The sequence below is a fragment of the Phacochoerus africanus genome, chromosome 1, assembly GCF_016906955.1.
Source record: "Phacochoerus africanus isolate WHEZ1 chromosome 1, ROS_Pafr_v1, whole genome shotgun sequence".
NCBI lineage: Eukaryota > Metazoa > Chordata > Mammalia > Artiodactyla > Suidae > Phacochoerus > Phacochoerus africanus.
In genome coordinates this window covers 253,047,748-253,119,836 of record NC_062544.1, presented here as the reverse complement: position 1 = coordinate 253,119,836, position 72,089 = coordinate 253,047,748, and positions in this window count along the sequence as shown.

Genomic DNA, 72,089 nt, shown 5'->3' with positions numbered 1-72,089 from the left:
AGCACAAGTATTACTTCTTTTTTCTTTTTCTTTTTTTTTTCTTTTTTTTTTTTTTTTTTGGCTTTTTGCTATTTCTTTGGGCCGCTCCCTCGGCATATGGAGGTTCCCAGGCTAGGGGTCAAATCGGAGCTATAGCCGCCGGCCTACACCAGAGCCACAGCAACGCGGGATCCAAGCCGCGTCTGCGACCTACACCACAGCTCAGGGCAACGCCGGATCGTTAACCCACTGAGCAAGGGCAGGGACCGAACCCGCAACCTCATGTTTCCTAGTCCGATTCGTTAACCACTGTGCCACGACGGGAACTCCAAGTATTACTTCTTAGAATGATTTTCCTGTTCTCCCCCACCTCAAATAAATCAAGATTTTAAAATAATGTGTTGTGGAAGTATTATCATTTCCTTTAGAACACTTTCTATCAGCATATGATTTTCCATTAGTTTGTTTAGAGTATTTAGAATTACTTAACAACAATATATTGCATGGGTGAATGAATTAATTAATATTTAAGAACTGATGCTACTTTATACATTATTTCCCTTCATCTAGGAGAGTAAATGTTTTGGGCCTTTTGGTGTTAAGAGTCAAATGTGACAATTACCTTTTAGCTATTATTTCTCAAGTACTTTTATTTATGTTGATATCACAGTATTAACTCTGTTCTGCAAAAAGATGATGCATTAGTTTGAGAGAAGTTGAGTATTTATTTTTTTATTGGAATAAATTTATTTACTTGTAAAGCAAAAAGTATCCTATAACAAATAACTTTGAAAGTAGTAAAATAACTTCATGCTTGCTGAAGGGAAGATTGATAAAATGAGAATATTGGGGATTAGACCGAAAACAAAAGTCAAATCTTTTTTCTGGTTACATAGATATTGGATTGTTCATGAGCAAGTTTCAATAAAAGTGGTTGTCCAGTATGCCCCTCCAATTTTAAATGTAGAACTTGAGGTGTATGTAATGCACCAGACAGGTTTACACACTTTTAAGAATAACTGCAGAATCTGGCTGAGACCATTATACCTCAGTGGAGGTGAAAGCTATTTCAAACTATTGATTTTTAACATAGTCAACCCAATCATTTGGATTCCATTTAAGCAATTAAGGAAAATAATATGTGAAAAAGTGAAATAAGAAAGTAATTACTGAAGTGAAACTTACTAGAAGTTTTAAAAAGCGGAACTATGATTGACAATCTGATCTCCAAAGGAATAGATGGATACATTAGCTTTATAAGGTTAATATGTTAAGACAGGTATCAACTTGAAAAGTTTGAATCCCACTGAGGCAAAACCAAAAGTTTAGAAAGACAAAGCTGAAATAAAGGGAAAAAGAAGGAGTGCAAAACTAGTAATGTAAGAACAAGGATTTTTTTAAAAAAAGAAACTGGAAGACGACATGCCTCAAAAAGATGAATAAGCTGTGAGAATACATTCGTGTAACCATTTTGCCAAAAAAAATCATTTAATCACAAAGTTTAACTTATAAGTGCAAGTAACACATAGCACATACGCTAATAAAATATAGTATTTTTCGACATATAAAGAGTTGTTGTTGAGTATGTTTAAGCTGCCTGACTCATAGTAGTGAACTTTTCACTTTCCAATACCTGGTCCCTTATTCACGTAACATAAATACTCTTCAGTCAACTGGTCAGTTCGACGCTACATGGATTCATCTTAAAATGCACTCAGAGCAGCTCAGCTAACTAGTGTGAAGACAAAAAAACAACAACAAAAAAAAGAAAACAAAAATTTAATGTTTCATAGTAGATTCCTAGTTACAGTTTCTCACATTTACTTAGGTGAGGATAAATTATTCCTTATTTCATAATCTTTCTGGCCTTACAATTTGCCTCACTGTGATGAATGAAATCCAACAAATGTCATTTTGCATTCTTTATCTGTTACATACCACATGAGTTGTCCAGCTTCCTTCCTTCCTCCCTCTCTTTTTTTTCTTTCTTGCTTGCTTTCTTTCCTTTCTTTCAAGAAAGAAGGATTTATTATTTGCAACAAGGAGACTACCACATTCTTTCCTAAAACAGTGTCTTCTGTGTTTATTTTCTTAAAGTCCATCTGATAACCTGAAAGTGTCACTGATTTTAACAAGTCAACAAAGTAATATTTTCAGACAAAATATTACATTGTTGCTTAAATTGAGTGTTTTTCACATATTAGAATAAATAAAAGCTATATTAAATAGCACATAGTGCTTTAGCAATTCTAGTATTTATTAATTCAGATGAAGAAAATTAGAAAAAAAGGGATAGACACAGTAATTAATGATCTTTGTCATTATTAGCATTATCGTTATTTATTTAGTTATTTGATTTTTAGGGACAAAACAGTGTCATACGGAAACTCACAGGCTAGGGGTCGAATCAGAGCTATTGGCTGCCAGCCTGTACCACAGCTCCCAGTGACACTGGATCCTTAACACACTGAGTGAGGCCGGGATTGAACCCTTCCTCATGGATACTAGTTGGATTCTTTGCCACTGAGCCACAACAGGAACTCCTTGTCATTATTATTTGATATAAAATGGAATACTGAATTATATTTTTATATTTACTTATGCTTACTTAAAGCAAAACAACAAAGCAAAATAATAATTCCTATACCTCCATTAATTCTTTCCCAGGAAATAGTCACTAAAATAATTTTGAGTCAAAGAAAAAATTATTCATGTTATTTCCTAAGCAGACTTATGTATGAGCAATTTTACATCTCTTATTCTTTGATAGCTTATCTTAATTAAAAAAAGTAGCAAATAAGCAAACAAAAATTGCCCAACTTCCTTCAGAGTATAATATTGCTATAATTTTTATTTTAGTCTTAGTAGACAGTTAATATCCTATAATCATTTTTTTTTCTCAAAAAGGGGCTAAATTGTTAATATATTAGAGAAATAATAGAGAATTTTATGATACCATTTCTTATATGTTGCAAAGGAAATATTAATGGTACAAGAACAGCCTCATGGTATATATCAAATAGCTCTATACATCATTGAACTTCTTGATCTCTTTTTGGCATCTGCTATTTCCTAATCTTCTTTATTATCTGACAAATAATTATTCAGTCTTCTCTTCCTCTTGCCATCAGTTATCTGGCTCTTCTCTTTATCTTATGTACTTAATAGAGTTTTTTCCCCTAGGAATCTTTTTTAAAATGTGTCTCTCCATCAATAAAACCCTCACTCTTTACAATCACATCCAATCTGTGATGTCAACAATACTTCCCTATCCTTACAAATCCAAATATTTAACCTCAATTGTGGACTCTCTTTAAAGTTTCTACCCAACATTTGAAAGTATTCATTGGAAATATCCATTTTGAATTTTACCAACAACTTACATTAATACCTCTGTCATTGAATGAACCCTCTCTCTCTCTCTCAAATATATTTTTTTCAGTGTTCTTTATTTCTGTTAGTAGGTCATTTTATTATTAATTTTCCATATTTTATTTTTACATGGGGCAGGAAATATGAGTAAATATTTATAGCTTTGATAGATTTAAATAGCCAACTACAAATAATATCAAATCCATTGACAGATCTAAAGATGAGATGAACAGAAAAGAAAGAATAGAATCAATATGTGCTTAGTTCAGGGGAAAGCTTTAGAGACTTTATAGAGAGAAAGAAGGCTTGAATGTGTGGTAGGTAAGTTTTTACAACAATAAATTTCTTGATGGATTTTATAATAAATCATATCTACATTTTTAAAGAACAATAAATATTTATAATGCCTTTCAAATCCTTGTTGGATTTTGAACTGGTTGGCATTCTTTTGAATTTTACATGCTTAGACTTAACTGCAGCTATCTAGTCTTTATAGGTATTACACACACTTGGGTCATATTTCTGTCACGGTTTTATCAAAACTTTATTAAGGTTAGAATTTACATCATCATTTTCTCCTTGGTATATTTAATCTTCAATATTTGTTGAGTGAAAAATAAATGAGTGATTGCAGACTCATGTAACCTCTTTAAAGACAGAGCTTATTGGAGTTCCCATGATGGTGCAGCAGAAGAAAATCTGACTGGGAACCAGGAGGTTGTATGTTCAATTCCTGGCCTCGATCAGGATCCAGCATTGCTGTGGCCTCGATCAGGATCCAGCATTGCTGTGAGCTTAAGGATCCAGCATTGCTGTGAGCTGTAGTGTAGTTTGCAGATCCGGACTGGGTCTGATGTTACTGTGATGTAGGCCAACAACCAGAGCCCTAATTAGACCCCTAGCCTGGAAACTTCCGTATGCCATGGTGTGGCCCTAAAAATAAAAAAAAAATAAATAAATAAAAAAATAAAAGATAGAGCTTATTATATTTTTGTCAAGGCTTATCTCTTTCTTTTTAAAAATGTATTTCGTTGTCTATATGGGTTTAATAGCCTACATTGAGTTTATCAAAATTAATTTTCTTCTGTTCATTTATAAACTCCTTTCTATATAATTCATATAACATTTCTCATTACTGACTTTGTTCTTTAATTCTGTACTTTTATGGTAAAAGGCATGTTAAACCAGCTAAACAATTCTGGAGCCTTTTACTAAGAGCTGGGATGACATATTTGCCTCTTCTTCCCTCTTGGGCTCTGGGGATTTTTCTGCTGGGTAACTTTGGTCATGATGGAGGCGAAAATATTTGAAGCATTATTAAACTTCTAAGATCTTTGTAACTAGTCTAAAGATTATAGGATTGAAGTTATAAATCACTTGATTTTAAAGTAACACTGAAAATAGACTTTTTAAATATCCGAAGTTCAGAAACAGTCTACATCATGCTTAAGAATAAGTGGCCATACCTTACTATCATTCTTCAATACAATGGCTTTCAAATTTTTTTGACTATTACTTTTCTCCCTAAGAACAAGAAACTTGGGTTTTCATTCAGTGAATGCTTGGCTTTGGCACGTCTAATTCTAACAAGCAGAATATCTAATTTAACTCTCTATCATTCTTCGATACAATGGCTTTCAAATTTTTTTGACTATTACTTACTCAAATATATTTATTTACAGTACACATGAGACCAGCTCCCTCCTCCCATATACAGAGTGGAGCAAAAGTGTCACAAAGGCACAATTGCAGTTAATATGATTCACTCTATTATTTATTCTATTTGTAAAATATTATCATGAGACTGAAAAATATTATCACTGTTAATAGGAAGACAAGTTATATTTGCTACTCATTTTTTTTCACATCCATGAGACGTACATGAACTACACTTTGAAAAACATTGTCATGTGCAGAGAACTTTGAATTAATCAGTTTTAGCAGCTTGTGGGATGAAGAACAGGCATAAAAGGAGGCTAGATGATGCATGAGTAGTACCTACATTGCCTTTTCTTGAGATAATACATATACAGGTTAAATTACTATGTATTTTTTAGTTTTTAAAATAAAAAAATTTTAAGTTGGGAAATCCTATTCTTACTGTAATAGCCATCACTCTCAGTAGGACACATATTTTTGAATAATATTTCACACTTTGCAGTATTAAACACTGGCAAGTTATATTCTGTCTCATATTTCCAGGTGGTATCTGACTTCATGAAGTGCCTCCATAGGAGGAACAAAGACAATATTTGATAGGATAAAACCTGGTTTTAACTTTGTAAAGTTGTTGAAATGTACACTTTAAAAGCAAATGATTATATCTGATTAAAAAAATGTCATGCCTAGGATTTAAATATCAGTTGTAGGAATTCCCTGGTGGCCCAGTGTTTAAGGACACTGCCATGGCTTGGGCTGAATCCCTGGCTTGGAAACTTCTACATGCCGTGGGTATGACAAAAAAAAAAAAAAAGACTAAAAACCAAATATCAGCTGTAGAAATCTAAACCTGTATTAATAAAGATCTAAGTATCAGGAAAAAAATAGATTTACTCAATCACTTTAAAAAAAATCATTGTAATTCATTATGTATTGTTAATTTCTTTCTCCAACATCTGATAGAAAAAGGGGTGGGGAATGCTAAGAGGCACAACTTGATTAACATCCTCAAAACACATAAAGTACATTAAAGATTTTTTTTTACTAACAGTCATATTCTGGAATCTAGGTCAAGGTGGTTAATTAATTTTTCACCAGAGTGCCTATTCTGAGATTCTGATTTATGATTTGAAACTATCACCAAATATGAATAAAAATATTTTTGCATTTTTTTAGTTTTTTGCATTCTGTTTCTAAGTGGTCAAATCATCAAAACGGCCACATCATAGTGGCTGTGTCAAAATAAGCATATACTTATCCAATATCCAAGATTACTGGAAGATGAAAAACTCCTTCTGAGGCTTGAACTGATTTGTAACAGTCCTTATTTTAAAAAATCTACTGGTCAGTGAAGTATGCATTTGAAAACAACATGGCATTTGTTCATTTATTCATTCAAGAAATATCCATTAAATATTTTACATGTGTCCATGTGTTAGGTGTTAAGAATTCAACAACAACAAAAATATGCTTATAAGATCCCTGATTTCTGCAGCATAAGTTAGAGTGGCTCAGTGGAGCTAGAGGACCTATTCCATGTATGCTTATTGATATTATTGCCAAGCTGATGCTGGATATCCGTTTTGAGTTCATCTGGGACTTTTGGTTGGAGGCTTCATTTTCTTTCTATGTAAACCTCCCCATGGGACATTATGGCCTTATTTCAACATTACAGCTGAGTTTCAGTAGTGAGTATGCTGTGAGAGGCAGGTGGAACATGCAGTGCTTCTTTTGACTTAATATTAGCAATCCCAGAACATCACTCTTGCCAAATTTTATTGGTAAACTGAGTCATCAAGCAGAGAATAATTAGATCTCATTTGTTGGCAGGAGTAAAGGCACAGAATTGTTTCCCATTTCAATTTAACACACACATCAAACACATTTAAAGCCCCATTCTTAGCCTGGTCCTAGATATGTTTCTAAATCTAGAGTTTGTCTTTCTCCTTTTTATATGTATATTTTTCTCTTCTTTTTCTACTTCTGCTACATGTTTAGGGATCTTATCAATTTCTGTCTCCCCTGAATCCTCTCTTTGTTTCTTCTCTAAATTTTATCTAAATTATTTTGTCTAAATTAGTTAGACTAAAACCTAGAATATGTCTTCCCCTTACCTACATTTCATGTAAATACTGTTTGTTCACTCTGGAGAAGAATTAAAGCTGTTTCCCCAAGTTTCTCCAAATCCAAAGATAGTTGATGTAGCCCAACCATTTTTGTTTTCTGCATCTGGATTATCTTCCAGTCTTTTTGTCTTTGTGGGTTATACCATTTAAGTATTTTAAGTATTGTTTTATATAATTTATGCCTTAATGAATATAAATTGTAAACCCCAGGCTAAAATTTTATAAATGGGGTTCAATATTCTTGCAAAATGGGGGATGCCATGCTGATATCATCAATATTGGTGAAAAGACAACAGGGAGAAAATGGTGCAAAACAAAGCATTAATTAATAGTCAACCATATTTCCTCACTCAAATTTTCTCTTTTCTTATCACTTTTCTATCAGATCATACAAGACAATTTTTAACAGGAGATTCTATCAACTTATAAATGTCTTATCATTTCTCTTTGTTGTTTGAAGCCATAGTCCCCTGTTTCCTTCTAAAGTTTGATATCAAATTCGAAAGTGCTAAATCCTGGTTCTCCAGTTTTTATCTCTATTAGTGTGAAAAGGAAACGGAATTTACCTTTACCTCAACACTTTAACTTGAAATCTAATTATTACCTTATTACAAAAATTATATAAATATCAATGCTGTTGCATATGTCACACACGGTAGCAAGGGAATCCTGAGGGATGGTTGAGGTTTTAACAACACAGAGGGATTGACAGTGAGGCCTCCAGTCTTTTTTTCTTTAAGTGCATTTCTATGTATTATAATTAGTGTCCAGTGAAGTGGGTTTTAATATATATATTATATATGTATATATATCGCCAATGAAATTATCATTAGGAAGTGTTGATGTTGTCTAAAATGATTCCTCTGGGTAGCAGACTGTATCAGCAGAGTTAAAGAAATAAACAGACCTAACATTATACTTAGCACCGCTCATGTATTCATCCAGCACATTCTTGGAGGAAGGAAGGAGGAGGAAGGAGGCAGGGACAGGAAGAGGGAGGGGAGGGGAGGGAGGTGGGAGGGGAGGGAGGGAGGGAGGGAGGGAGGGAGGGAGGGAGGGAGGGAGGGAGGGAGGGAGGGAGGGAGGGAAGGAGGAAGGAAGGAAGGAAGGAAGGAAGGAAGGAAGGAAGGAAGAGGGAGGGAGGAGGAGGGGTACGGACGGATAGGGAGGAGGAGGGAAGGAGGGAGGAGAGGGGAGGGGGCGGGAGGAGGGAGGGGAGGGTGTTCTTTCTTTCTTCTTTCTTCTTTCTTCTTTCTTTATTTCTTTCTTTCTTTCTTTCTTCTTTCTTTCTTTCTTTCTTTCTTTTTTCTTTCCCTCTCTCTCTCTTTCTTTCTTTTTTTGTCTTTTTAGGGCCACACCTGTGGCATATAGAAATTCCCAGGGTAGGGGTCAAATCGGAGCTGTAGTTGCTGGCCCATGCCACAGTGCCAGCAACATGGGATCTGAGCCACATTTGCAACCTACACCACAGCTTTTGGCACCGCCATATCCTTCACCCACTGAGCAAAGCCAGGCATCAAACCTGCGTCCTCATGGATGCTGGTCAGATTTGTTTCTGCTGAGCCATGATGGAAACTCCCAGCCAGTACATTGTTAATATACGTTTTAAAAAGACAGTGATATCTGACAAGAACTTAGCCCCCAAACAGCAATTTCCAGGAGACTATATTGAATATTTTTCACAACTACCTAATTTTTCCTAAGTATAAATGGAATATTAGCTAATGGTTACTTCACATACAGTGTCGAAGTCTAAAGTGATATTTAGCTCCTCTGTATGTGATAATTTTAATTTCTAAATTTGTATATATTTATGATATACAATACAATCTTTTCTGAAAATTTATGTTAATATAATTTTATATAAATTATATTATAAATATATAATGCACATATAAATATTTTGTACTGAGAGAGTTGACAATTTTAAAAGTTTTGATAACTGACCTCTAATTCTTTAAAATATTTTTCATGACCCTTAGTGATCTGTCTCTATATTACCAATATAACTCCTGGAATCCTTATATTGCAGTACAAATTGGTGGCTCCAGAAAAACAAAATAACTTTTCTATCCTTTAGTATTATTCACCCTGCTGGATTTTTTAGTCTTTTATATATTTGTCTGCATTGCAAGACTTCTCTGTTCAGTAAATTCAACCTTAAAATTATCCTTAATTACTTTGGTACATTTTGATCTTTTTCTAAATTCCTTTAGCATAAAGTATGTGTTTAGAATCTTAGGTCTTATGTTGTTTCCAACTAGATTGTATAAAGTCCCCGAAGTTAAAAAAAAAACCTTTTTTTTTTTAATGTCAAAAATGGTCTGAGAAGAAGCAGAACAGGGAAGAGGCTAAGGGAAGAGAAAAACATGCTCAAAATCTAAAGGGGAATATAATTCTGCTCTTATTGATAATACATTTCAAATTTAGGGCACAAACATGTAACAGCTTGAAAATGAGCCTTGTTGGGTGGCTCATACATTTAAATTTCATTTCAGAGTCAGTAAAGGAAAACATGCATCTTACTCAAACTACGTACCAAAAAACTATTCCTATTCTTGGCTATATTAAGCTAGATATCCTAGATAAATTTCCTGATGTGAGTTGTACAAATAAATAAAAACTGAAATGTTCTTATAAAGAAGGCTTTTTAGCAATGTAAATTATAAGATATGGAGGTGCCAGCCTAGAATGACATTGAACAAATTGTAGCGAATAACTGCCCTCCAAAGTACCAAAGGTGCTAAGAGTTTTTACAGTATAGTGGTTATGGGCACTCACACCAGAACCAGATTGGCTGGCTTCAAGTACCATTTATTTACTTTTGAGGTGAATTCCCATTGGCAATGACTTACCTGCTCCTCACTTTCCTCATTTGCAAAATAAGTTTAACAGTGATTCCTAGCTCATAGATTTGTTGTGATAATTAAATGAGCATACCAAGTTAAGGCACTTTGATCTGAACCTGAGGCATAGAATGTCCTATAAAGTGTTAAATATTACCATTTTCATCCTTTCCTAAATGCAGTGCTGATTTCAACTGAGAAAGCTATATTCTCAAAGCCTCAAAGCTAGATTGTGAGTTTCTGTGTGTAGGAGATTGTGTCTTGTTAATCATTTTTTTTTTCCTCATTGCCTAGCAGGTGACTTGTGTAACATGTCATCACATACACAGAAACAAACAAACCAACAGCCCTTATCAAACAGTATTTTCTGCAGTGTGCTCTTAATAATTATCATCAGCATCCAACTGGTATAAATATCTATAGTTTACCTGGAGGGTTTAGTTGATTCAGAACTTTATGATGACAGTACAAATTTTTTAAAAAGTTATACTATACTCTAGAATCAGCTTTGTATAATATACAACTTTTTATTCTGTTAATTTAAGCACAGTTACAAAAAATGATAGATTCTGTGTTATGACATGCTCATAAGATTTCTCACACTCTCCTCAGTAATATTGTTTTCCAGTTTGTCTTTGGAAGTTCTTAAGCCATTATAGCTAGAACAGTAATATTCTTGTACAGTGTATAATGACCTTCTTTTTAGGAATTGTCCAACTTTTGCTAATCTGTCCTTTTATGTTTTACACTGGGGTCACATTTTCCTACACCAGAATCTTTACTGTTATATTAGAGAATAACATTGCTAAAAAGGGTTTTCCTTCTTATGTCATACACTTCATACTGCTAAAGTTTTGCTTTCCCTCTATATCCTAGAAGGGGTTATTGGAGATGCAGTAACATCTGTCGCTTTTGAGTTGAGTATCATATCCTGAAGTGGTATGCTGGTGTATATATCAACATGTCACAGGACAGTGGGGCGTGAGGGACGTTGCTGGAAGTCTTTTTTTTTTTTTTAGGGTGGAAGACGGAAAGTCTAATTGGAATTTGAAGTTAAAATGTTTTCCCATTTGCCAAAGCCATGGAAAGCATATACTTCTTGGCTGTCCTGAGTAAAAAGTTTCACTGGTGCAATATCTTAGGATAGTTACTGTTTAAACTCTCCACTCCTGATAGAGAATAGGCTGCTTTTGCCTTTAGCAAGTACTCAATATATATCTTTTAAATAAATGACTATAAATGCTGACATTGATTTACATATCCATGTGAACTAATAACTGAAACAGTATAAAATATAATAAAGAACACTAGAATGCAGTATCAATTATAACAGAGAATTAGTGCCAAATGTACATAGGGAGGACTGACGCATTTAAAATTGGTATAAAGAGATATATATGAAATTTATTTTCACATTTTAAAAATTTCCTCAATACAGTGCTTTGAATAGTATATCACATACAGTCTGACTTAATAGTGTGAATGAAATTAATATGAAGTTTAATGATTGCCACCTCAAAATGCAGTAACTTAGTTGTTAGTGTTCATGAGTCCATGGATCACTTGCTTAGTTCTTATCTTGGTTGAGCTCACTCAAGTCTGTGGTCAACTCTGTTTTGTGTACCCAGCTCTGTCAGTTTTGGAAGGGATATATCATATGTTTGAATGACAAATATCTTTGCATTAATCTATGACTTCCTAATCTCTGAAAATTAAACTCTTAATTATCTCTTATATTCCAAAAGGCTTTCCTGGACTTGACTTTTTAACTTGGCAGTGTCCAGTTTCTAGGTAAGAAGTATATTAAGACCTTTGAGATCTTTGCTTGGAATTTCACACAAACATCCTATTGGCCAAAGCTAGCTACAGGCTTAGCCTATATTCAAGGTTTGGGAAAATACATTCTTTCTACTGATGCTGTGATTTGAAAATTACATGGAAAATGGCCTGGGTGCAAGAAGTATGAAGGTGATTTTTATAATGTCTATCAACATAACTTTAAGAAAGTGTATTAAATATCTATTTCTTAATTTAAGATTTGTCTTTCTTCTGTGGAGAAATCCAGCAAAAGAAAATATCTTCATTACCATGTTTAGCCATATATTTGATTTTTCAAAAGCCTATGATGTAGTCATTTGACGTTTTACAGTTGTTATTCTGCCATTATATTGATATGTATTATCAATGGAGAGAATACTACTGACTTATACTTCAGACTGAAGTGAGCCTACCTTTAGAGTGAGTACATGAAGTATTTCAAGGAATAAGTGGATGATGATAATTTTAAAGGGATAGCTTTCTAGTGAATCAGCTAGTGTGAAGTTCTGAATTCAGGCATATTTTGAGTAGCAAAATACAGTGCTGCTCCACAAAGAATTTACAGGTTATTTGGGGGGAAAAAAAACCCACAAAATATAATGTTTTGTATAGGTGCAAAACCTTACCCTTTGTCATAGCATCAAGTACATTCTTGGGGAAGCATATGGAGAAATGGTGCTTGGAAAAATAGTATATCATGGAGTTTGTATTCCTTAGTAATTTTGGAGTTTATAATGAGGGAGATGGGAAGACACCAATGAATGGACTTGAATAGGTTTATGTCCCAGGAAGGAAAAGACAGAGAACTAGCATTAAGTCGGCACTTGCCATGTTCAAACTCTGATGCTTCTTGGCAAATTGTACCTTATTTTATTTTCACAGACATCTCAGAGCTGATAGCATCTCAGATAATGATATTAAATCAGAGAAATTAATTGTTTTACCTGAAGTCATGAATCTAGAAAAAGTTTCTAAGCTTTTATACAGTTTGTTTGATTCCCTACTTTGTTTTCCACTATACTAGAGATTTATCTAGAAGTGGTGTTGAGTAGCACTTGAATTGAGTTGAAATTATTGGCAGTAAGAGAAATCACAAGATGATTAAAATATCCAGAATAAATATAATAATTCAAGCCAAGGAATTTCCTGTGAAGGGAAGAGAAACAAATGCTTTGGCATAATATTTGGTGTATGTCTTAACTGTGTGACCTAGAATGTGGAAATCCCATGAAATTAATTGAAGCAATGCTTGACAAAAAATTATAGCCTATATGCAAGGATAATGCAGTGAACGATTGCTTAAAATTAAGCTAATTAAAACTATTTTTTGTGTTTCCACAAGCATGGAAACGCTATGGTTTACTGTGGCTCATCCAGCTGTTTTATGTATCCTATAAAATGGCTAAGTTACTATTTCCATCTTCTATATGAGGCAGAGATATTATTCAGGATAATTTTGGAACTCTTTCATAGAAAAATGTATATAGGTACAAAGGCATTATTTGACTTTATTTGTCAGTAAGCTATAAAATATTCATGCACAATATTTCATTTATTCTGATAATGTGAGAATGGTTTTCATGCTTACTGCAAATGCTTATTCTGAAATAAAATATTTTCTTCCTTTTTCATATGTATTATACAACAAAAATATTTTAAGTGGTACCGCGGTACTAGCTGAAAGTGATTCAAATCAGACACATGCCGTGATACAAGCCAAACACTTTCTTTTTTTCCTTAATTTAAAATTGTTTTCTCATAGAATAAGTAATATTTTACCCTTGAAGGATTTTCTTTCTTTCATTTGTGGAAAGACCAGATGGGTCTCACAGGTCATTCACAGTTATGAAAAAAAAAAAAAAATCTCTCTTCAGAGGTGAGATATCCTTTATTTTTTCACTAGAAAACAAATTATTTGCTTGGATGAAAACCTTTTGTATAGCAGTGTAATTGCTGATATCTGTGGGGCGTCTTGGAAAATGAGATGCTCTGTCTCAAGGAGCTATAACTTATCCTTGTGCATAAAATCTGAATAAATAAATGGGAACAGACCTTGGAGTTTCTTGCAGAGAAGGGATACATGAAGTACAACTGAGAAGTCAGGACTAAACCTCAAATGATAACAAGTGAACATGATAAAATCATTTAGCAGTGGGATTAGGCTATTTTTTGTTATGTATACTTTAAGCATTTTTCTACATTTTTCATAAAGATTTTGATTCTCCCAGATGTCCAAAAGTGGAAATGAATATTTACGAAATTAAAATATAATCACCTTTAGCTTTCTTATTTTTGTTTATTTAATTGGATTAATAACATTGTGGCAAGTGATCTGTACAATAGGAGATAAATGACTTATTATTTCACACAACAACTCTATCAAATGTTGACTGAGTCAAACTCTGTTCTTAACACTTTGCTTAGATCAATAACTGAAGAAACTATAATGTATTTATTTTGGAGTCTTAAATTAGTAGAGGTAAAAAGACTACAACAAATAAATATATAATAAGTCACTTTGTGATAATGCTATTAAGAAATATTAGGTTTTCTGGGAAGCCCTCTCTGAAAAAGTTTGTAGTGTTTGAATAAATACTTTAAGGAAGGGATAGAGCAAGGCATGCAGGTGTCAGGAAGAAGGGTGTCTAAGGTAAAGGGAAAGTGAGTGCAAAGGCCCTGAGGGCAGAACTGTTCAGTGTTTTCCTAGAACATCAAGGGAGGTGGTGAGGCTCTATTAAAGTTCTATGATAGGATTACAGTTATGCAGAAGATAAGGGAGGCTGCTTCTTATATAATTTTATATAAAATTTTAAATATCTATCAAATTCTTATTCTCCATGATACTGTGATTTGATTCTTAACTGGTGATCATGGATTTTGTTCATCAAATATGTAATAATTTGAGGGATTTAAGGTAACATAAAAAAACTTAAGATGATTCTTTCTCCACCTCCTATTGTATTCATCGCCCAATATTGAAGCAGGCTTTAGCACTGACATGTTTCAAAGAACTGAAAATAAGGGGAGAAGATCATGACCAATTTTAGAACCTAAGTTCATATGTCATGTGTGGGCCTGAAATATCAAGATTTTGACCAAAAATCACTCACATGGAACTGAATTAGAAAATGCAGTTTTGATAATATGATTTATAACAATTATATATCTAGTCTTCATCCACTTCTGGCACAGAGCTTCTAAAATGCTTTGAATTTTCTAAGTGATGAGAACATAAAGGTGTCTTTTGTTATGTTAATAGAGTAACTTTGGCTGGTTGCTGGGAAAACCAACCACGTGACTGGAGTGTTAGGCTTTCCATCTTACCCCTCCTGATGTCTGGAGAGTGGAGAGGTGCTTGGGGTTGAATTGATGGCCAACAGCCAAATATTTAATCAATCATGCCTATGTAATAAAGGCTCCAGAAGCCCCCAAAAGGACTTGTTTGAGAGAGCTTCTGAGTTGGTGACACTGGGAGATTTGGGGATATAGTTATGCTAGGGGAAGACATGGGAGCTCTGTCCCCACTTTATCCTATGCATCTCTTCCAGCTGGCTGTTCTGAGTTATTCTTTTATAATAAACTAGTAATCTTAAGCAGAATGTTCCTCTAAGTTCTGTGGGTGACTCTAGCAAAATAACTGGATTCAAGAAGGGGGTAATTGGAACCCCAATCTTCAGCTTGTGGTTCAAAAGCACAGGTGACAACCTAGACTTGTGATTGGCATCTGAAGTGGGTTAGGAGGCAGTGTTGTAGGACTGAGCTCTTCACTTGTGGGATGTGATGCTATTTCTCAGTAATGTCAGAATTGAATTGAATTCTAGGACACACAGCTAGGGCTCTAGAATTGCTTTATGATTTGGGAAAATAGCCTCCTCATATATTGTAACTGAATCATAATAAAGAAACCTGAATAAAATATCATTTTCTTGAGAAAGGAGCACAGTATCATAGGAAGTGAGTAGAAGAAAACTTAGCCATGTAGTTTGAAGGACATAGAGGAATATTGGGACTGGCATTTTGATATAGATCATTCCTTCTGGATTGTCTTTTCCCTTAAAGATAAGCAGGTTGACAACAGTAACAGGAAGAAGACCAGCACTGCACCCTTTTAGAAAATATGAGTAGGAAGTTTTCTATAGACACATTATGTTCTGTAGTGTGATCTACAACAGTGTTCCCAGTACGGAGGCTTTTCCAAACAGATTGTTGACATATACCATGAAGAAAAGTTCCTGCTGTCAATACGATGCCTTGAGCCCCCCAACCATAGCAAAATTTCCTAATATCTGTGAACCCTCTAAGAAGATCTGAGAGAAATCTAAGAAAACCTAGAATAAATATAAGGGCATCTAGTGAGTGCCTGGTCATTCTATTTTTAGTTTAGAAAATGCCAGATTTAGATCAACTCACATTGTTCAATGAGTAAAAATAAACATATGGAAAATTATGTAACTATTAAAAACTTAAATATCAATTATTTGCTTCCTAAAGAACTGTGTCCCTCTTCTTGATTTTCAAAGCCCACATGGATGGCAGGAATTTCAGACTATTACATTTCTCTAATACCTAAAAATAGTGACTCTCTCTCCAATCTTCAATAAGTACACAGAAAGGAAGTGGATGGATCTGTGACTTTTCCTTTTAACCTTTCCATTGTAATTCCTTCTTAATAGGCCAAGCCCTAAATATGGCTTATGTCTTGGACTTCTTTCCTCATACTCCCCAGTCATCCTAATAATCAATCTGGTAATGATATCACTGATACTTGGATACTCTTAGTATGTGTATCTTCGGTTGTCTGATTGACACATCTCCCTGACTATCAAAACCTCATATTCAGCAGCTATAAAATTGAATTTTTGTTTTTCTTATTAAATCTGAACTCCCTCCTAGATGAACTATCTCAGACAAGGATGATTTTATTTACCCAGCTGAAACCAAAACTTGTCTTCATTTTTTATCTATTTCTCTCTTTCTCTCTTCTACATTTCAACAATAAGTTTTCTTGAAAACAAAAGTAAGTTCTCAATCCATCCACTTCTTTCTATCCTCACTATCATCAACCTGGTTTTCAGCTTTCTAACTGGCCTGACTTCCCACTGTTTAGCATCCTCCAACACAATCTCTCCAAAAAATGTGAATCTGCTCACAGTTATCTGCAGATGAAATTCAGAATTCTTCTCATGACTTAAAAAAACTCTATGTGTACTTTTTCATATTTATCTCTCTAGTTTTGTTTCACTCCAATTCTAGAAAATGTTTTTATAGAATCTGAACTTTAAAAAAAATTTCTTGAATACAATGCGTTTTATTTCATCTCTAGATCTCTATACATGATGTTTTCTGTCAGATAAACATCTCAGCTCTCCCCTGTCTTCTTTCCTTATCCTCCCCCTAGCTAAAATCCTTAAGTCATAATTTCGGCATCACTTGATTTGGAAATTGTTAGGATCAGAAAATCTAGGCTAGAGTTCCATCCCAAGCCTTGCTACAGTTCTATACACAAACTCATCAAACTGTCGATGTGCCTCAATTTACTACTGGAATATAATATTTGTAAGGGCAGAAATACATTTCTGCTGACTGGTAAAATGCGTGTACATTTTAAGTGATCTATAAATAGTTTTAATTGCATAAATGAATGATTGCAGTCCTGAGGCACAAAGGGATTGGCAGCATGTCTAGGGCACTGGGTTGCAGGTATGAAGTTTGATCTCTGGCCCAGTACAGGGGTTAAGGATCCATCATTGCCACCAACTATGGCAAAGACTTTATAACATCCTGCCTAATACTTTCCTATCTTAACTTAATATTTTCTTTTTTCTTTTCTTTCCTTTTTTTTCTGTCTTTTTGAGGCCACACCAGCAGCACATGGAAGTTCCTAAGCCAGGGTTGAATTGGAGCCGTGGCCGCTGGCCTATACCACAGCCACAGCAATGCCAGATCCAAGCCATGTCTGCAACCTCCACTAAAGCTCACAGCAAAATTGGATCCTTATCCTAATGAGTGAATCCAGGGGTTAAACCTGTGTCCTCATAGATACTAGTCAGATTCATTTCCACTGAGCCATGACAGGAACTCCTTAACTTAATATTTTCAATTATCATGTTGTGATGCTTAGTTTTTTTTTGTTTGTTTGTTTGTTTTTGACCACACCCAGCATATGGAAGTTCCCAGGCCAGGGATCAAATCTGGGCTGCACCTGTGGCCTACCTACACCACAGTTGAGGCAGTACTGGCTCCTTAACCCACTTTGCAGGGCTGAGGATTAAACCTGCACCACCACAGAGACAACACAATAGCCTTAACCTGCTGCATCACAGTGGGAATTCCAGTGTTTTTTGTTTGTTTGTTTGTTTTCAATATGTCAACTTGACTGGACTTATGGATGCCCATATAGCTGGCAAAATATTATTTCTGGGTTTGTGTCTCAGAGTATTTCTAGAAGAGCTTAGCTTTTGAATTGACTAAATAAAGAAGATCTCCCTCATCAATGTTGATGGATATCATCCAGGATGCTGAGGGCTCAAATAGAACAAAAAGATGGAGGAAGAGTAAATTTGCCCTCTTTTTAAGCTACACCTTATCATTTCCTTGAATATTGATGCTCCAAGTTCTTGAGCCTTTGGACTCAAACTGAACTGGCTTCATTGGCTGTCCTAGTTCTCCAATTTGCAGAAGGCAGAACATGGGAATTCTTGATAATAACCCCCCATAATTTCATGAGTCAATTCCTACAGCAAATATTTCTCTGTCTCCATTTCTGACTCTCTGTGTCTCTCTGTGCCCCCCTCCATGTATACACATATATGGTTATTTATATATAGTTATATAGTTATGCACATAGTTTTATCATAGATATATGAAATATATGTGCAAAATAATTTATTAATATGTATATTACTGGTTCTGTGTCTCTAGAGTGCCTGAATACGTATGTATTACATCTCTTTATTGATTAACCCAAATACAGGATTTCTGCATGCTGTAGGTTTTAACATATAACTGAGATGAAGCAGACTACAATATTTGTAGTGAGCTAACTATATTTTTAAAATATAATACCCATGTGAGATAATTATATTTTTTAAACATCATGTGCTATTTTTCCTTTCAGCTTAATTTAAGAATATTTATGACTATGCTTTTAGCTGTAAGAAAAAAGTTTTGCATGTGTGAAAAAAGCAGCATATAGTATTCTTAATTTTAGTGTGTGATATAAAATAAAAGTTAAATAGACATTAAATATACTCATACTTTGAATGCTGTCATGGAAATATACATCATCAACTCACTCATTTAAAATATACCTTATTATCCCATTTCCTTCCCTTCTAAGCCCTATCTAATAATAAAAGTACACTCATTGAAAACTTAGCTGTCCTAAAATTTTACTTTTCTTGGGCTATTAACTTTTTTTTTTAGTATTATGTGATTATAAAATTTACCTTAAGTTTGAAACTCCTTGAGTTGTCTATCAAGAAATTTAATATTTCCTTATAAATGCTTGGTAACTAAATAAACCATCAATAAAATACTACTAGCTGTCAAGTATATTCTTAATCAGATACCAAAATGAATTTATACAATATCATCAACCCTAGGCTTAGTAATTTATTATTCTTAAAAGCACCAGCAGTAGTTGTAATCTATCTTAGAATACTTAAACTCTCTGCAAAACAATTATTTATATAAAGATAATTTCCTACCTTATATTTCTATAAAAATTAAATGAGGTGAAGCATTTGAAATATATACTTTGTACATAATAAGTTCTCAATAAATGTCATTTCAAAGTGATTAGAAACATCTTTCCCCTCATTCTCAATAAGAGCATACGTGCGCATTTTTTTTTCTACTTTATGGAACAATCTGCATTGTGTAATGTCATGGCAGCCCCTTTTCCACCAGGCCTGTGTAGGTTTAATATTCCTCCAATGTTCTGCTTGAACTTTCTGAGGTCTGAGATAGAGTTAGCACCGATCATTCCTGACTTATAAAGAAGTGTGTCTTCAGTTATTTCTGCTTCAATCACTTTGTGTGGAAAATATCAAGAAACTTCCTATTAGAATGTTGATTCTCAAAGTGATTAGGCATGACATTAACTCTTCCCGTGGACTAGGGTATAATTTGGGAAAGTATCTCTCTAGTGAATCAATTGGTACTCTAGACTAAAAGCATTAACATATCTTCAAAAGTGCCTGCCTTTATCTGGGAAAAGTTCATGAGAAAAAATTTGCCTTCTAATGCAAATGTGGGGTTAATACTTACACACTTAATTTTCTTTCTCAAAATAAGCAAAATTACTCTAAATCTAGTCAGATTTGAAAGCCCATTGTTATGATTTATTTCAACATTTTCTGTCGGGCAACACAGTACCAGGCAAGCCAGACTGGCACAGTTCTACAATGATACCAGTAATTATTCAGGTTAAACTTGTTTTGCTACATAATGCCAAAACCCAACTTTTCAGCGTGGATAGCATCATCTTACTTATTCCAAACTCAAAGTCATAGACGACATCATGCACATATAATAAAAAAGCTTTAAAAAGTTCAGTTGTTTGCTAGCTATCTATGACAGGCTTCAAAAACTTGAAAGACTGCTGACAAAGCAGAGAATATGAGTATACTTCTTTTCAAACAATAACCCACAAATAAAAGAAGAAACTAAAAATTCAACCAGAAATAAACCCCTGATTGTTCTCCTGTCAGCCTGTCACCTACATGAAACAGCTGCTAAGGCAAAGACAGACACAGCAGCTGTTGCTACTAAAAGTAATAATGCTAAAGCTTTGCACAAAGACTTTTATTTTCATTAACATAAAATGGTACTGACATGTTTCATCAATCCAGTGACACTGCCCATCTCAGTTAGGCTCTCCACAAGGCCTCTGCCAGTGTCGCAGTTTTGTCCAGTTTAGCATTCATATTGCTTTATTAGTGTTAGAACTCAAACTGCCCTCTTCCCTGTTTTGTGTATTATACAGTGAAGACAAATTTAAGAAAATCTTTCACATAGGCTATTCTTTGACACCCAAAATTTCCCCATGGATAAAAGTGGGAAAGCAGCTAATCCTGCAAGTACTTTCCAAAGAAAGAGACACAGCAAAGAAAAATATCCAAAACAAACAAACGGAAAAAAGAAACCTGAAAATTCAAATATGAGGTGTTAAGAATAATTCAGACCCCAGCTCTTACAATTCCTAAAGTTATAATTACTCAATTTCTTTGTCTTACATAGCTCCCTTGGCCTGGAATGTCCTTCCATCCCTTTTCAACCTGGTTACTTCTAATTATTTGTAAATATTCTTGAGATGAAATGTCACTATCTCTTTTAGTTCCCCTTAGGCAGAGTTAAATAGTCCCTCATGTATCTGTTACTAACTTTATATATATTTCTATGGAACACTTACTATATTGTAATATAAAGGCCAATATCTTATAAATTTCTAGGAGAATGAACTCATTTTCTTCATTTGGTAGTTCTAATACCTAGCTCAGAGCTTATTTAATCAAAGTGCTATGAATAATTCATAAGTGAATGGATAAAAACGATTACCCCAATAGAAAAATGGCCAAAAATAACAAAGAAATTGTTATTTTCTGCAGCTTGTATAACCTTTTACAGGAAAGACTTTTTTCTACTGGAAGTAACAGATATGGAGTAAAGCTACAACAGAACAAGTACAAGTCAAATTGGCATTCTATTTTAAAGAATTGGTACCTCTTTATTTTCAATGTGTAAAATGGAATCAGTTTTGCACATTAACACTTTTACTATGGATTTATAAAAGTTAAATTATGTTCAGAAGATAGATCAGGATAGAGAGGGGACATGGAATTAAACTATCATAAGAATATTTGATGCCACTTATTAATTTTAACATTAAAAAAAATGTCTCAGAAAAGAAAAAGGACCAATGAGTAAAAAGACACTGAAAGATACCACTTAACTGAAGACTTAAATATGAATATGCTAACAATTAGTAAAATCCAAAGATAGAAAGAGATACTCTAGGAAAAGGAAAATTATTTGTCAATAAAGATATTCAAACACTTGGTAGAGGGATTCAGTCATTAAATGAACTCTAAGATAAGTTTAATTTTAAAGACTTCCTTTATTTAAATTTCAAAATGCTGATATTCTAGTTATCAAAGATAGGTAAAACTAATACTTCAATTTTGTGGTATACTTTAGCTTTTTTTTTTTTTTCCCATGTAGTGCTTTAAAGAGACATTGTTAATGCTCTCTTTCATAAAATCAGTTCAGCTGTGGGAAATCCCAGGCTTATACACTGTTCCCTGGATTTGAAGTTAAGTTGAAATTGCTATAGATTTTAACAGTGTTTTTAATAATGTGGAATTTATTCATTAGGTAGTTAGTGCATAACTAGCTAGTATCTCAAACTTTCTCTACAAATGGCAAACTTTTTTTTTGTTTGTTGTTGGTATCTTCTAACCCTGAAATGACTTCTCTCATCACTTTATTGTACTGGCAGTCTTCACCATTCAACATAACAAGACAAAGAAAATGCATCTGGGTTAGAAGGGAGTACTAAAACTGTCCTCATTCTCAGAGGACACGATTGTCTATTTAGAAATCCAGTGATATCTATAAACAAATCTCTTGGATATAATAAGTGAGATGAGCAAAATGGAAATTTACACTGTGCATGAAAGCATTAAAAACATAAAAATAGTTTTACATCTGAATTGTATTTATAGCATCTTTATACTGAAAACTACAACACATTGCTGAGAGAAAGTAGACAAAAGTAAATCACCATGTTCACCATGGATAACCATGTTCATAGAGAAAAAACTCACCGTTGTTAAAAATGGCAATTATCAATGCAATCCCAATTAAAATCCTAGTAAGCTTTCTTTTATAAATTGACAGTATATATAAAACATATGTACCATTATAATTTCAGTCTAAGTTAATTAAATCTTTCTCACACTCTCTCTAAATATATATATTTTTCCAAAATGAGCTTTCCTAATTTACCTTGCTTTTACTGAGTTTTGAAAGTAAGTCCTTTCATATTTGTCAGATCTGTATTTTAAGATTTTTCAGCTTTTGTTAATATGATATATGAGAAAAATTGTTTATATTTTATTTTTCATTTCTATGGTTATTTTGATTAGCTTTTTACACATTTGTTTATCATTTGCCTTTTTTTTATTATAAGGGGTATCTCTTTCTCTCTAAGCTCTCTATTTCTATTAAAACTATTTCAGTTTTTCTCAGGCATCCATATTAGTGACAATCATATTTCAATTTTAAGCCTTTCTCTGTAATTTTTATAGCAAATATGAGCTATTTGACTGTATGTTTTAACATAGAAAAAAATTTTCATAGTCAAACAATATTTCTTTATGATCATGCCAATATTATTTGAGTTTAGAAATTCCTTACCTGGAATATAATAAATGCACTTTCAACTCCATTCCCTTTCATTTCATTTCTTATAATTATCTTTTAATTTTACTTGATATTTCCTTTGGTATTTATTATGAAGGTATAATCTATATATCTGTTTTGCTTTTTTCTTAATTGGTTGTAAACAGCTCCATACTATTTCATAAATACCCTCTCCTTCAAAAATGGTCTGGAATACTAATTTGGGGAGCTTGGCTATTTCTGACTAATATCTTCTAATCTATTGATGTTGGCCTCATGTATCAAAGATTCTCAGATTTAATTTTTATTTCCAAATATCTGTTTTCTCTGCTTTCCCAGATGATATTCTTCCAAATAAACAATTATCACTTATCTAGATTCTAAAATGTTATCCAAGTTGAAGTTTTTTGATATTGATGTTAATAATAAAACTGGTAAATAGATTTACTTAATTTATTTTCTAAATCAAGCCAAATATTTCTTTTTCAATTATATTTATCATTTTTATAGAAATTCCAAAATAAGTTACTTCTGAATATAAACTTTAAAAAATATATGTATTTAGTCATGTATAGATGTTTTTCATGGTCATTAAGAAACGTGGTATCAATAAACACAGTTTCTCATTCATAAATTCTCAGCCTTCATGTTATGCTTGGTTAAATGCTATGTAGGCATGGGTAGTTATAAATAAAATGCAAGGTAACTTATCCTATAGCAATCAAAGATTATGATCAATAGAGGATTTTTAAATTCAAGATATATTAAGGAGCTTGGAATTTGTTTTGAAAGAAGTATAGTTCCTGGGCTGGGTTATAACTTTAGAAAAGTGAGTTTTTAGAAAAAAATTTCAGGTTGTCATCTGATTAGCAATGTATAGAATAAATTGGAAGGTGAGAAAGCAGAGAAAGGAAGAACAATTAAAAATATACAACAATAATACAAACAGGTGACTAAAAAGCTAGGAAAGGATGGTAATAATATTATGGAAGGAAAATAAATAATATGAAAAACATGAAGACAGTGTTTGGTGAAACAAATATTCTCTTTACTTACTAAAAGTAATAAATCCTTCCTTCTCCAGGAAAAAAAAAATAATCTGAGAAACAGTATAAATGCCAAATTGATAGTAATTTAATTATTCAATAAACAGTTATTAAAACCAATTCAGGGGGTTCCTACTGTGGCTCAGTGGCTTAAGGACCCAACATAGTCTTTGTGAGAATGAGGGTTTGGTCCCTGGACTTGTTCAGTGGGTAAGGATCTGGCATTGCTGCAAACTGCAATGTAGATTGTAGATGAGGCTTAGATCTGGTGTTGCTGTGGCTGTGCCACAGGCCTGCAGCTGTGGCTCCAAGTCAACCTTTAGCTGGGGAACTTCTATTTGCCACAGGTGTAAAAAGAAGAAACAAGAAAATTCCAATAAACAACAGTCCAGGATAGATGGCTTCACAGGTAATTCTGTCAAACATTTAGAGGAGAGTTAACACCTATCTTGCTGAAACTATTCCAAAAAAATTGCAGAGGAAGTGACCCTTCTGAACTCATCCTCTGAGACAACCATCACCCTGATACAAAAAACAAAGATACCACAAAAAGAAAATTACTGGAGTTCCCATCATGGCTCAGTGGTTAACGAACCCAACTAGCATCCATGAGGACATAAGTTCAATCCCTGGACTTGCTTAGTGGGTTATGGATCTGACGTTGCTGTGAGCTGTGGTGTAGGTTGCAGATGTGGCTTGGATACATAGGCTGTGGCATAGGGGAGCAGCTACAGCTCCAATTTGACCCCTAACATGGGAACTTCCATATGCCATGGGTGCAGCCCTTAAAAAAAAAAAGACAAAAAAAAAGAATATAGAGGCTAATATTACTGATGAACATAGATGCAAAAATCCTTAACGAAATACTAGCAAACTGAATCCAACAATAACATTGAAGATTACACAACATGATCAAATGGGATTTATCCCAGGGATGCAAGGATTCTTCAATATTTTCAAATCCATCAGTATGATACACCACATTAAAAACTGAAGAATAAAATCTACATGATCATCTCAATAGATGGAAGAAAATCTGACAAAATTTAACACCCATTTATGATAAAAAAAAAATCCCTTCAGAACATTGGTATAGAAGGAACCTACCTCAACATCATAAAGGCTATATATGAAAACCCACAGCTAACAACATTCTCATGGCAAAAAGTTGGAAGCATTTCCCGTAAGATCAAAAACAAGACAAGAGTTCCCATTGTGGTGCAACAGAAACGAATCTATTGTCCGTGAGGAGTGGGTTCAATCCCTGGCCTTGCTCAGTGGGTCAGGGATCAAGCATTGCTGTAGGCCAACATCTGTAGCTCTGATTAGACCCCTAGCCTGGGAACTTCCATATGGTGCAGGTACAGCCCTAAAAAAAGGCAAAAAAAACCACATAAAACATAAAACCAGACAAGAATGTACACACTTGCCAATTTTATTCAACATGGTTTGGATGTCCTAGTCATGGCAATCAGAGAAGAAAAAGAAATAAATCCAAGTTGGAAAAAAAGAAATAAAATTGTCACTGTTTAGAGATAACATGGTACTATACATAGAAAAATCCAAAAGATGCTAACAGAAAACTACTAGGGCTCATCAATCAACTCAGTAAAGTTGCAAGATAAAATATTTGCAATTGAAGTGACTGACAAGGACTTAATATCCAAAATATTTAGAATGTTCTGTCAACTTCTGTACACGAAATTGACACAGTCATACACATATATACACTGTAAATCAATTATATTTTAATTAGAAGTTAAAAACCTCTCCAAAATATACAATCAAATCATACAACTCATATCAAAAAATTAAAAAACCCAATTAAAAAAGGGGCAGATTATCTAAATGAGAATTTCTTCAAAGAAGACATAGAGATTGCCAAAAAGCACATGAAAATCTGTTCAACATCACTAATTATTAGAGAAATGCAAATCAAATCTACTATATGGTACTACCTTGCACCAGCCAGAATGGCCATCATCAAAAAGTCTACAAACAATAAATCCTGGAGAGGATGTGGAGAAGGGAACCCTCTCACATTGTTGGTGAGAATGTAAATTGGTAAAACTACTGCAGAAAACAGTATGGAGGTTCATGATAAAACTGAAAATAGAACTACCATATGATCTAGCAATCCCATTCCTGGGCATCTACCTGGAGAAAACCATAATTTAAAAAGATATGTACACCTCAGTGTTCATCACAGCACTATTTTTTTTTCTGTCTTTTGTCTTCTTTAGGGCTGCACCCACGACATGTGGAGGTTCCCAGGCTAGGGGTCAAATCGGAGCTGTAGCCACCGGCCTATGCCACAGCCACAGCAGTGCAGGATCCGAGCCACGTCTGTGACCTACACCACAGCTCATGTCAATGCTGGATCCTTAACCCACTGAGCAATGCCAGGGATCAAACCCACAACCTCATGGTTCCTAGTCGAATTTGTTTCTACTGCACCACGATGGGAACGCCCGCATTGCAGCACTATTTATAGTAGCCAAAATATGGAAGTAACCTAAATATCCATCAACAAAGGAATGGATAAAGAAGATGTGGTGCATATATACAATGGAATATTAGCCATAAAAAGAATGAAATAATGCTATATGTAGCAACATGGATGGACCTAGAGATTATCAAAGTGAAGTTAGACAATAAAAGGCAAACATCATATCACATATATGTGAAATCTAAAAAAAAAAAAGTGATACAAATGATCTTATTTTCAGATAAGAAACAGACCCACAGACTTTGAAAGTAAACTTATGTATACCAAAGGGGAAAATGGCTAGGGAGAGGGATGAACTGGGAGTTTGGGATTGGCATATGCACACTGTGGTATATAGAATGGCCAAGTGGGACATGCTGTATAGCACAGGGAACTGTATCCAATATTATGTTATAATCTATATGGGAAAACAATATGAAAGTGAATGGATATGCATACATGTGTACATGTGTAACTGAATTACTTTGTCGTACAGCAGAAATTATCACAACATTGTAAGTCAACTATACTTCAATACAAATTTAAAAAATGAAAAACAGGAAGCTTAGAATCATTTATGAATATATTACAAAGAAGAAAGACTAAAATTGAATTAGTAGGGTATTCAACTGATTATATTAAAATAATGTAATCTCAATGAAAATAAAATAATAAAATCAGAGCAGAAAAATGAAAATCAGGAGAAAAGTAACAAAATAATACTTCATAGAAAAATTTTTCTAACAAAACTATGATTCTATTGGTGCATGAATATGCAGTAAAAAGCATAAAGATGTAATTTCAAGTATGAAATAAGCAAGATAACATTAATAATTATAAATTCATAATAAATATTATAAAATGTCAATACATTTGAAAATACTAAAAAAATTGGACAATGTTAAGCAAAAAGCATAGATTCCAAAATTGACAAAAGAGAATTTCTGAATAGATCTACAATTATTATGAAAACTTAGTGTAATGTAAAAAAAAAACATACTTCTGTCTTTGGTAAATCTACCAATCGATCGATCAGTCAATTCTAGACAGTTATGAAGCAATTCTGTCAACTGTTCAAGGAAGAAATAATTCATGTATCATATATTTTTCTAAAGAATGGAAATATGCTGTAATTCAACCTCATTCATTTTAGGAAGCATTACAAGTACTTTAAAATGCATTACAAATTTAGAGGAAAATCTCACTGATAATCATCTATGCAATAAACCTAAATAAAATAATAAAAAAGTAAATGCAACAGCAGCAAAAACAAATATAGGTAAAATTCTAGAAAATCTTATAAAGATTAATAAAATACTCCAGCAAACTTCATGTATAATAGTGAAAATATAAACATTTCTTTTTTTTCTTTTTCTTTGTCTTTTTAGGGTAGCACCCACGGCATTTGGCGGTTCCCAGGCCAGGGGTCAAGTCAGAGATGCAGCTGCCAGCCTACACCACACCCACAGAAATGCCAGATCCAGGCCGTGACTGTGACCTACATCACAGCTCATGGCAACACTGGATCCTTAACACACTGAGCGAGGCCAGGGATTGAACCTGCGTCCTCATGGATGTTAGTCATATTTGTTTCCAATGAGCCACGGCAGGAACTCCAGCATTCCTTTTTTTAAATCAGAAAAAATATAAAGTTTTTTTGTAAAATTATCATCCCTTCTGTTCACTTGATATTCTGCCCAGCAGATTATATAGAAATATGGTAAAAAAAATTTTAAAGTTTTTATTACTAATTTTTAAACTTTTAAATATATTTATTGAAGTAAAATTTACATGACATCAAATTCACCCATTTAAAGCGTATAAATCAATGGTCTAAGGCCAACATCACCACCAAGTTTAGAATGTTTTCATCACCTTAGGAAGAAACTCTGTACCTATTAGCAATCATTTCCCACTTCCGCTTACCTAGTCCCAGTCGCACTAATATATAAATTTTAAATAAATTTTATATAAATAGAATAATACAACATGTGCCCTATTGTCTCTGGCTTCTTTCACTTAGCTTGGTATTTTCAAGGTTCATCCATGTTGTATCATTTCATTTCTAAATAATATTCCATTGTACATTTACTTTTGTTTACCCATTTATCAGTTTACAGACACTTGTGTTGTTTCCTATCTTTGGGTATTGTGAAATGATGATGTTCTGAAAATTTATGCAAAACTTTTTGTTTGAACAGTAGTTTTCATTTTTCTTGAGTATATATTTAGACAAAAATACTTTTACTTTTACATTGACAGTTTATATCTAGATGCATTACTTCATAGAGTATTACAAAATGTTGATGTTCCAATTATTTCAGCATTTTTTTCACTTATTGAAAGAATGTTCTATAGAGAGATATTTCCCCTCGACTGCTGATTTCTACTGTATAATAGTATTATTACAAGAAAAAAGGGTAAATGTTAATTTTTTTCATGTTTATTTGCTAGTTTCCTAGTCAATGAACTGTTACTATTCTAAAGGGAATCTGTTAATTAACGTGGTATCTTTCATACTCAATCATATTTCTTGTTTCCCATTTGCTTTTTTAAGTTTTTGTCTGTTGTCTTAATTTTTATGAAATTAAGACTTTTCTTTTTTTCTCTTATCATTCCTGGATCTGGAATATATCTTGGAATATTCTTTCTTAATCTAAAATTACAAAGACATTCACTTATTTTTTTCTTCCAGAATTTTTTGATCATCATAAATATACGGCCACTTAAAATGTTGAATCTTTAATCAATTTAGAGATTTCCCTCCAAATGGATTGCTGTTGTACACATGCAAAAGATCACTTTTCATTAAAGTATAGCATATGTATAAAATGGTACAGTTCAGTGGAGTTCCACAGAGTATACACACTCATGTAAGTACCTTAAGGGTCACTCAGCAACAACAAGCCTCCCTCTTGCCACTTTCAATTCAGTATCCCCACTCTCCTCCTTCTCTAAATAAACCACTATTCTGATTTCTAATACCAAATATTATTTCACTCTGCTTTCAAATTTAAATAACTGAACTCATAACACAAGTATCCTTAGATATCTGGCTTTCTTTGTTCAATATTGCTTTTACAGATTTCATCCATGTTATCGTATGCAATATAATTACCTTTCATTGCTTATAAAATTTCCTTGAGTTAATATACATTTTCATTATTCATTCTACAATTTGTAGATATTTTCTTAGGTATAGTCTTTGGCTATTAGGATTAATTCCATTTTGATCATATTTAAATAAGGCTTTTGAGGCACATAAATAGAAATTTATAATTTGCATATATCCAGCAGAATTATAAGGGTTACAATACATGATTTATCAATGCTACTAAATATATATTCAGTGTTTTTAGTAAGTTATATTCCCACACTCATATGTGAGAGTTCTTATTACTCCATTGCCTCATCAAGTCTATTATTTTATTTTATTGTTACGTTCTGTTAGTGCCCCTCATCACTGCAATGTTTTAGTTATAGCTATACAAAATATTTACTACATGATGAAGTAAAATAATTAGCCTTCTAAAAAATAGACAAATGTGTGGTCAACTGGAGTTTGAATGATGACTCAGAGCTAAACATGAGTAGATTGTCTATAAAATCTCATGCATCAGCTCATCTCCAAAATATTGACATGAGAATAAAAGATAAAACCATAAAATCCTAGGAAAATATAATTTTCATGGAAATTACCTGAAACATGGATTGATCTAGAGACTCCCATTTTGAGTGAAGTAAGTCAGAAAAAGAAAGACAAATACCATATGATATAATTTATATCTGGAATCTAATATATGGCACAAATGAACCTTTCCACAGAAAAGAAAATCATGGACTTGGAGAATAGAGTTGTGGTTGCCAAGGAGGAGGGGGTGGGAGTGGGATGTATAGGGTGCTTGGGGTTAATAGATGAAGACTATTGCCTTTGGAATGGATTAGCAATGAGATCCTGCTGTGTAGCACTGGGAACTATGTCTGGTCACTTATGATGGAGCATGATAATGTGAGAAAAAAGATGTTATGTTTTATGTGTAACTGGGTCACCATGCTGTACGGTAGAAAATTGACAGAACACTGTAAACCAGCTATAATGGAAAAAAATAAAAATCATTATATATATTAAGAAATTACCCACAAGGCATTTTCTGCCTGAAAAGCTATAGTAGCTAAAAAATATAAAATATTTTAATTCTTCACATGTTAAGTAGATTACACCACCACCACCTATAAGTGCTAAATTGTTATGTCTGGTTATGTGTAATCCCTTCAGTAATAATGAGTCATTTGTACTCAATAAAAATTTTTTATTAGTTATAGTATTAGTTGCTTTGATATTAAATCTCTTTTGTAAATTCTGGGATATTATCATATGCCTAACAGTGCCACATTCTATTTTTCATTTAGTGTAGTATTATATAGCAAGTCATCCTGAAGTGGGTGGTATTGTGAAATATTTAGTATAAAATCTTGGAAACTATTTTTATGCTTCCACTTACTTGCATTTTTTATCCTGTTACTTTAGGTATATAAGGTTTCAATTATGTGTATGTATTGAACAAATACATATTTTGACATACTAAAGTTACTTAATTTCATTGAGGATATAGTGAAGATAAACAAAATTCATTGTCTTACTAAATATGTCACCATTCCTTTTCCAAATTATAAAGAACTTTCTCACTGAATAAGATTTTTATCCTCCATCCTCACTAAAGTTTGAAAATATTTAGGTCCAAACAGCTGTTGTCATTTAGAAAGGCATCTAGTATATGCATTTGATCACTGTACCTTTAAAAAATAACATGATTGATAGAATTATTAAGGCCACAATATAGAAGTTTAACACATGGAGACTACAGCTAAAAGGAAGGTATTAAATTATTAAAAAAACAGGAAAATGAATTAGTGAATGCTTGGAGAGAAAAAAAGTAAAAAGAAAAAAATGAGATGCAATTACACAGGACACAGATGGAATTGTGAAATATTATTTTTATCAGGCAGGCCTGAAAAAGATAAGAAAAAAATAAGTAAATTCATAACAGATGACACTCAAAAAGGCACAGATTTCTAATGTTGCTTATTTTACTTGTGTCCTTAAAAGCAATTGAAATGGGGATCTATAGAAAAATAGGGCAAGGAACCAAGATGAAATGATTAAAGGAATGGAATAGAGAACATATATTACAATACTACAGGTCCTGGATTTGTTAAACTTATTAGGCACTGATGATTTGAATCATGTAAAAAGCTGGTAGACTTTGTTTCTTATAATTCATTGAGAATCATCAAGATATCTGAAAAGTGTTTTGTAGCTAATATAAAAAGAAAAAAGTTCTGCTGAAAACTATACATGTATTGCATTCTTTTGTGCTTGCAACTTAACTAACAAAAGAACATTTTTTCTAGTAGTTAGAGAAAGATGGCCCATAGGATTCTTTAAGATTAAAAACTCTTGTCATGCCAAATAAAGGCTTCGGGAGATCAAAAAAAAAATAAATATAATCAGTCTTAATATTTGTAAGAATATTGACTTTGTTCCACATGATATATTCATCAATACATTGGGAAAATGCAAACTGTTCAAGTGAACTTTTAAACTCAAACCTAATTGTAGAATGAGTGTGTAGTTGGCTTATCTAAAACATCATTATCAATAGTTCAGGGTGAGACTGGAAGACATAATAAGAAATGCTCTATAGAGACTTGGCCCAGTTCTATTTAACATTTTCATTCATGACCTAGATAATAACATGGAAAATGCATGCTTTAAGGATAGGGTTTGCATGCTAAACCACTGCTAACATAGGAAAAAAATGATCAGAAAAAATTTAAAAAAATGTTTATATAAGTCAATATTGAACAAATACAAATTGAAAAATAGAGCAGTAAAGTACTTACTTCCTCAGTGGAACATAAATTAAAAATGTATTAATTCTATATTACTGTTCATAAAAGCTAGAAAGCATGTTTGCTGAAATGCAAACATATATTCAGCCCTCTTAGACTTATATTCAGCTGAAGTTGAGCTTAAAACATGTCTTAAAAAACTAGATGTAACAATATAAAAGAATGAAAACAACTGTATTTACACAGGAAATGTAATCCACTGGTGATACAAGAATATATGAGGCTGGCAATAAACAAAGGATTATTTTAAGAAAATGCTGATTATTTTCTGCTACCATGAAAGCCAGAATATAATAAAAATAGACTTACTAGGGGAGATTGATAAGGGAAGCATTTATGTCTGGCCTAGCCTGGGTCTTAAATTCATTTCCAACTCTGTAACCCAGGTAAGTCTTAACTGTCTAATAAAGCATCTAGAGATGAAAATTCTTGGAGTTCCCATTGTGCATTAGCAGGCTATGATCCTGACTAGTATCCTTGAGGATGACAGTTTGATCCCTGGCACTCAATGGGTTAAGGATCTGGTGTTGCCATGAGCTGTGGTGTAGGTCACAGATGCTTGGATCCTTCATTGCTGTAGCTGTGGTGTAGCCAGCAGCTGCAGCTCCAATTCGATCCCTAACCTGGGTATTTCCACATACTTTGGGTGTGGCCCTAAAAAGAAAAAAAAAAGGAAAAAAAAAGAAAATTATTTGTATTGATTGATTAGTCTGTTATTCATTGTAGATGTAGGTAGGAAGAATTCTCAGGTGACCCCCAACAACCCACGCTCTTGTATAATCCATTCCCCTTCCAACTAAAAAAAAAAATGATAAAAATGAAGGGATAATGTAAATATACTAAAATTACAAATAAATTGACTTTAATAAAAAAGATGTTAATTAAGGGACATTATTTATGTTAAACTAGAGGTGAACCCTTGAGAAAAGAATCTTAAAGTCAGAGATCAAAGCAGCAGTGGTTTTTCTTCTGGCTTTCAAGAAAAAAGTGACCATGAGTTCTGAAGTTGCGAGGAAATGAACCTGCCAGTAACCTGAGGGCGCTTTGAAGCTGATCTTTTCATATACATCCTTTGCTCTCTCTCTCCACCTGCCACTTTCTTCTTGCCCTCAGTCATAAAATTCTCTGCCATGTAATGCTATCCACAGTTCATTATAAAAATAGTGGTTTGTCTACTCCTTTGTATTTGGGGCATCATTTTAATTAAGATAAAGTGCTGCAAATCGGCACTCTTTGCAGACTATCAATTTGGAACATCTTTCTTTAATATGTATTATATATCTACAAAGTGGGATCAACTTGAGTGTCAGAAAGCTCTTTAAAAATAATAATAACTTTTTATTTGAAGATAATAAACATTTTATATTTCACTATCCATTCACATAAGTGGATTATTGGCTCCAGTATACTCAGTTATCATAATAACATTTAAATACATATTAATGTATGAAATCCTAAAAACCGAGTCCTCTGTTTTTCCATGTTAGTTTTCTTCGTGGGTAGGTGCCCACTTGGTAGACTTGTTAAGACATGAGCCAAAGAATTAAATAGTGATGAAGACACAGGCCCTGGATTGAACTGTTTCTCTACTTATTTCTAGGTCTATGTACTAGTAAAAAAAATATATATACTTTATTTATCTGTACCTTTTTAACATCTAATTATTGGGCATAATAGTATTATCTCTTAAAAAATTAAATTAGGTAATGCATATGTATAAAACATGTTTGCAACATTTTTAGTCACTATGTACTCAGTAAATATTAATATGATTACTTATTATTCTATTAATATTACTACATGTCCCTTTGTAATGCATGAGATTATAATTCAACAAAAGCATAATTACAAGGCTGTTCAAATTTACCAATTGTGTCTGGCTTTCAAGAAAAAAGTGACCATGAGTCATAGAAGTAAGGATATTCACTTTGTCATTTTCTTATCCAACCTTCAGTTCTTACAATGCCTTCAACTTTAGCACTCTCTCCTAGCCAAAATCCTTAAAATACTACAGTTGTCAAATGCAATCAAGTAATGAAAGTACTGATCCCTCTAAAATCTTGGCACTTTGTAGAGTTAATTTTGTTAAATATACAAAACAACAAAAATTTCATACATTATTAGAGGTTATGTTTACCTGCTTTAAAAAGATCAAGAACAAAGTTCCTAGGAAATCGTGTATGTGTATCTTCCCAGGGGAAAAAAAAAATTCATTAGAAAATTTAAGAAAATTAGGAAGGTTGAATGACTTAAGATAGTTCAGGCCAATACAGGAAAATGGTGGAATCAGAGAATTATTTCTTTCCTTTCCTTAGGATGCCTATACACTTCAGTCCTTTGCCTTCTGAAGTTTTCAATGACAGACAAAAGTATTCATTATAAGTCATTGTTCTTGTGGCTTGAAAAGCTGATTATATTTTACTCTGAATACAATATATTCAAAATGTATCTCTGTCATACTTATACATTTTAGTGTCTCTGTGTGTGTTCATATCAGGGTTATCCAAATAAATAGAACCAAAAGATATATGTGTGTGTGTGTGTGTGTGTATAATGTATAGATGAGAGGAGGAATGAGAGAGAAGAAGAGAAACGGAGAAAAAGAGAAAGAGATTGATTATCATAAGGAATTAGCCCCTTTGATTGTGGAGGCTGAAAAGTCCCAAGATCTGCTCTCAGAAAGCTGGAAACACAGGAGAGTGGATGCTGTAGTTTTAGTCCAAAGGACTGCATGCTTAAGATTTAGCAAGAGCTGATGTTTCAGTTTGGGTCCAATGGCAGTAAAAAAAAAAAAAAAACACAGAAAACCCAACCATGTCCTAGATCTAGGCAATCAAATAGGAGGGAAATCCCTCTTACTCATGGGCATCCCAACTTTTTTGTTTATCTAAGCCTTTAACTGATTTCATGGGGTCTGCGCATAATAGAGAGGGTAATCTACTCAGTCTACACATTCCAATGACACTCTCATCCAGAAACACTGTCATAGGCATCCCCAGAATAAGGTTTGACCAAATGTCTGGACACACTGTGGCCCAATCAAACTGACACATGAAATTAATCACTGTAAGGTATATATGTAATAAACATGTCAAACATTTATAAGTTGGTAGAATTTAGGGATCACTAAGACCAATCCTGAAATTAGAAATAGTGGTAAAACTCCTTTGGTCTTATTTCTTCCTCCCTCCATCCTCTTTTCCCTTCCTTTCTTCAGCATAATTTATTAAGATGCTACTAGTAACCAAGAATATGTAGATGGAGGGAGTTTTCTTTGTGGCTCAGCGAAAGTGAACTTGAATAATATCCATGTGGATGTGAGTTCAATCTCTGGCCTTGCTCAGTGGGTCAGGGATCCAGTGCTGCTGCAAGCTGTGGTACAGGTCACAGATGAGGCTCGGATCCCAAGCTGATGTGGCTGTGGCTGTGGTATGGGCCAGCAGATGTAGCTATGATTGGACCCCTAGCCTGGGAACTGCCATATGCCACGGGTGCAGCCCAAAAAAGCGAAGCAAAAAAAAAAATACATAGATGGACATCACACAATATATTACTGTAAATTTTAATGAATATGAAAAGTATTATAAAAGGCCATAATCAAGTGGCTATGGAATCTCGGAAGAGGAAGAATCTGTCTAGAGATACCAGAGCATTTTCCTTGAGTAGACGTCAAATAAGTTTCAGTTTGAAGAATAGTTTTATGTTAGCAACTCATCCTTGATGCATATGAAATGTCATTAAAGACATAAGAAACAGGTAGAAGACATTATATAGCCTATTTTGGGGGAAACTAGATTGATCTGTATAACTGGTGAAGAGCTTTTCATTTTATGCAAAAGCATTTGAATTTTATCTTATGTGCAAGTGGAGTGTTGAAGAAATTTAAAGTAGAGAGTATCATAATTATGCATTTTAGAAATATCCCTGTGGCTGTGGGGTGGGGGAGTGGAGAATAAATTGGAGAGCATTTTAAAATTAAAGGCATGTGAAATGTGAATTTTTTTCTAAAGGACATGATAGTCAAGAAACTTAAAGCAAAGATAGTAATAGTGGTAAAGAAGAGACAGAATTAAAGCAAACTGCTATGGAAGCTTAGGGACTCAGACTTATACACCAAAGGAAATTAATGAAACTCTGTTATGCATGTTTCTAGCTTGAGAAACCAAATTGATATCATGGAGTCTTCCACCAAAGTGAAAAATACAGGGGAGGAAAGAAATTTGGGTGGTTAGGTAACTAGTTAAATGATAAGACACTTGAATTAAGTGATGTGTAAGCCAAGAGGGTAAAGATATCCTGAAGTAAATTGCCATGGTATTTCTAATTGTGACTATGGAGAAGGGTGCTGAAGGTGAATATATGAAATGACAAGAGAGAAGGGCCAAGAGCAGAAATCCAAGGAACATCGGCTTTTATGGAATAGGTTGCACAACAGCAGTTAATAAAGAGTATTGACAAGAAGAGTTAAAAGAGCTAAAAAATGCACAAAACAACATTAAAAAATGATACAGTGAAGGGTGGAAACTATTTCCAGATGAAGACCTCAGACATCTTAGGCATTTCATGAAAGAGGCTGATTAAAATCATACTTTAAAACTGTTTTAGATGACTGTTTGTCATCTTATTAAAGTGTTTGCTTGAGGGTGTTACAGATTATGCCAATATGTAGAGAATCAATATTGGAAGGTGAGTGAGGAAGGGCAAGGAATACAGAATCTTTGCTATGTTGTGAATGAAAGAATTCAAGTTAGGGAGTGATAGAAAGTTGATAAAGGATTTATTCATGAAACAAAATTCAATTTGTTGAACAATCCCTATTATTAAAAAATAATAATAGGGATAGATCAGTGGAGTCAATTTTCAGCCCATTTTTTTCCTCTCCTCTCTCATCAATGGGCTCTGTGAATCACTCCTGTGATTAGTTCTGTCACTGGACCCTCATGTTAATGTTTCATATTTTTCTGGAACATTTAAATTATTTTACTCGGTAGTTGTAATATTGGCAATATTACATTGATAATATTAGGAATAAAATTGATAATATATTTGTACCAAGGTTTGGCTAGCAATGGCAAATTTTGATAGGAAGTGTGTTATGGCAACAGATACTCTTTGTTAGTAATATCGATGCATCTTTGAATTCCATTTGAATATTTTTTTGGAAACAGGAAAAAAGGATAATATCTAAACACATAAAATGTAAGATCTTGGCTATCTGTGACTGGTTAATTATTGGTAACTGTGTCACTCTACATCATTCTAAACTGATGTCGCAGATGTGTCTTGAGTCTCTAGAGAGGCAGAAAAGGAAAATTAAAACAGTGCTAGTTTTTTTAATTACTTGAGACATATTGGAAATGGGACTATTTCCCTTGCTTCTAAACAGCTCTGACCATCTTCAGTTTGTTAACTTCATTTTGGAATTGTTTCTTTACTTCTATCTCATGTGCTTATTCCTCTATACCTCCTCCTTTTGGCTGCCCATTTTAGAAAACTCATTTTCTGCAAGAATATTTAGTTCATAGAGCATGACTTGCAAAGCAAAATGAAGATACTACAGTTCCATTTTTGTTCTAGTAGCCACTTTGCCCTTTATGTATCTTTTTTTTTTTTAATAATAGGGATTTTTAAACAAATTGAATTTTCTGGGTTTTTCTTTCATGATATTAAATACTTTTTTCCATTAGAAAATTAGCTTGTATCTAGAGATTAAAAACATGGTGATGACTTTGACATATGTGTATTAATTAGATCTTTCCATCTTAAAATAGACCATGATTGGAGAGACTTAAACTTCCAGACTTACACTCTCTACCATTCTAGAATCCAGGAGTGGGAATAATTGAAATCCAGGGATTGAACATCACCTCTTTGTGTGGGGTTTCTGCATGGAGTATAAACTGAGCAAAAGTGATGGTGATTTGTTCATGTCACACACATTTTTTCTGATATATGTCCCCAGATTACATCATTTTGCCATTCTGATTGCTTTAGTTTAGAACTTTGGTTGCTATGATACTGTTGAATAAGGCAATGCATCTTTTAACCTATATTTAGTGCAGGGAATTTTCATTAAAAAAAAAAAAAACACAGCTACTTATGTGCTTAGTAGCTCAATGTACAGTGTGTGAAAGAATAAGGAGTGATTTAGGAGGAAAAAAAAGATGCTGTTATTCTGCAAGAAGCAAAAGGTATTTCTGACAAATCCATTACACTGGACTAGGGGAGCACAGTAACTTATATCCACTGCTTAATATAGCAGGCAAGTTATTCTCCACTAGAATATTCAGGAAACAATAGACAAAGAAATGTTACATCCGTTTTATTTTTTAAAGGGCAGATAAAAGATCTGATTCAAAGAGTGAATCATAGGAAGAGATTTTGTAGGAGCATTGATTCTTATCCCTGTAGCATACTGTATCAAAAGAAAACAGAAAAAGCTATCATTTAAAAATATTTAAATCAGAAACTACAAGTAAACAATTATGGAAATCAATAACAGACTCTCACTGTTTACTCAGAATTTTAGCAGTAAAATCATTTCTTCATATATACTTATGATTGAAAACATTCTTATATTAATCAAATTTTAACTAAAGCGCAAACAATAAAACTTGTTTGACTCTGTCATGTATTAAAGGGAACAGCTATAGCAAAAGTCTGAAAAGCACCAACTGGCCACATAATCTCTCATTTTCATAGAAAAGGTACCATTTTAATGTCATATAGTAGTTAAGAAATTTAATTATAGTGTAGTTAGAACAATAACCAATGTAAAAGTAAAATCATGTGATAAGGAATTAGAATAGAATTGCTAAAATTATGCATGAACCACATTTAGATTTGAGTTTGACTTACAAATAAAGACATTTAAATGAAAAAGAAAAAAATCCTTAAGCTTTATGCTAGCCTACACACTAATGTGTATAATAACTGTGAACCCAAACTAGAGTAAATAAAATAGAAGTGATATATTGTTGACAGGATTCTTAATGTTTATTTTAGTATAAAATAATAAGAAACACTCATATTCATTTTATTTTGAAATGGCAATTACAAGCTGTGGCAAAAATAACATATTTTAATATAGTATTCATATTTTATTTAGAAAAATCATAAGTAATATTTAATAGGAAAACCAGAAGGTTTTCACATTGCAATATACATTTCTGCTTCAAGAATTACTTTATATAAATAAAAATAACTATATGAAAATATGGGCTGCACTTAAAAAGAAAAATCAGCCACTTAATTGTAGAATAGCTAACAGAGTATTTTGAACATAATACATTACATTTGAAGGAATAATTTACCCAAGTGATTTATATAGGTGCTACAGAACTTATGATTGTTTATTATTTATCAAAGAAATATGATGGGTTTTCTTTATCTGAATCCAATTACATGGAGGTTTTTCCATCTTTCTTACAAATATGATTAATGAGTAATTTATAACCCAGAGCAATAGCATGCATATATGGCTTTTGTAAAATATAAAGTCCTTTAAACACATTTTCCAAAAATTTTTTCTACTTTATACATGTCTATTCTTCTATACTTCTATAAAAATAGGAGGAAATATTAAAGCTTGAAGCCTAACTCTATAAATCCATATCATAAAGTAAACATTGTTGTTTTATCCTGGCAATAATAATAATAATTTTATAGACTGAATTCTATTATGTATAAATGATTTAAATTGTTTCCCTAAATTAAACTTTTAAATAATAAATTATTTTGAAGAATATTCATATATGCAGCAGTCAGTACTCTGCATTATTATTATTTTTATTATTATTTTGCATTTTAGGGTCGCACTCATGGCATATGGAAGTTCCCAGGTTAGGGGTCAAATTGGAGCTGCAGCTGCCAGCCTACGCCACAGCTCATGGCAATGCTGGATCTTTAACCCACTAGGTGAAGCCAGGGATTGATCAAACCTTCAACCTCATGGTTACCAGTCAGATTCGTTTCTGCTGCACAATGGGAACTCCTGCATTAAATTTTTTTATCTCACTCTTTAGTTTGTATTCAGGTCTTAATAGTTGTGATTAAATATATCAGTGTATTTGTCTGCATTAGGATCTTACTTTGCTATTAAAACTGATTATCAGTGCCTATGCTTTGTAAAAAAAAATGTTTCATAACTTTCTTACAGTCTATCAAGGGCAATGTTAAGATCTGGGCTCATAGTCTTGATTTTTGAGGAAGAATGGGATGAAACAGTATTTTAAAGATATTTCTAGAATGATATATCTAATATCTGGGAAGATGTTTTGGCTGCATTGCTTTAAGATAACCCATGATACAGTATGCATAGCGACCTCTTAATGGGCCATTACTGAGTAGTGTGGAGATGGGTCTTACTTACATGATGGCACATTTTCCTTAAAAAAGAGAGATTCGGAAATTAAGGGGGAAGCAGCATGACATTTCAATTCTTCTCCATTGTGTTTTGTTACTTTATTATTAAACTTGAACAATTTTTCAAGTCTGTAATTTTAATGTCTAATGAATGTGTTATAAATAACTTCATTTCTTCACTCTCCAGGTGTTTAATTATCAAAGGCACAGGCATCTTTTGTACTACTCTTTCTCCTTTATATTTTATAATGATATTAACCTGCTAGGACAATTCTTGTAGTTATTGTCCCTAAAATATATGTAATTCATTTCAACTTAAAATTAGTTCTTCCTCGCAATTACCAACTTTCTCAACACAATCTGTCTTTAATAATTTAGTGTAGGTGAAATCTACCGACATTTAAATTGTGATTCATGCTATTTGTGTCCCAGGTTAGGGTATTGTCGGTGTGCCTGTCAAAGTATGCATTTACTGTTGAACTCTGCTGAATATCCTTGTCCTGAGGCATTTCACCATATGTAATTTTATTATTATATACATTGTATGTAGTAGTTCAGATCTCTGAAATCATCCCCATGTATCATTTCCACAGAATGTTGACTTGTTCTTATCATCCTCAGTGGCCATTCTTCCTCTGCAATAATTTATTTGAACTTTTAAAAGTAAAAAGAAAAAGACTGCAGAATTTAGTTTAGTAGTTTGATAAAACCTTTGCATAACAATACACACACTTTTGTTTAATGACTGAGTTTTAAAAATGCATTCATGTTTAATTAAATTTTTAAATTTAAGAATTTTATATTAATTGCCAGGAACTAGAATAGTCACTGGAACTGTCACCAAACCACTTGAACTTGAAGTTTCTAACCCTCAATATCTAAATCTGCAGAACTGGGATAATAAGAACAATAACAGGAAACTGTAATCAAAACACAGGGATATATATTATGTGCTATATGAATGGTAGTTTTTAATGTAGGCTCTTTAGAGTAATATTTAAGCGTGCAGATTTTACAGCCAGGCTACCTGGTTATAGCTATATTTACTGGCTATATGAACTTGGATATCTATAAAATGAAAATATGGTATTATTTTTCTTACTGGGTTGTTATGAGGTTTCAAAGAGTTATTATGTATAGAATGTACAGTATATTGTGTATGTACACCTCATATATTGTAAGTAATCACTAAATGTAAATGTGTCTCTAACATTTTGTCTAGTTTTAGAGGTGTTAGAAAATAAGTGTGGAAAATTTAGGCATACTAATAAACAACCTTAGCCTTTATTTAGTTATTCTTATGATTGTGTTAAATATTAGTGCCATACAATACAAATACAAAGAAAAACAAAGGAGACATTTCCATATAGGCAAAATATTAGAGAAACATTTTGAAGCAGTTGTAAGATATACGGCCATAATAAGGTCTTAGAATATTTTCTGCTCTTCCATAACATCAGAGATTGATTTAATATGCTCAGTTTATACATATTTTCTTTTTTTTGTGATTAGAGTCATTAGAAGCATAAGGTATATCAATGTTAGGGGTATTACTCAATATTTGAGTGATATTTATATCAAGGCCTTTGCAAAGTTTTCACACCTACCAGACATGGTATATGTATGGCAAATTTAATTACTATGCTTTTCTTAAATTGTAATCAATTAGTTTTAAGAAGCTCGTAGTGTGATGTACTTTCTGGGGTTTTCCAATAAAATAGTATTGTTTTATTTTGACTGTTTTCTCCAACACTCACAGTATTAAAATCAAGTTACTGAGTGCTAAAAGAAAGGAAAATAAATGAAAAGGAAGAAAAAAAGAGACAGAGAAAAGATATAACTCAGTTAAATGTAACTTTTTGAAAATTCTGTTTCTGCTGAATCCCAATTACTTTCCTATTCTAATATTATGTGTTGATATTATGGAAGCCATCTAATATCCTACTTCACCCCTTTCTTGCTAAGTTTGTACCTGAGATGCTGTCATTACAAATTATGGTCATATCCCAATTTTGCTTCACCTTCTAAAGCAAATGTTCGACTAAGAGGAAATTATAGTCGGTCCACACTTCACCACTACAGCCAGTATCACTTGAAGAAGTGTCAAAGAAAGGAAGATTATTTGATTACCATGTTCTTTGTGCCAGACTGATTTCTTTTTTTTTTAACATACATAATGATTTTTATTTTTTTTTCATTATAGCTGGTTTATAGTGTTTTGTCAATTTTGTACTGTATAGCATGGCGACCCAATTACACATACATGTATACATTCTTTTTTTCTCACTTTATCATGCTCTATCATAAGTGACTAGATATACTTCCCAATGCTACACAGCAGAATCTCATTGCTTATCCATTCCAAAGGCAATAGTCTGCAATTATTAACCCTAAATTCCCAATCCATCTCACTCTCTCCCCCTCCCCCTTGACAACCACAAGTCTATTCTCCAAGTCCATGATTTTTTCTTTTCTGTGGAAAGTTTCATTTGTGCCCTATATTAGATTCCAGATATAAGTGATATCATATGGTATTTATCTTTCTCCTTCTGAGTTACTTTACTCAGGATGAGAGTCTCTAGTTCCATCCATGTTGCTGTAAATGGCATTATTTCGTTCTTTTGTATGGCTGATTAGTATTCCATTGTGTATATATATACCACATCTTCCTAACCCAATCATCTGTTGATGGACATTTGGCTTGTTTCCATGTCTTGGCTATTGTGAATAGAGCTGAAACGAACATGCAGGTGCATGTGTCTTTTTTAAGGAAATTTTTGTCTGGGTATATGCCCAAGAGTGGAACTGCTAGGTCATATAGTAGTTCTATATATAGTTTTCTAAGGTAACTCCATACTGTTTTCCATAGTGGTTGTACCAACTTACATTGCCACACACAGTGCAGGAGAGTTCCCTTTTCTCCACATCCCCTCCAGCATTTTTTATTTGTGAACTTATTAATAATAGATTTCTTTAGAGTGATGTTCTCATATTTGTTCATAGCCTTGGACAAGTGTTGGTATTTAGGAAAGGGTGGCAATAATGTTACAGTATTAAGTTTCTGGTTCAAAGCAGAATACTCTTCCTGTGGCAGTTTGAACTAGAGGGAAAATAACAAATGTGTGTACAACTCCTTAGAAAACATTGTGGTGTTAAGGTATTGTAAGCCATGATTTTCTAAGATAGGTTTGGATATAAGCTGGTTATTTCACTATACTGATTTAGTTAGATTTACCATATAGATAATACTGCTGACTTATAAATAAATAAAGTGAAATGACTTACTGTACAGAAAGATATAAAATATATATACATACATGTACATATGTATACATGTACATATATATATATATATATATATATATATATATACACATACATACACATATTCTCTCTTATGACTTAGGAAACACTTTTCATGAATTTTGAATATAAAAACAGGAGATGGCATTGAAAAAAATCTATTTTTGTTTTAGAGTTATAATACTAATTTTTGTTGTGTATTATATCATTTATCACATATATCACATAATCTCCTACTATCAGTAAACTATATTTTATGAAGTGTTCATATATTGAGTAGTTATCGGCATTAAATTTCTGATTAACACTGTTCTATTATTTTAGAATTCCTCCTCCTCCCCTTGATGAAGTTCTCATTAATGAATCCATTGTATGTGTGTATATGTATGTAATCCAACTAATACTAGAAGTGAAAGAGCTTTTGAAAATCTATATATGTATGCTATTATTAAAATTTTCTTTTAAATTTTACACAGTAGCCCCATTCAACCCAGTAAGTTATCTTTGAAAATAAACCTGGTGTGTCAGCTTGTGTGAAGTTTTGGAAACTACCACCAACACAATTGCCCTGTAAGTACCTGTTCTTAATGTCAGACTATGAATTTATGGATAAGTATAAAATAAGAGCTTCAATAGTCAGACTCTATTTACTGAAGAAATCATTTTTTAATTTACTTAAGTAAATTAGGTAGCAAATGATTAAAATTACTTCAAATTACTGCAATACACTCAAGATAACTAAGGAACAAGACAGCCTGGGAAAGTGCTAGGTCATAGAGCAAAAGAGAAACTAAGATACTACACTATTGATCTTTCACAAAGCTCAGGATCTGCTTATTGGTTGCAAAGATTTGACTGTGGAAATTTGTGTGTGTGTGTGTTTGTGTGTGCATGTTAAGCACTATTGATTATATGTGCTTCAATTCTAATCCAGAAATACCATGTGTTACCACTTTTTTTTCTACGTGATTCACATTGTAATCGCATAAAAAGTGATCCTGAAAATACCATAATTCTCTCACATCCTTTGTATTATGTATTTAGTTTTATCATAATATGTAATATGTGATTAGGTATCGCAGATTTTTCGTGAAGATAATTCACTGCTCTCTGAATTGATTCTTTCTGGTGGGCTCATGGTAATACAATTCTTATTCCAATATAAAGGAAAGGAAAATCTTTCTTCTGCCCAACTTTGATTATTACTCAAGAAATAATCCTAATATTTTTTAATTTGAAAGATTCCTTCAAAAGCCAATGCACATGACTAATGTGAGGTAACAGATATGATGTCCAGTAACATTCAGGATGCACTTCTCAAACTCCAGCCACTAGTATCTTGTCTACGTTTATATGTTGTCACAAATAGATATTTTTTATGTTATTTCAATGATGGCAATTTCAAATAATATCAATAATTTGCTGAGTTTTAAATGGAGTCAGCCTATATAACCTTCCTTTATACAAATTATCAAATTGTTGTAATAAAACATTTTACTAACACATTCATTCTATCTGGAAATTCTATAATTTTAAGAATGCCGCAGATCTATATAACTGTATTTATCAAAGTATTCTAGTTTTCACATTAATTTTATGAGAAATTTTCTTAAGTACATGATTCATTGCTGTCTTTTCATTGTTTTGCCTAAAATAACTGAAGATGAATCAGTGAATCAGACTCACTGCTTGGTCATTAACCTGAAAATGGATAACCTTGATGATAAAATAATCCTGACATTATATTGCAATATAATGTAATGTAATATAATGTAATATAATACCCTGATGTAATTAACATAATGTAATAATTATAATACAATAAAATAATTATATTCTGTTTCGCAGGATTTATGTAGTGCCTGCCTAGTGCTAGGCACTGCTGTGGGCAGCTAGAATAGAAATTAAGAACCAGGTTTTTGAGACCATATTGACTCTTTGGTCTGTTATATTCCTTCCTATCTTTGTAGATTTGGATAATTTTCCCAACTTCTCTGACCTCAGTTTTTTCTTTTATAAAATGGAACTAATAATACTTGTATATCTGTGTGTGTGTTTGTGTTTATGTGTGTGTAAAACTTAAAGGGAAAAATGCAAGAAAGCTCTTATCCGTGGCCTGCAAGCCCTCCATGGAGATTGGCTAATAACAGTTCTAGGAGTTTGGTTAAATGCAGACTTCACCACATTCAATTATCTCCACAGAAGAGGCAGGCATGTTAGCAACAGTAAGAGTTAACAGTAAAAAATCAAAATATTAAAATGGAGGAGACTGAGGAACACTTTACTGAGGACATACTGCTTAACCAGAATTTGAGAAAGAAAAAGCAGTTTCTAAGAGAAAAAAGCAAAATAGTTCTTTTTTATTTTAATAAATTTTATTGGAGTGTGAGTGATTTCCGATATTGTGTTAGTTGCAGGTGTACAGCAAAATGAATCAATCATACATAAACATACATATCTATACTTTTAACATTCTTTCCTATGTAGGCTATTACAGAGTTTTGGGTAGAGTTCCCCAGGGTGTATATTATAATCAATTGATTTTGTATATGTTAGTGTATATATGTTAATCCCAACCTCTCAACCCATCCCTCTATCCATTGTTTCCCTTTTGGTAACTAACTTTGGTTTCAAAATCTTGAGTCTGTTTCTGCTTTGTGAATAAGTTCTTTTGTATCATTTTTATTAGACTGTACACACAAGCGATATAAAGTCACTTCTCTGTTTGACTTACTTCACTTAGAAAGATAATCTCTAGGTCCATCCATGTTGCTGCAAATGACATTATTTCATTCTTTTTTATGGCTCAGTAGTATTCCTATATATATATAAATATATATTTATCCAGTCCTCTGCTAATATACATTTAGGTTGCTTCCATGTATTGGCTATTGTAAATAGTGCTGCAATGAACATTGGTATGCATGTATCCTTTTGAACTTTGGTTTTCTCCAGATAGATGCCCAGCAGTGGAATTACTGAATCATATGATAATTCTGTATTTAGTTTTTTTAGGAACCTCTACACTGCTCTCCATAGTGGCTGTACCAACCTCAATTCCCATCATCAGTGTGAAAAATAGGTTATTTCATATCAATGAAATATGATTAAAAGACAAGGTGGTGAAAACCATCATGAAGTTCAGAATAATGGGGAGGTAAAGGGTGAGGGAGTCAGACATAGTCCACAAAGCTGGATGAAAAGACAGCTTCTTTATTTTTTCCTTCTAGGAAAGATGGCCTCCTTCCCTTACAGCTTTCAGAAGATTTCATGTACTCTTCAAAGGCTTACTATTTATCCATGTATCATGTATAGATTCCAGATTCTATGTGCTTGGGATAAAAAAGATATGATAAAATAAATAAAAATTCCCTCTTCTTAAGAATAATAAGAGAAAAGTGTGTATCTGTACTTAAAGTGCATGGCAATTGTGCTTTAAAAGCTAAACACAGGATGCTAGAGGGGAGAATTCCACATCTGTCTATGATAGAATCCTGAATCCTCCCCCTATGCTAAACTATAGAATCTGAATATTAATATATAAAAAAACCCAACTATTTGAAGTTATCAGAAAAGAAAAAAAAAATCCAAGAATTTAGTTGTAAATATTCCAGAAAGAAAAAAATTGTGTTGTAGTGAGATGATTTTCTCTATAGACTTTCCCTGTTAAGGAATTTTGTTGCTTCACTGCAAGAAACAAGAACTGTAGAAGAAGTAACAGCCTTAAGTTTGTGGTGTCTCACTGAGCTGAACAGAAAAATATTGGATTTAGGGCTATCAAAGCAGTCAAGACTTCACGGGTAATAACCTGAATATGTTATTACATATCTGGAGCAAGATTTCAATAAACTAGACCAAAAGTAGCCATGAGGAAGCTCAAAAGCTAAACAGATTGTAGCAGTCCACACTATGGGGGCGGGGGGGGGGATAGGAATACCTGCTGTGAAAGCTAAGACGGCTCCTGGTAAAGTACTCAAACTTTCAGCTGACAGCTGAAACCTTTTTTTTTTTTTTTAATTCCTCATCTTAAATATTGATAACTAATTTTAGCACTTTTCAATTGCTGCAATATGTCAATGATTGCCAAAGCACTTGCTGCAGGATCAAACAATTTTGTCAAATCCAAATGTACATTTCCCATTGTAACTGGCCATCTCCACTTAGGTATGTGTAATCTTAGCAAGCGTAGTGAGTTCAATGGGTATATTCTCTTTTCCTCACCCTCACAAATTCTTTTTTTCTGGATTTCTTATTTCAGATAAAGTAATATATTTTCATATAACCAGGAACCTGACAGATATACCTGTGATTATTAAATTCATTTTCTTTACTCTTGAAGAAATTTTACCACAGACCCTGTAAATCAATGTCTAAAATGCCTCAAGGACCTATTTACACTCTAATTCTCCTTGTCTTTGTGCACTTGATAACATCTCTTGCTCACATTATTTCAGGACTCTCCTAATGGTACCTTTGCTTCCAGCCTTTCTCTGTCTCCAATATCCACAGTAATTATCAACACTTATCATAGTGTGTCATTTCTTTTGTGGCCAATAATAGTCCAAATGAATGTGTTGCCATTCAAAATCTGGCTTCCTTTCCTAAGATTTCTCCCCTGGGAACCTGAGACCCCAGATGCTTTATACACCAAGATACCTTTACTTAGCATTCTTCTTTCTACCTAGAACACCTTCCTACACTTCCTATCCTTTCTACACCTGAAAAAAATGTGGTAACCCTTCAAGGCCCAGTGCAAATATCATCTCTTCTATGACGTTGTTCTATCAGAAGTTAATTTCTTTCTTTATGATTCTATAAGTACTTCCATCATAGTGATAGATTAATACATATTGTGTTATAGTTAATTGCTTATAAACTCATCTCTTCTTTTAGGTGATGTGCTCCTTTAGACTGGGTACACAGTGATTGCATAGCCCCCAGGCATGGGATCCTGGGACATAATAAGTGACTGATTGGATGATGTGTTCTGCCCTAAGTTCCTTGCTTAAGGACTGGGCTTCTAAAATGAACATTTATATCCTTATATTCTGTCATATAGCTAAAAGTTTGAAGGAAAAAAAGCAGCATTCAAAAAAGCATACCAAAAAGTATATCCTTAGGGGAAATCTATTTAAGTAGTATACAAATAAGAGTGGAAAACATTTTGAATGAAATGAAATCATGATGATGTCACTTTTAAATTGGACTTGTCTTCTGATCTTGTACAATTCATTATGCTTCTAGATTTATCTAGATGTATTGTTATCACCTTTCTGTATTAAAACAAATGCATTTTGTAAGAATTGTGTAATTAACACTAATCTCTATAATTTCAGTAAGAATATAAATCAAATAATTGTTTATTCATTAATATTTCCTATTTCTAGTTTATCACTCCTTAGGTCCTGTATAAGAACAAGGGAAAAACATTGGTTACTGTCACAAATGCTATAATTAAAACTCCAGGGGAGTTCCCGTCTTGGCGCAGTGGTTAACGAATCCGACTAGGAAACATGAGGTTGCGGGTTCGGTCCCTGCCCTTGCTCAGTAGGTTAACGATCCGGCGTTGCTGTGAGCTGTGGTGTAGGTTGCAGATGCGGCTCGGATCCCGCGTTGCTGTGGCTCTGGCGTAGGCCGGTGGCTACAGCTCCGATTCAACCCCTAGCCTGGGAACCTCCATATGCCGCGGGAGCGGCCCAAGAAATAGCAACAACAACAACAAAAACAAAAAACAAAACAAAAAAAAAAAACAAAAAAAACTCCAAAATGGAAAAATCTGAAAAATTGTACAGTATTTTTGTTTCTGAATAACATAAAAATGATTTTGGCAGATATGTTAGCCTGGCAGTGTGGACTTTTTTTGCCAGCTTCTCTCCAGCAAAAATAAAAAAATAAAAAAAAATCTTAATTTTTTTAAAATAGGAAAAAATATGAAAGAAAATATAACACCCTCATTATGGGATAACCAACATGTGATTTTAAAAATAACTTAAATAGGGAGTAATGGCAATATATTTTTGACTCTTTTTTTCCAGAATATCCTACCTGATAACTAAATTTATAGAAAGAACAATTTATACATAACATTAGAGAATATTACTTCCTTCATCTGAAATGTAAACTATCTGTTCATAGGCCAATAATGCCTATCTAAGAAATTCACTAATATCATTCCCATATCTGAATAATCTTTTCTAGATGTCACAGTGAGGGACAATCACTAGTGTTAATATAAAATTTCATATAAAAGTGTTTTGGGGTATCTATGGATGCCTACTGGTAGCAAACAATAAGATATCATTGCATTTTTATAGTTTTCCTCTAATAATTTGATATTTATGGTACAAGTGAGATTTACTTTCCCACTGGTATTAACTTTGTATTTAATTAAGCCAAACTAAAGGGTGTTAATTCATAATAGTATTTTTCATGTCCAACTCAAAATCTATTTGTGTAAATACCCTAGCTGTTCTGTAAGTTCTTGGCATAGTCAAAGATATTTCAACCAAATATATTATTGAGAGTTAGACAAAACTCTTTTGGAGGGAGAGGCATAACTTAAATTGCTTTCACAAGTCTCCCAATCATTTTCCTAAAAATCTATAGAGATATCAGCTTGGTATATTGAACCACAGAGCAGAACTTTTATTTATGTTGTTAAAAACAGCTCTAAAACAGTGATTTTCCTTGACAATCACTCTGAACAGTCAGAGACACTTATTAAAAAAAAGTGGTTGCATGATTGATAAATCAATGCTCTTCAAACAAACTACAATATTACCATTCATTCTAATATTGAGAAATCTTACAGAATGGAGAGAATAAGCATATTATAACAGAGGTAGAGGAATCAGTTACAAGCTAAAATTGCAATAAACCACCTCTTTCAAGAAGAAAACATCATGTTTTATCAAGGAACCTCATTAAATAATGTAAACCTATAGATAGGAAGACAATGAGACCACAAAAGCAATAGGTTAAAATTGGATGTTTTTGTGTTGAATAATGAAAGAATTAAACTTTTTTTTTTTTTTTTTTTGCAAAAAATGGCAGTGTTCATAAAAGGAAGAAGAAAAACCAGAGATATATGAAACCTGCTGAAGCTTTTCTAATTAATCCCTAAATCTGAATTCCTATTTGGTAAGCCTATAAGACAATTTAGTAAATGTAGTATCTCTTTTGTGAAATATTCTAAGAAAATTTAAAAGACAAAATGTCTTAAGGAAATACTGGGTTAACATGTGTTAGAATATACCTGATAGCCATATTTTTTAAAAAATCTAGGACTTCCCATCATAGTTCAGTGGTTAACAAACCTGGCTAGTATCCATGAGGAAGTAGGTTTGATCTCAGGCCTTACTCAGTGGCTAAGGATCCAGCATTGCCCTGAGCTGTGGTGTAAGTCTCTGGCGGGGCTCAGATCTGGCATTACTGTGACTGGGCATAGGCTGGCAGCTACAGCTGCAATTTGACCCCTCACCTGGGAATGGGAAGCTCCATATGCCACAGATTTGGCCTAAAAAGACAAAAGATGAAATAAAATAAAATAAAATATCTAAATCTTTTAAAAAGACAAAATTATTATCCAGAATTTTTAAAGAGATAATGAATGTTAAGGAAGAATATGTCTGCCTTTTCCCCCTAAAGTATATTTCCTTGTACTTTTAAAAATATTCTTTAGGGAGTTCCCATCCTGGCTTAGTGAAGTGGAAATGAATCTGGTTAGCATCCATGAGGACAAGGTTTGATCCCTGACCTCGCTAGTGGGTTAATATCCGGTGTTTCAATGAGCTGTGGTATAGGTCACAGACATGGCTCAGATCACGCATTGCTTTGGGTGTGGTGTAGGCTGGTGGTGGCTACAGCTTCTATTCTACCCCTAGCCTGGAACCTCCATTACCACGTGTGCAGACCTAAAAAGACAAAATAAATACATAAATTAAATAAATTCTCTAATATTATAAAGGAATTTTTGCTTCTTTCTTACTCTCAAACTATTTCTTCAGTGCCTACTTTGTCTCCATCCTTGGTATAATAATTTAAAGCAACAACAGCATGAGCTAAATATTTTATCACTTTTCAAACCAGGATAATGAAAACCAGAGAGGTTAAGCTCTTTGTTTAAAGCATTCTAGAAAAATTAGAATTAAGTAAGACTACAAATACTTAAACACAGTTTTAAAGTAGTTTGGCACAAATATTTTGATACTACTGCACCATGGATAAAATGAAATTCACTGAATATTTTTTTCTGGATGCATTTCTTTATGTCCAACTAAGGAATTTCTATTTTTTTTCCTCTGAAAAATAAACCATTCATTCTTACGATTTGTTGTTGATAATTTAGGAGTAAATTACTACTCCTTTTTGTGCCTTTGAATATAAAGTACAAAAAAAGTAAAAGAAAAAATTCTTAGTGGTTCCTCCCACAATTACCTCTTCTGGAAGGTTGAACATTTTTTTTTTATAGACATATGAATTTACATAATTACTTATTTATTAAATTTTAGCACTAATTCAATATAATTTTTTGCCACCTACCATTAAAACATGAGATTGTTTTAATATGTGATACCCCTGAGGAATTAAATGTGTCAAGACACCAAACAGGTTGGAAGTCATCATTAATCACTAATGATGTGTGGCAATGATTATAAGTATTTATGAAAGCATCTCTAGGCTAGAAATATGAGCAGGAAATTTATGGAAGAGGAAATTCTAATCACTAATACACTTACAAAACAGTTTTTAACCTTGTAAGAAATCAGAGAATTGCTAATTAAAGCATGTATGGGATACTGATTTCTTCTGTGAGATTAGCAAACAATTAAACTATGATAATATCAAGTGTTGACAAGGATGTCAGTATATGAAAACAGGTTCTCGCATTGCTAGAGAAGCATTTAAAAGACAATCAAAACACTCATTAAAATACTACATGTACATTATGACTCAGCATTTCTTCAAATTATACGAATTTAGACTTGGAGAAATATACTAACATAGTACATTAAAATAAGGAGAAATACTACTGTATTAAGACAAGAACATATCATAATGATTTTTTCCATAGCATTGTTTGTAATAGAAAAAAAGGCAAATAAATATAAATTAATATGATTATGTTAAAAAGAATTAGTTGGAATTATGTGCAATGCTTTGCTAAGACAATGCTAAATTACAAATAATATACTATTTCTATAACTTTTCTTTTTCTCTCCTAAATAAGGTATGTATTTCCCATGAATATGAATACATGTGTTTGTGTGTGTGTGTGCATGCATGTTTTTAAATACACAGAAAACAGTTCTGGGGAATGCACAGCAATTAGTAACCAATAAGAAGATTGAGATTAGTGGTATTAAAAGCAATATGTATAATATCATTCTTATGTAAAATAGTTTAATATTTTTCCATGAAAAACTCATTACTGTTATTTATATAATTAAAATTTTGTTTAAAAATCAGCTTAAAATAATACAATAATACCTTTTATAAAATATATTTTCATATCTCTTGGTTATATATATTTATTTATATGTAAAGTTCCAGAGATAATGTTCTTCATGTAGTGACCATTTAGCTTTGGAATATAATTATTCTCAGCTCTGGATCATCTTTGACAAAATTATGATTCTCATGTCTTGAAACAGGTTTTTTCCTCACTTTGCACCATATCTTCAAATGCATGCATCACAATGTTGTCTGAGAGACACTGCTTTAATAGTAGTTGTTATAAAATGCTCTAAGCCATTTTGGCCCTGCACAGTACATAGGTTCTTTTTTGTTGGATAATTATAACCTCTGGAGAATTTTGAAGTAGGTGAAGATTAGCTCTACCCTGAAGTCCTGCTCTCTTCTTAAATGGAAAGAAATTGTTAGGCCAGTTCCAGCCATATATACAGAAATATATTGAGCAAACATCAACAAACAGACATAAAATAGTTCATGCCACTTATTTTGTAAGTTCAGTGAAACCAAAGCTCTCTAACCTTTTGATGCTTCAGCCACACTTTGAAATGAAAGGTTCATGTAAGGCAGTCATGCTAATATCCCGGAGATAAGATTCAATTTCCCTTTAGTTGAGAACAAATATTGGAAATTTTGAACTCAAGGGCTGGATACAAGATCATTTATCAATCAAGTTTTGTGAAAATTTTATGTTTTGATTATGCAAAATGAAGAGTGTTTCTTAATTATTTTAGTCAATTTACATAACTTGAATTTTATTAATTTTACTGAGAACCCATTGCTAATATTAACTATGGTGATAGATAAGCCATTAATTATGTTTCACCAATAGAAACATATTTTGAAGAGTTAATATGATTTTTAGAAAAGCCCTTAGTATTGATTGAGATATGGGTAGTATAAATGCCTTTATTAGTTACTCCCAAATTTAGATTTCCTAAATTTTTTTATACCTGAAAATACTTGGAGTTCAAATTTGTGGTTAAGACAACTGACTAAACCTAGGTATAGGATAGTATGTGTTTTATGTTTCATCAAAACAATGAATATACTCAATGTTATCCAAAATACATATCATGTATTAATGAAAAATACAGTATGACTGTGTAGGGTTTGAAATTAATCACTGTGCCATGGTGTTCTAAGAAACAGCATATCATAGAATATTTGTTAAACTCCCATTTTTTTTAATTTAAAATTATTTGTCAGTTTCACAAGTAACTTATTTCTTTATTATCTTCTTCTATTACTAGAACAGTCAAGACTCTTGGTTTCAAGAACATAATCCAACTGAAACTAATTTAAAAGTTTACCAAAAAATTAATGAAACAAAAGTCCAGAAAAAAAGATGGGATCAGGATTGGCTTAATCTTGGTTCCATCTCCATCATTCAGTGGGTTATCAAGATTTTGTCCTTTCCATATATCAGTTCATCCTAAGGCTGGCATGCATTTTATAGCAGAATGGCTGTCATGCATCCTTCTAATATATCATCCTGATTGCAGAGAGTATATATGTCAGAATTGTGAGCAGAGTTTTTATGCTTCACTTTGAGTGGACCAACTTAAATACATTCTCATTGCTGCAGGAAATACTCTGACCAGGGGATGAATTATAATGATTGATGTAGTCAAGGATTCACATTTACTTTCCTAGATGGGAATTTGGTTAACTTCCCTGGAGTAGCACTTAAAAACTAGGGAGGAAGTTCCTAGAAACCTAGAAGGAAGCAAATGCACATCCACTGCAATTATTACTCTTCTACTGCCTCCCTCTGAGAATGTCATGCTAAACCCTCTAAGTTTAAATAAAGATGAGAGGGGATAAATGATAAATACATGATTTAATAACTATCAAATTGTTAAATAAATTGCTAATGCTCCTCCCCACTGGACTTTAGGATGTCAAGGAAAGAAACTACTACCTTCTAGATATTAATTCAATAACAACTATCAAAAAAGGCCATATAAAGCGATCTTCAGAATCTTGATTATGGTCCTTCTTCTTATGCAAAACTGGTAATAGCTGGATGATGTTCTCAAGTGCATGGGCATAGGTCAAAATGCCATAAACATATGGAGAGAGCAAAGTCGAAGCACTCATGCTTTTTTCTCCAGAATACCATTTTCCAAATTAAGGTAGAGGCACTTTAGGAAAGAAAATCCAGTTCTATTGATCTCTGAATTTCCTGCAATTCCCTATATTAGTTTTATCTTTAAAAAATATTTGAGCAAGGAAATGGGATTTGATCATTTTAGTGTTCTTTGACCTCGTCACACAACTTTACATTTATTATGAAATTAATGCCTCTTACCACTCAAAGCAAAAACTCATTTTTCCAAGTTATTCAAATAGACTACATTTGTAATTTGTCCATTTATTTGATTTAAATAATTCATGCCCAGCTAGGCATAAACTCTTATGTTGAGCTCCCCTAGCCTCTAGTAATGCAGAAAAGAACAGAAGCTAATAATAATAGGTGTAGTCACATTTAATTACTAGAATTAATGTAAAGACTTTGTAATTACTTTCTATAAAGCTTTAAAAAAAATTCAATGAAAACAGGCCAGGAAAGCAGCTAATTTCAGAAATCCTATGGCTGCTTGCCAAGAGTTTAAGCAACCGATGATAGTCAGGGTCATTGGCACTCTGAAAAACCAAGGGTGCCTGCTAGTTGTAGGTTTCAGTAACACTATTGGGAACTTTCAATTTAACTTGATACTTAAAACGGCCAGTGGGAGTTTTTAATAAACTCAATCAATGTTGAAAGTCAAGTGCTATTATAAACATGAGTAAACATTGATTTTAGGCTTCAGGGCCATTCAGGATCTCTTCTTGGGAAGGTTTCTACCACCTCCTTCCTACAGGAAGAAGTGACTGCCATGGTAACATATAAAACTGCACACAATAGTTGTCATATCACCATCTTGCCTGTGTTCATGAATGATTGCATTTTTAAATCTTGTAGCATTTTCTTAGTAACGATCTTAGGATGAGAAACCGCTTCAGGCTTTGAGTATTGGTGCCACATGCATACATAATTTTCAATATGGCTGTGATTTTTGACTGTGCGACATGCAACAAATCTTATATTTTGAGCAATTCCATTAGTGTCATTTCTGAATCCATCATCATTCAACTTATGTCTCCTGAAATATGTTTTGCTGATCTGGACATAAATGGTCTGTGAATTGTAGCTGCAGATGGCTCAAAAATATACTTTATAGTGAGCAAACTCTGGATGACTGAAAGAAAACTGACAGAAATACTACAAGAAGAAATTGTATATCATTTCAATAACCGAAGGAATAAACTAAAATCAAAACAAGAATAAGAATCTGCTCTCCCATAATAATTTGCCACAGCCACCTGATAGATTAAAATGAGTTCAGCCATTTCAAGCAAAAAGCATAATACTGTTTTTTCTTTTCATTTATTTTTTAAGCAAATATTATTTCTGCTCATCAATCCTGTTTTTTTTTTTTTAATTTTTTCACACTATTCCTCTTTGTCATTACTCCAATAGGACTGCATTTACTTATTCAAATTATACATTATATTTTCAAAATTTGCAAATCTTTTTTGTGTTCTCTGTAATTTTCACACCAAACTTTTCTTGTTTACATTTTATGGTCTCAATAACTTATCAAACAACTCTGAGGATACAAATTTAGAATATGTAAAACTTTTTCCAGTTATTACCTGAAGTGTTATATTCCCAAAGGTCCAATGGCTTTAGCTTTCTCTTAATATTTAAGAACAATGAGTTTGGATTGCAGCTTATTCTATTTGGATTAATTTCTCAATATGTATGCCTTGCTAACCAATCTCAGAAATACTTTAATAGCATTTGTATGTTGATCAATATATGTAAGTGTCTTGGGTTTCCTCTGTTGTTATGTAATTAATCTTAGTTTCTCCAAAAGCCTGCTTCCTTGATTATAAGTCTGACATGCAGTTGAAGGTACTGAGGAAAGCTATGGGACTTGCAGGCAAGCTTTGGTAAGTGTATGTGGAAACCAGAAGCAGACATGCTATTTCCCCTGCAAATCTCAAATGAGAGGAAATAACTCTGAAGTCCTAACTTCATATTAGAAAATTTCTTCTTTTCCTTGCCATGCAATTTCTATAAAGAGAGCTCTAGTATTTTCCTTGAGAAAAACACCAGGTGCTAAAGCCCTATGTAAGTTGAGTTGGGGGACAGAGAGTGAGTAGAGCCAAATGACCTTGCGGATTTTCCCACAGAAAGCCTTTCAATTAACCAACTCATTTTCTGCTCCAGTACTCATTCCCACTGTCAAAATTTACCTGATCCAAATTCATGGGCTCTAAAAAAATTACTACCTCCCCACTTTTCACATGCTATCCTATGTTTTTGTGCAAGATTTCAGTTTCTGCTATTCTGATTAATTTCTCATTGTGCATGTCTTCATTTTTAACCTATCAGAAATATTTTTAATTATTTTTTCATGTTGATGACCCATCCCTGCTGTGAACACTATATGCTTTACTGTTACAGATTTTAACATTTTGTACTTCATGGTGATAAGATTTAGGGGAAACTAGAGGGCAGATAAGATTTTGCTGAGTTGAACTAAAATTTTCTAGCATGATATTTTAAACTCAAAGTATGTATCAGTTTCCAGTTGTGGCTGTAACAAATTATTACAAATTTAGTGGCTTACAACAACACAAATATTATAACTTGGAGTTCGGAAGTCTGAAAATGAGTCTTATGGGGCTAAAATCAAAGTTTCAGCACTACTGAGTTCCTGCTAGAGTTTCTAGGGAGGAATCTATTTCTTGCCTTTTCCACTTTTGGAGGCTGCTTATGTTCTTTGGCTAATGATTGATTCACTCTAAGATCTGCTTAATTTTCATATCTTCTCTGACTCCCTTTTGTCCCTTGTGAGGGAGTAATAAAGTAATAAAGTCCCTTGTGATTACATTGGGCCCACATGAGTAATTCAGGGTTATCTTCCTATTTTAGGATCCTTAACTTTTAATCACATATGCAAAGTGTCTTTTGCCATCCATATAAGGTAGCATATTCACAGGTACTAGGGATTAGGATATAAACATCTTTGAGGGACCATTATTCTGCCTGCCTGCCCTAAGTATGTGGATGATTTTATGTCATCATCCAACATCCTGGCACATCCTAAATGGTACAAAGATATTCTGTTAACTATATAGCATAATTGATTTAACTGATATATCTGCTGCTATTTCTTCCACTAAATTGGGAATATAGACATAATTGAGGATTGTTTTAAATAAGAGTTTAAGTTGAAATGGTTTAGAGGAGCCAAGGCCGAGCCATAACTGCTTAATTTTGATAATTTCCAGTGGTTTCTGTGATTATTATAGATCTTTTTGGCCAAAATCCTTCCATGACTTTAGGCATAAATTGCTATCCCAGCAAGGTTTTATATACATAAAATTAATAAAGAATCTGACATTATACCTAGTTAAATCCCTTATTTTAGAGAAGAGAAAGAAGTGTCAAGGGATTCTAGCATCCTACAATCAGTGTCAAAGTTATATAAAAACCTTTTTTTTTTCCTCTTTTGAAGGCCACACCCACAGCATATGGAGTTTCTCAGGCTAGGGGTTGAATCAGAGCTACAGCTGCCAGCCTAAGCCATAGCCACAGCCACGCTAGATCTGAGCCACATCTATGACCAGCAATGCCAGGTCCTTAACCCTCTGAGCGAGGCTAGGGATCGAACCTGTGTCCTCACGGATACTAGTCAGATTCATTTCCGCTAAGCCACGATGGGAACTCCCCCAAATTTTCTGAATGATGTACATTTCATAACAAAATGTGTCAATTATTTTTAATGTTTTTTCTTATAATTAATAAAAATTGCACAAAATTATGCACTCAAATTCTTCTTTAAATAATTGGAAATCACAGTCTGTAATTATCCTTGGATATTTGAGATGAGATTCATTACTTTAAATTATGGTACATTGTGTAGTAGTTGCAAAGTGGTTAAAGGCAAGTATCTGTGACAAAAAAGTTGACAGTATTTAGACATATTCTGAAAACCAGTCATCAACTCTAAAAATTAAGAACTCATGTAAATTTAGTTATCAGTACCTGCTTGATAGAAATGTTGATACCTCCAAATTTGTTGTCTTTGCCATCCCTGAAACAATTTTGTCTAAAAAAATGATAAAAGAATAAGAGAGTTAGCTAAGAAAACGCTCTCCTTATGTGCCAGAGTTAAACCTGATATTTCCTTTACATTATCCACATTATTGAGCCTAGTTTTGTGTTTTTGGAGCTCATTTGGCACTTGCTGATAGATTAGTTGAATTATCAGAAGCAGTCCCCCTAAACAAAATCATTGGGAAGGTGAGCATAGGAATGTTCCTCTCAGGTTCCAAAGCTAGTTTCTTACAGGATTCAATGACATCAGGGCAGTTTACATCTGTGTGCTTCTTGCAAATGGCCTTTCTGCAATATGAAAACAAACAAACAAACAAAAAACCACCTTTAGTTACTGGGATTTCAGTTTGAACACAATTTCTTTTAGAAAATAAAGACAAGACAGAACGACAATACTCTGAAACTCTTAGGGGCAAAAATATACCTTACTGTCACTGACTGTTGACACAAAAAAACATCTCGTATATGTATTGATTTATAACAGAAAAAAAGTCTTGTTTTCACAACTAGATTGTTTATAGAAACTATCTTTCAAAAGTGGAATTTCAGATTCTAGTTAAGATACCCACATCATCAACAGTTTTCAGAGACCTGAAGTTGAGGTCATTTTAATATTGAGCATTCTCCATCCTACGCCAATCATTATTTATGAGTGACTTCAGTGGCCGAATTAAATAATTTTGATACAGAACTGCAAAAATTTATCCTTAAGCCACTGCATTTTAAAGAAGACTGTGAAACCTGGAGTGCTGTAAGTAGGAAACCCATGTGCTATGAAAACACATTAACTTTGGAAGTATCTATTCTTCCACCATCATTTGACCCTGAAACAAAACAAAACAAGAAAACAAACAAAGCCCTGCAGAGGTAAAGAATGTTTCATCTTTGAACAACACAACAGAAAATGACTAACACTGTTAGGTACCTTAAATACAAAATGGTTTCAAAGCTGGGGTAATTGTCCATAGCCACTACCCCTAAAACAAAGGGCGGGTGAGGGAGAGTGTCAAGTGCTCACCAAGGAGGTTATTTTGCCATCCTTCATGGATGGCTTTTCTTGTTTCATTAAGGGAAGATTAATATTATTTGTAATGTGAATTAGAAAATTTCAGAATTGTTTTACCGATAGTATGATAGGTATGTGTTTCAATTTGATTCATTTTTAAAACTTTTAATTACTGAATTTTATATTATGTCTCCGATTTTTTATTATCTTTATAGTGAAAAAGCCAAGTTTTTCTACTATTAGAAATATAACTTGAAGACATACCCATAATTTGTGTGTAGTTTTGCAGATATTTCTGTCTCAGGAAATGAGAGAAGGAAAACAAATATTCTGTTGTTTTATTTTGACACTTTAAGAGTTCCAGTGGCCAGAGAGGAGCTCCCTCCGAAACCAACCATGGCAGGGAGATTTATTCCTGAAACTAACACTTTCTATTCAATTTATGCAGCATCCTGACCCTAGCCAGTACATTGCCATTTTTCTTTGACTAGCCTAACACTTTGTTTGATGTCAACCTTGGCAGTGTCTTGTTCTAAGTATGAGATGGTATCTACACCATAGCAGATGCATCAATAACGGTCTAACCCAATAAATCTGACAAAGGCATCTTCCCCTTTGAAATTCAGTGCTTCACCATTTTAATTGTATATGACATACAGACAGGGGAGACCCTGATGGGAGTCACCAAGTGAGCCTTTGTATCACAAGACCTAATACCCTTAAGTAGAAAGAATAATGCTACTGGGGTCTTTCTTAAAGGGGAACCAATATTAATTTACTTCAGTACCCCATCTCTAAAATAAATGGCAATGAAACACAGAGCCAACTGGCAAAAAACATCAAAACTGAAGTGGAATTCTCCCATTAGTTTTCAACTATCATTAGTTGTCAGTTGTCATGGCAGCTGCCTTGTCATGTGTATGTGGAAGCTACATATTCTAGTCATCTGGGGCTGGTTACAAGAGTCGGGCCTTGTTGACATACATTTTCAGAGGGTATGTAAAACTTGGACTTCAACTGGGAATCTTGTATTCTTATGCCATATTCAGGGCCATGGATGGGGAAATAATAGACTTAAAAGAATGTTTGGGAAAAAAATCCCAAAATGGCTTGATTTGCACAATTGCTGTGTCACCTGGAAAATGAAGGCACTGCTGCAGTAAATACTACTAGTTTAGATGATAAGGAAATTGCTTAAAGTATTTATAATAGAGATAATTTATTCAGTGAATTGGGAGGCCCTCCAGACATTTGCATTGAAGGTTATTGCTTAGCAAGGAAGTATTACCCTTAGGCTAGATAGAAACTGAGTTGAGGCAGTGTCAGTAGAACCTTGGGGACAGTGGAACAGGCACACAGTGGACTTATCCAATGAGAACAGAAGCCACAGAGAAGCAGCAGCCTTGGACAGAAAGACTTTGAAGACTAAAACTGCGACAATATCTTGAATTCTGTCATCGGCCCTCTAATTTCCCACCAGTGTCTTCCACTGATAAATCCTAGTTTACAACCAACAAACTGACATGGTTAGAAAAATTAAGCTGGCACATATCAGGTGCCTTGTGGTACAGTGAAGATCAGGGGGCAGGGGAAGGGATGAGGGCAGCCAAGGAGATCTGGGTATAATTTTCAGAGGAGCACTGTTTCTCGTGATCTATCTGGTTCTTGTAACATATAACACTGGCCTTCTTCCTGGAAGTACACTCTTCTCTTCCCACCCATTTTCTACTACCAACCCTCACTTCTAACCCCTTTTGCTATGTAAAGAAGCTGGTTAACAAAATATGATACAAAATCAATGAGAAAGTAGTGATTTATTAGTGAAGATTTTAAAAGAGATGCTCACATATTTATTCTCCAATCAGTGTGCTTGAATATTCTTATTAGGATATAGTACTAATAAGAGAAGAGATGTGTTATTATTATCTAATGCTAAGAGGAAGAGAGGTCTTCATATTCAAGTCCAAGGATCATCTCTCTGCATTCTTTACTCATAAATGCATCATGCCTGGTTTTCTTAGTTGATTTGGGTTGCTACAACAAAAATACCATAGACTAGATAGCTTAAACAATGAGTATTCCTTACAGTTATGGAGACTAGAAAATCCAAGATGAAGGTACCTATTGACTCATTGTCTGGTAAGGGCCCACTTCTTGACTAGCCATAGATGGCTATCTTCTCCTCATGTCCTCATGTGAAGGCGAGGCCAGGGGAGCGCTCTGGGGTCCATAATAAAGGCACTAATTCCATTTCAAAGGACTCTACCCTCATGACCTATTCACAACCCAAAAGTCCACTGCCAACTTGTATCACATTGGAGATTAGGTTTCAATGTATCAATTAGTAGGGAACACAAATATTCTGTCTATAGCACTGCCTAATATTTTACCTCTCATCACAAGAAAAAGACAGAGAATTTCCTATTACAGTGCCATGGCTCTACATTCAATACAGAATTTGTAATGAAGCAATACAGACCTTCTTGTCTCTACATTTCCCTAATATTTGTATAATGCTAGGGATTCATCCTTACTGATTATGTTGATCATCTGTCATGATGCCCATGAGTGCAGGCTCCTGAGGACTCTCTTAAGGATTGTCACTGTGCTTTGTTGATGGTAATCATGATCAAGTCTTACCCAGAATACACAGGAAAGTGTGAATAATAATTCAATTTTTGGTCATGTTAAATCAACCATTTGGAACTTTATAGCATTTAACATAGAATAACACATCTTCCAAAAATATCACTCTGAAAGTCTTAGACCATAACTATTGCATTTATAAGTTGGGAAATTTTCCAATTTGGCTACACCCATGTCTTTCGCATCCACCATCAGAACGAACAATAAGTAGGAGTATCTGTCCCTTATCTAGAAGAGCTTAAGACCACCCAAGGTGATATTGTAAGTGACCACATTGATTGGAAGGTCTGATTAGTATTGTGGAACAACAGTCTTGAATACTCTCAGAGGAGATAATTTTGGTCAGTTGTATTAGTTTCATAGGGCCTCCATATCAAAATATCACAAACCCATATGGAATAAGCAATGGAAGTATATTGTCTCACCCCTCTGCAGGCTAGGATTATTTCCCTCCAAGTATTATGAAGGAGAAACTGTTCAATATCTGTCTCCTAGCTCCTGGGGGATTTGCTGGCAGCAATCTTCGGTGTTCTTTGGCTTCTGGTAGTGTAATTTCAATCTCCCCACGGCATTTCCTCTGTCTCTTGGTCTCTACATCCAAATTTAACCTTTTTGGAAAGACACAGACATATTGGATTGGAACTTGATCATCTGCAAAGCCTCTGTTTCCAAATAAGGTTAAAATTACAGGTACTGGGCATTAGGACTTCAACATCTTCAGGGGAGTCTCACGATTCAATCCAGAACATTGTCTGTCACTGTCCAGCTGATGTTCAACATAGAGTTTGCAGGAGGGGTAGGGTAATTGCCCCTGGTACCAATGATAGTTGCATAGAATAAAAGATTCCTAATTATATCCTGCACTGCTTTTAAATGTTGTGGAAGGGAGGTGGCAGTATCGTTGAAGTAAAATGGGAGAGAGGCATTTTAGCCCACACAGGTAGCCAAGTGTTAGCAATGAGTTGTTGGAGGGCATGAGTTCCAAAAGAAACCTACCTCTGCCATGAGTGAGAGTTAACCAAAATCATCACATTAGTACCATTCTGGTAGCTTAATAGTACTGACTCCACAAGAGAATCCTATTTTCCCCATTTTCTTTGGTGATATGGAAATATTTTTTTATTTTTAGTTATCTAATTTTACCTATTATTGCATATTTCCATGGGAATCTCTATGTGATAGACACCAGCTTATTGAGCAGAATAGAGCAACAATACACCAATGGTCTTTTATTAGGAATTAAAAATTCTTAAATTTTTTTGAAAATCATACTGTCGACGATATCGTGTACAGCCAAGTGACACATAATGATTTTCTCAGTTTTACTTTGTTTTCAAATATGTGATATTAAGTAGAAATTTCTTTTAGATATTGAATCAAATTATCAAAATATTAAAAATAAAAAATTCTGTTTACACTTAGGTTAATAAATTCATTGTTTTTCTTTTTTCAGGATTTATGATCATCTAAAAATGGACTCTAGGAGCACATATCTTGACATTTAGGTCTCTAATTCAGGGATACATTGAGAAAGAAAAGCAGCTAGGTAGAAATTATTCATGTCAATGATGTTAAAAATTCCTCATTGAAAAAAATGGAGAAGTACTTTAAAACTATAATCTCCAATTTGAAGTATATATTTAAATATATTTTTAATAGTTACTCTCAAAAGATGGGTTTTTCATTAGAATGAAGATAACTGAAACAATATTCTAATCTCAAAGTACGGGAAATTTCAAATTCTAAGGAGAATACATGTACAACAATGCAATTATCTAAGTAGTTTTGAGGAAGAAAAAAGTTTTTCTTCTTTTAATGAAGTCATTATTTCACTAAGTGAATCATAGTTGGATAAATTCAGTTTTAATTCAGTGATAATTCAGCTTTTAAAATTTAGGCTTCATCATATTCTAGAGGAAAGAGGATGAATAATAACATCTACAAAAAATTTTTGTTATCTTACAGCTTCATGAGACATTTATGTCATGGGACCAGAGCCTGGTTCTCAGTAGTATATAGTCTGGATATTGATTTAAGGGTTCATCTAGGGATGTTCATATGCTCATATATTCCTTCAAATAACAATAGATTAATTTGAAAGTCAGAAAGGAATTTTACAACTCTGCATGGAGACATATGAATTTTTAATCATCATCTCCACTTATACCCTAACCAACATTTTAATGATTTCCTGCATTCTAAAGAATTAAGTTTAATATATGTATCTTGACATGCAACTCACAATGACCTTATTCCAAACATATTTATACACTTATCTATGATTATTCCTCTCCATACTTGCTGTGCTCCAGAAGTTTTTCCAGTTTCACCTTTTTCTTTTATGAGTTAACCACATGCAATCCTCCACTTTGCATGCCATTCCTCTTTTTAAGAGCTGTTTCAATATTTTCAGATTCAGCTCGTTATCTCCTTCATTAAAGCTTATCCTTATTCTACCCTCTCCTTCCAAATGCCAAATGAAGAATTATTATCTCTTTTATACAGCCTTTTACTTAATATTGTAGTTGCTTTTATAGATTTCTTTTTCCATTAATTACATAATTTGAAGGCAGCAAATAAGACATCAACATATTTATTATTGCCTTCTCCATAGTTTTATACAGTGTATCTTCTACTTACTATTTTCTCCATAAAATGATGTAATTAAATATGCTGAACATTTAAAAAACAGGTAAACAAAATATTTGTTCTGGTTAATCAGTTTGAAAATTTATTTAAAAAAATCTAACTGGAGGAATTTTGAGGATTTTAAGTAGTAGCATTAATAAAATCTGATAGTTTCATCCAGCCCTTTACACACAAAAAAGACATATTTGCCAAGCAAATATAAACATTTATCTTCAGTGTTGTGATTCCTATTTTCTATGTAAGAGCCAACATATGGCTAAATGCTTGGCCCATAAGTAGGCACCCAAGAAATTTTGCCTGAGTGGATGCCAGTGTCAAATTCTGGCCCTTTGTCTCTCTCTCTCTCTTTTTTTTCCCCCTAAGACTTCAGTCATGCCTTGGCCTTCTGCTGACACTACATAGAAGAAGTTACAATTAATTAGATCACAGTTTATTTTATATTGGCTTTATTTTAGTCTCTTTAATGAGATTTGAGAAGCCCCCTTGTGTAATCATTCTCACATTTAGAAACCATCTGTTAGAATGGGTCACTTCTGCAGATGGCTAATCTCATTAATTTACGTTGAATCTTTCCAGCTTCAATATCAGAGTGAAATTTTCCTATTAGTTTCCTCTTCGAAGGAACACCTCATTTGGAGTCTTTAACCATCTATGATCTGCAGAAAGAACTAAATGTACCTTAATTCATTCCTGAATTCTGTTTATAGTGAGAATGATTCACATCATATGAAGTGAAGCTAAATTGACTCCACATTTATACAGCCTATTGTAACTCCCCATGGAGAGCCAGCATGCCATTTAGCAAGGTGGTGATTTGAGCCTTAATTAGTATTGACTCAAATGGTGACGCATGACCACTGTGTTCCTTCAGAAATGGCACATGATGAATCCTATTGAATTCTTACATCTTCATCTAATCTTAACATTGGTGATAGCAGAGCTTGAGCTCTGCATAAAAAATATGTCCAAAATTGTCTGTAAAGGAAAATATTCAGTCTGCATCTTTCCAACTCCTTTGTCTTCTACACCAGTTGAAATATAATGTTATTGAAAACAGTCTAAAATTATATATTTCGCAGTATGGAACTGACTGCTTGTACCAATGGACAAAGTAAACCTGTTTAACACTCAAGGATTTTAGAGAAAGGCAGAATAATCCAAATATCTGAACATGGCTTTAAAAAGTATATATATTTTGTTCATAAAGCAGAACATTGCTGTCATAAAAGTTAAGGCTTTTATTTTATTTATTTTATTTTTTTAAATTATTTATTTATTTATTTTTGTCTTTTTACTATTTCTTGGGCTGCTCCCGCAGCATATGGAGGTTCCCAGGCTAGGGGTCGAATTGGAGCTGTAGCCACCGGCCTACTCCAGAGCCACAGCAACGCGGGATCCGAGCTGCGTCTGCAACCTACACCACAGCTCAGGGCAACGCCGGATCGTTAACCCACTGAGCAAGGGCAGGGACCGAACCCGCAACCTCATGGTTCCTAGTCGGATTCGTTAACCACTGCGCCACGACGGGAACTCCTTAAGGCTTTTATTGAAGTGGAGAAAGATTATTAAATGTTAAAGCTGAGGGAAACAGCGACCTTCATAATCATTTCACTTTTTAGTAAGAAAATACAGAAATCTGTTGTGACCTACATATAATCAAACAGCTAATTATGGAAAAATAAGGACTAGGTTCAAATTTCTAGGCTGCCAGTACTATGTGTGTGTGTGTTTAATAGCGTGTTCTTTTTTTTTTTTTTGAGCAGATTTAGGTTCACAGCAAAGTTGAGTGGAAGGTGCAGAGTTTTCTCATATGCCTCCTACCCCTATTTATGTATAGCCTCTCCCTTTATCATCATCTCTCACCAGAGTGGTACATTTGTTACAACTAGTGAATTTACACCAACAAATCATAATAACCCAAAGTACATAGTTCATATTGGGGTTCATTTTTGGTGTTGTACATTCTATGAGTTTGAACAAGTGTATGATAACATGTATCTGTCATTATAGTTCCACTGAATAGTTCCACTTATACCACATTGAATAGTTCCCCTGCTCTAAAATCCTCTGTATCAACATGCTCTAAAAATAAATAAATAAAATTCTTAGCACTCCATCTGATCATCCCTCCTTCTTCTATAATCCCTGAAAACCACTTTTTTTTAAACAAATTTCTCCACTGTTTTGCTTTTTCCAGAATAGCATATAGTTGGTATCATACAGTATGGAATCTTTTCAGATTGGTTTCTTCCACTTAGTAATAGGCATTTAAGATCGTTCCATGCCATTTCAGTAGTCATTTCTCTTTAATATTGAATAGTATTCCATTGTCTGGGTGTACCACAGTATATCCATCCATTCACTTATTAAAGGACATCTTGATTCCTTCCAAGTTTTGGCAATTTTAAATAAGGTTGTAATAGACATCTGCGTGCAGATTTTTATGTAAACATAAGTTGTCAATCATTTGGGTAAACACCAAAAAGAGTGATTGCTGAATTATATGGAGAGAATATTTAGTTTTATATGAACTCACCAAATGGTTTCCAAAGTGGCTGTACAGTTTTGCACTGCCACCAGCAATAAAGGAGAGTTCTTTTTGCAGTACATCCTAACTAGCAAAGCTTGTGAGTGTTCTGGATTTTGCCTATTCTAACAGGGGTGTTGTTTATCTCATTTTTGTTACTTAATTTTCATTTCCCTGATGACATAGGTAGAACATCTTTTCATATGCTAATTTCTTATAAGTATACCTTATTTAGTGAGATAAATGTTAAGATCTTTGGCCCATTTTTAAATCAGGTTGTTTGTTTTCCTACTGTCTTAAGAGGTCTTTAAAAATATTCTGGACAACATTCCTTTTAGGAAATGTGTTTGTAAATATTTTCTTCCAGTTTGACTCATCTTATCATTCTCTTACCAGAGTCTTTCACAAAGCAGACATTTTTACTTTTAACGAGGTCCAGCTTATCAATTATACCTTTCATGGACTATGCCTTTGATGTATCTAAAGTCATTGCCATATTCAAGATCATCCAGGTTTCTCCTATGTTATCTCCTAGGAGTTTTACATTTTTCCATTTAGATTTATAAGACTTTTTTTTTAGTATGAATTTATTCATTTTTTTATTTATTTTTTAATTTTTTAATTTTTTACTTTTTTATTTATATAATTTTTATTTTCCCACTGAACAGCAAGGGAGTCAAGTTATCCTTACATGTATACATTACAATTACATTTTTTCCCCTACCCTTTCTTCTGTTGCAACATGAGTATCTAGACAAAGTTCTCAATGCTATTCAGCAGGATCTCCTTGTAAATCTATTCTAAGTTGTGTCTGATAAGCCCAAGCTCCCAATCCCTCCCACTCCCATCAGGCAGCCACAAGTCTCTTCTCCAAGTCCATGATTTTCTTTTCTGAGGAGATGTTCATTTGTGCTGGATATTAGATTCCAGTTATAAGTGATATCATATGGTATTTGTCTTTGTCTTTCTGGCTCATTTCACTCAGGATGAGATTCTCTAGTTCCATCCATGTTGCTGCAAATGGCATTATGTCATTCTTTTTTATGGCTGAGTAGTATTCCACTGTGTATATATACCACCTCTTCCGAATCCAATCATCTGTTGTTGGACATTTGGGTTGTTTCCATGTCCTGGCTATTGTGACTAGTGCTGCAATGAACATGCGGGTGCACGTGTCTCTTTGAAGTAGAGTTTTGTCCGGACAGATGCCCAAGAGTGGGATTGCGGGGTCATATGGAAGTTCTATGTATAGATTTCTAAGGTATCTCCAAACTGTTCTCCATAGTGGCTGTACCAGTTTACATTCCCACCAACAGTGCCGGAGGGTTCCCTTTTCTCCACAGCCCCTCCAGCACTTGTTATTTGTGGATTTATTAATGATGGCCATTCTGACTGGTGTGAGGTGGTATCTCATGGTAGTTTTGATTTGCATTTCTCTTATAACCAGCGATGTTGAGCATTTTTTCATGTGTTTGCTGGCCATCTGTATATCTTCTTTGGAGAAATGTCTATTCAGGTCTTTGGCCCATTTTTCCATTGATTGATTGGCTTTTTTGCTGCTGGGTTGTATAAGTTGTTTATATATTCTAGAGATTAAGCCCTTGTCGGTTGCATCATTTGAAATTGTTTTCTCCCATTGTATAAGTTTCTCTTTTTGTTTTCTTTTTGGTTTCCTTTGCTGTGCAAAAGCTTTTCAGTTTGATGAGGTCCCATGGGTTTAATTTTGCTCTAATTTCTATTGCTTTGGGAGACTGACCTGAGAAAATATTCATGATGTTGATGTCCGAGAGTGTTTTGCCTATGTTTTCTTCTAGGAGTTTGATAGTGTCCTGTCGAATATTTAAGTCTTTCAGCCATTTTGAGTTTATTTCTGTGCATGGTGTGAGGGTGTGTTCTAGTTTCATTGCTTTGCATGCAGCTGTCCAGGTTTCCCAGCAATGCTTGCTGAATAGACTTTCTTTTTCCCATTTGATGTTCTTGCCTCCCTTGTCAAAGATTAATTGACCATAGGTGTCAGGGTTTATTTCGGGGTTCTCTATTCTGTTCCATTGGTCTGTCTGTCTGTTTTGATACCAGTACCACACTGTTTTGATGACTGTGGCTTTGTAGTATTTCTTGAAGTCTGGGAGAGTTATGCCTCCTGCTAGGTTTTTGTTTCTCAGGATTGCTTTGGCGATTCTGGGTCTTTTGTAGTTCCATATAAATGTTTGGATTGTTTGTTCTAGTTCTGTGAAAACTGTCCTGGGTAATTTGATAGGGATTGCATTGAATCTGTAGATTGCTATGGGTAGTATGGCCATTTTTACAATATTGATTTTTCCAATCCAGGACAAACCCCTGGCCAGACTCACTAAAAAGAGGAGAGAAAGAACCCAAATAACCAAAATTATAAATGAAACAGGAGAAATCACAATGGATATAGCAGAAATACAAAAAACCATAAGAGAATACTATGAACAACTATATGGCAACAAGTTTGACAATCTGGAAGAAATGGACAATTTTCTAGAATCTTACAGCCTGCCAAAAGTGAATCAAGTAGAAACAGACCAACTGAACAGACCGATCACTAGAAATGAAATTGAAGAGGTCATAAAATCACTCCCTACAAATAAAAGTCCAGGACCAGATGGCTTCACAGGTGAATTTTATCAAACATACAAAGAGGAATTGGTGCCCATCCTCCTGAAACTCTTTCAAAAGGTTGAAGAAGAAGGAATACTCCCAAAGACATTCTATGATGCCACCATCACCCTCATTCCAAAACCAGACAGAGATACCACAAAAAAAGAAAACTATCACCCAATATCACTGATGAATATAGATGCAAAAATTCTCAACAAAATCTTAGCCAACCGAATCCAACAACATACCAAAAAATTTATACAGCATGACCAGGTTGGGTTCATCCCAGGTTCACAAGGATGGTTCAACATACTCAAATCAATCAGCATCATACACCACATTAACAAAAAAAAAAGTCAAAAATCATAAGATCATCTCAATAGACGCAGAAAAAGCATTTGACAAAGTCCAACACCCATTCATGATCAAGACCCTCGCCAAAGTGGGTATAGAGGGAACATTCCTGAATATAATTAAAGCCATTTATGATAAACCCACAGCAAATATAATCCTCAATGGGGAAAAACTGAAAGCCTTCTCACTCAAATCTGGAACAAGGCAAGGATGCCCACTCTCACCACTGCTCTTCAACATAGTTTTGGAAGTCCTAGCCACAGCAATTAGACAAACAAAAGAAATAAAAGGCATCCATATGGGAAGAGAAGAG